This window comes from Mirounga angustirostris, unplaced genomic scaffold (genome assembly GCF_029215605.1).
Source record: "Mirounga angustirostris isolate CCGP_5_RB_7025 unplaced genomic scaffold, mMirAng1.0.hap1 SCAF_9, whole genome shotgun sequence".
Lineage (NCBI taxonomy): Eukaryota > Metazoa > Chordata > Mammalia > Carnivora > Phocidae > Mirounga > Mirounga angustirostris.
Window position 1 is genome coordinate 73600999 of NW_026991717.1, and position 60948 is coordinate 73661946.

The 60948-nt window shown below is 51.1% G+C and overlaps 2 protein-coding genes and 1 long non-coding RNA gene across 6 annotated transcripts; 2 read left to right on the forward strand and 1 right to left on the reverse strand.

The window, feature by feature from the left end:
* Window positions 1–8893: 8893 nt before the first annotated feature.
* On the reverse strand, window positions 8894–11575 carry LOC123862391 (uncharacterized). Its single transcript, XR_006795210.2, has 4 exons — window positions 11329–11575; window positions 10146–10234; window positions 9807–9897; window positions 8894–9100 (listed from the first exon to the last, which is right to left on the reverse strand). It is a non-coding gene; the product is annotated as an uncharacterized LOC123862391 (long non-coding RNA).
* An 18957-nt stretch (window positions 11576–30532) lies between these two features.
* On the forward strand, window positions 30533–42103 carry LOC123861456 (dehydrogenase/reductase SDR family member 4). 4 transcript variants are annotated; one of them, XM_064570857.1, is made up of 8 exons: window positions 30533–30732; window positions 31796–31973; window positions 36848–36949; window positions 38950–39049; window positions 39153–39172; window positions 39476–39610; window positions 40028–40083; window positions 41582–42103. In XM_064570857.1, the coding sequence occupies exons 1-8, from the start codon at window positions 30602–30604 to the stop codon at window positions 41694–41696; spliced, it is 837 nt and encodes a 278-aa protein (XP_064426927.1). In that variant the 5' UTR covers window positions 30533–30601; the 3' UTR covers window positions 41697–42103. The 4 variants fall into 4 exon arrangements, with proteins under 4 accessions (XP_064426927.1, XP_045756527.1, XP_064426928.1 ...); XM_045900571.1 differs by having other exon boundaries at window positions 38950–39020; window positions 39121–39172; XM_064570858.1 differs by lacking the exon at window positions 36848–36949.
* Window positions 42104–42932: 829 nt separating this feature from the next.
* CARMIL3 (capping protein regulator and myosin 1 linker 3) lies at window positions 42933–59637 on the forward strand. The gene is made up of 40 exons (XM_045901951.1): window positions 42933–42972; window positions 44476–44570; window positions 44901–44951; window positions 45059–45118; window positions 45204–45319; window positions 45535–45632; window positions 45874–45944; window positions 46046–46119; window positions 46367–46442; window positions 46527–46615; window positions 47093–47187; window positions 47425–47511; window positions 47730–47839; window positions 47976–48053; window positions 48623–48699; window positions 48781–48885; window positions 48979–49048; window positions 49549–49630; window positions 49757–49853; window positions 50008–50062; window positions 50143–50315; window positions 50618–50686; window positions 50904–50997; window positions 51094–51192; window positions 51609–51737; window positions 51930–52043; window positions 52468–52643; window positions 53439–53526; window positions 53665–53802; window positions 54077–54140; window positions 54284–54492; window positions 54880–54980; window positions 55657–55972; window positions 56343–56471; window positions 57114–57180; window positions 57284–57373; window positions 58846–58964; window positions 59048–59228; window positions 59385–59495; window positions 59612–59637. The coding sequence occupies exons 1-40, from the start codon at window positions 42933–42935 to the stop codon at window positions 59635–59637; spliced, it is 4119 nt and encodes a 1372-aa protein (XP_045757907.1).
* Window positions 59638–60948: the final 1311 nt, after the last annotated feature.

Below are 60948 nucleotides of genomic sequence, written 5' to 3' on the forward strand. Positions count from 1 at the left end.
CAGCTAGGTAGGGACTGTCCCCTGGGCCTGATGGCCTATTCAAAATTGTTTCTCTCCTGGGAGTCATGAGGTCTCCACCCTTCCTGGGCCTTTGCTGACCCCTTCAGGCAAGGGAAGGAACTTCAGCTGTGTCCGCTCCAACATAACACTCCCGTTTCCCTGGACCCTGCATCTCCCTTACCCGACCCTTTGCATAGGAGAGACAGCTAGAGTCCCCAGGCTGCATGATGCATGGATGAATCCCAGCATGTCAGGGAAGCACGTAGGAACAAATAGGACTATCTCCCCTACCTATGAGAGAGTATTTTGTAAAGGTGGCCTATCCCCCTCATTTTATAGACCAAGAACCATCCTGTGGGCCCCAAAGACATTGCTAGAGGTACCCTTGTTTTAAGCACTAACTCCGTAGCCTAGACTCAAGTGTTGCATTTGACTCCCTTTTGGAGGCCATCATACCCTGGAGAACTCCCAGTTTGGAGACATTTTTGACTGAGTAAGCCTGCTTCTACAAATTGGTCCTCCTGCGGGTATGGGCCAGAGCACAGACCTGAGGCAGCCACCCCAGAGGTGGTGAGCAGCAAGAGCATCTCTCTGATTCCATCTGCCACCTTGGGGGCTTCTTAAAAGGCAAAGTCTCTTTCTGACCGCATTCCCAGCACAACACACCCTATCCCCAGCCTCTCCCCTCCTCTGAGAAAGCTCCACAAGGCCAGGTTGAGGGTCAGCAAAGCCCAAGGGTCCATCCTCCTCTAGGAATGACAGTCCCATCTCAGCAGCTTCTCTAGAAACATCTCTACATATGGGCCACGGAGCAATCAGGTGGTGAAGATTTTCCCAGCACCTCACCAGTCAGACTGACAAAGGCAGTGTTTTAAAGGGGGATATGATTACAGATGAGTTAACAAAGGGCAGATAGAGGCCTGTAAAAATAGGAAATAGCTTTGGACAGGATGGTAATATTTGTCTAAATGGCCATCCTTCCCCTAGCCATCTGAGCGCTCTCTGCAAGAAAAAGCATGGCCCATGTGAGAATGGGTTTAAAATGTTTAAGTCGCTATACTGGGGATGCCTTGTAATGGTGCACTGGAATAACGTGGTGACTCACTCCTGCACAGGGAGCTTTCCAGGTAGTATCCAACCTGGAAGTTGTCCTCTTCTCTAAGAGCCAGGGCTATTTATAAATACTTCAGTGCAAAAACAGAGAAGGATAAGGCATTCCCAGACACTAAGCAACATGCATTTTTTGGAGAGAGAGAGAGAGAGAGTGCATGCATGAGTGGGGGGTGGGGAGGGGCAGAGGGAGAGAGAGAGAGAGAGGATCTTAAGCAGGCTCCATCCCATGACCCTGAGATCATGACCTGAGCCGAAACCAAAAGTCTGATGCTTAACCCACTGAGCCACCCAGGCACCCCTTAACATGCTTTTTGCAGAGCAAAAAATATTCCATCTGAGGCAGGCTTAGTAATGGCCCCTGAAGATAGGAATGTCCTAATCCCCAGAACCTATAAATGTTTCCTTATATGGCAAAGAGCACATTGCAGATGTGGTTAAGGATCTTGAGATGGGGAAGGGGTGCCTGGGTGGCTCAGTCGTTAAGCGTCTGCCTTTGGCTCAGGTCATGATCCCAGGGTCCTGTGATGGAGCCCTGCATTGGGCTCCCTGCTCAGCAGGAGGCCTGCTTCTCCTTCTCACACTCCCCCTGCTTGTGTTCCCTCTCTCGCTGTCTCTCTCTGTCAAATAAATAAATAAAATCTTTTTAAAAAATTATTTTTTAAAAAAAGCATCTTGAGATGGGGAGGTCATCCTGGGTCATCAGGGTGGGCCCTAAATGGGATCACAAGTGTACTTATAAGAGGGAGGCAGAGGGAACTCTTACTACAGAGAAGGAGAAGGTGATGTGATGATGGCAGCAGAGATTGGATGCCCTTTGAAGGTGGGGGAAGGAACCACAGGCCAAGAGACACAGGTGGCTACTAGAAGTTAAAAAACACAAGGAAATTGGACTCTCCTCTGAAAGCCTCCAAAAGGAACCAGCCCCACCAACACCTTGACTTCAGCCCAGTGAGACTGATTTTGGACTTCTGACCACCAGAACTATAAGAGAATTAATGTGTATTATTTTAAACCACTACGTTTATGGCAATTTGGTAATAATATACCATCTTTAAGCCCATCGTTGTGTGTTTTTTTTTTAACAGCTTTATTGAGGAATAACTACACATAACGTGCACAATTTGATAAGTTTTGACATGCATACACTTATGAAACCATCATAACAATCAAGATAGTGAGCATATTCATGACCTCCAAAAGTTAGCTCATGCACCTCTGCAATCCCTCATTCCTGCCCTCCCTGGGGCCCCCACCCCCTCCAGGCAACCACCAGTTTTTTCTTCTCACTACAGATTAGTTCATTTTATATAGGTGAAGTCCTACAGTATGCACCTTTTTTGTCTGGCTTCTTTCAACTCTACCTCATTATTTCAAGATTCATCCATGTTGTGTGCATATCAATAGTTCATTCCCTTTGGCTGTTAAATAGTATTCCATTGCATAGATATACTACACTTTGTTTATACACTCACCTGTTGGTGGACATTTGAGTTATTTCCATTTTGGGCTATTATAAATAAAAATGCTATGAACACTTATGTAAAAATCTTTATATGCTTTCAATTGGGGGGGGGCGTAAATACCTATTAGTGGAATGGCTAGATCATATTATAGATGTGTGTTTTACTTTTCAGAAAACTGCCAGACTGTTTTCTAAAGTGGTTATACCATTTTACATTCCCAGCAGCAATAACAGCTTGCTTTTATAGTTTTCAAACTCTTTAAGATTTTCGTTAAGTGAAACTCAACTCCACCTCCTAAGTAAGGTAAATAAATGCAGTATTACTGTAATGAAAAGTATGAAACTAAGTGACAGAGAGAAAAAAAAGGAAATGAAGATCAGAGAGGGGAGATAGGGATAGAAAGGAAAAATGGTAGTCAGAGGGAGGGAATGGGAGGAGAGGAAAGGGACAGGGTGAATGAGAGAGGACAAAAAGAGAGAGGAACACAAAGAGTGGGATCAGACCCAGCTATTAACACATGGCTCATGCAAACCAGGCTGGTGGAGACTTTAATAAAGGCACTGTTCACAGAGCCACAGGCAGGGTTTATGAAACAACAATGGATACTTCATACCCTGGTTACCCCCTCTAGGTCAGAAGGGTGTCAGGAAAGGGAGATTCTGGGCACCCACAGAGCGTAGCTGCAGGGAAAGGGCCACTCATCGGAAGTGGGACACAGCATTCCCTCTTGAATTGGAAGGAAGCAATCTTCTGGAATACACACCTCCACCTCCTCCGGACCCACCATCTCCATCTCCTGCTGATGGCTTCCATTAACCAAACCCAGCTATAGCCAGAAGGCATCAGAGTATGTTGATGACATCCATAGGGGCCAGCCTCCCTGGTTGGGAGTGGATGGGTGGAAAGTGCGTCTGTAGGGGCGAAAAGAAGATCTCAAGTATAGGAGCCAACAGAGGAAAGGGACAAGGAGCTAAGCTGCTTTTCCATCTGCCTCTATTAATGACGCACACAGATTGAGAAAACAATCTACAACTATTTAGAAATATGCTGAGGGGAGGCAGGGCCTTGTGATGTGCGGGGCTGTGCACTAGAATTTTGATTACAATTGGTTCACTCCATTTTGAAGATCTATTTTGAAGTAGTTAATAACTTGGGTTTTAAACACAAAACAAACAAAATGATTAATTCTAAAACTGCTGCATTTGCCGATCTTCTCCTGATTGGATCCTCGTTAAAAAGGGAAAAACTCTTCTAAATCATGAAACACGGTACTTGTGGATTTGTGTGAATATGAGCAAAGGAGACAGGTATCTCCAGCATGAAGGCCTGAGCCTGAAGACCCCGGACAAGCTGGATGAGAAAGACACAAAAGCCTTTAAACCTTAGAGGAAATGCCGAAGGTTTAGTAGGACAGGTCCTCCTGGCAGATGGTTATTCTTCCTCTTCATCAGATGACCTGCCTATTTCTGAGTTAATCATCTGCATTTTATTCATTTCAACATGAGAACTGCTGGCAAAAGAACAAGATAATCAAGGGAAGAACTCAAGGGTCCATCAGATCGATCGGAAGAGCTGGAAACTTTCTGTGCATCCTTGCTTTTTAATCTCATAAAACCTTAAACTACATCTCCCTTAAATTATATCCATATCTCATCTTTTATGGAACCTTTTGGGTGTCCACAAACAAGTAATTTATAATAAGATGTTTTTAGAACACTTTATCTCAGGTGGGAAAACCGAAGTCTTCTTTCTCATTGATTTTTAAAGCTGAAGGTATGAACATATCAGCACCTGGTATGGATGAATTCACCTTCCACTTTTTACAAAGTAGACACTAAAGAGAAATCTCTGGATGATTGGTAGCAGTTTTGTCATCTGGATATGCAGTCAAGTTCCCTTAATTGGCACTTTTGGGTGATCTGGATTCTTAGCTGTCTTTGCTTAGAACCTCTGAAGGGGAACGTTAAGAAAAATCGAGCTTATTGCTATTAATTGCTTCTTCTGGTTCCTGTAGTCCCAGACTCTAATGAGGTGACACTAACAGGACAAGTAGCTTGCTATGGTTCCACACATTTTGAGAGGTGTGAAGATTGTCAACAAAATTTTTCCATTCTTTTACTCACAAATGTGAGACTGTTCAGGGTTAGAGTGGAAAGAACAGTTAAATATGAGGTCAGAATTTGGTATTCTAATTTCAATTATCTTACTAACTAGCTATATGTGCTCAGGTAGAATTCACCTAATTCTTCTGCATCTGTTTCCTATAGCTTCCCAACAGAATGATTATACTTGACAAGACTAATCCACCTGACAGTGGGCATAAGGTCATTCAACCAAAACAGCCCCAGGGCAGCTCCAGTCCAGGGCAGATTTAATGGTATGAACAAGAATTCTCACAAAATGCAGGTAAAGAACAACCTTGGACAGCACAGCCGTGAACAGAAAAGGATAGAATAGAGCACAGAAGGGTCAACACGGAACAACTTCACAGGCAGATTCCCCACCCCAACACAGAGCCAGAAGCCGTCCCCACGCCAGCAAATTAGCAGCACGCACCTTGGAGAACACCTTAGAGTCTCCTCAGGAACAAAACTGGCAAGGCAAACTTTGAGAAAATGCTTTAACAAAGGCCCTATATTCGTCTGCTAAGGCTCCCATAACAAAATCTCACTGACTGGGTGCTTAAACAACAGACATTTATTTCTCACAGTTCTAGAGGCTGGAAGTCCAAGACGAGGGTATCAGCAGGTCTGGTTTCTCCTGACACCTCGCTCCTTGGCTTGCAGACAGCCATCTTCTTGCTGTGTCCTCATATGGACTTTTCTCTGTGCGCTGGCTCCAGTGTGGAAAACATGTCAGAACCCTCTCTATATCATTTAAAGTTCATTATATAGAAACATGCCCACGTGACCTGTATTCTCATGCTATAACAGAGTTTGTCTGGTCTTTGTCCCAGGTTCCTGACACAGAGCTTCTAAAATCCTGGGAATTTCCCAAGTGATAGAAGCGTACTTGCTATTCATGAGCCTCTGGATCACACCTGAGTTTATGCTAATAAGATGATGGGCTGGGGGTGGGGGTTCCTGGATGGCTTCAGGATGGGGGCTGGTCACTACAAAGACTAACAACCTCCTTAGAAGGTTGGGACTGAGCAACAGCCCCACCTCCAGGGTGAGGAGGAGAGTTGGAGAGCACATTCAATCACTTGGTCAATGATTTAATCAATCGCACCTACATAATAAAACCCCAGTAAAAACTGGACACAGAAGCTCAGAAGGGTTTCTTGGTTGGTGAGCACATTGATGGGCCAGGAGGGTGACAGCTCCTGATTCTCCCAGAGAGTGCATTCAGGACCCTTCTAGACCTTGCACCATGTATCTCTTCATCTAGTTGGTCCTGTTTTGTATCCTTTATAATAAATGTATAGTCCTTAACTATAATGCTTTTAGCAAATTATCAAACCTGAGAGGGCTGTAGGAACCTCCCAAATTTGTAACCCATTGGTCAATAGGGCAGGTGACCTGGGAACCCCCAAACTGTGCCTGACATCTGAAGTAGGAGCAGTGTTGTGAAGGACTGAGCCCTCCACTCGTGGAGTCAGCGCTAATTCTGGGTGGTTATTGCCAGAAGTGGATTACAATACACAGGTGGTGTCAGACCAGTGGGGGGATGAAACAGAATCCAGGCCATATTTTGTGTTCGCCACTCTTAATTTCAAATCCAAGAATGTCTCGTCAACGGGAGTAAAAAATCTTGTCTCAAAACTAAGATGTGGGCAAACACCACTGGCTTTGGGCAGCTCAAAATTCAGATCTTGTTACCTGATGGCCGGGTAGGCTCCAGGTAGCCCCCAGAGACTTAGTGTCAAGCATGCTCTCTCTACTGGCCTTCACACCACTTGGGGTGAAGTCTTGGTATTCCCCTTCCTGGCCACACTGCCACCACTAGTCATCTGCGTCTGGGAAGTGTTGCACACGCAGCCCCCACCCCGGGCCTCAAGCCCTGCACATCTGCACATCTAACAAAGTCCTGCCATGAACTTCCTGCTCAAGAACCAGTGTGCGCTTGATGTTTTGGTGACCTCTGCCTTTCTTTCTTTTTTTTTTTTTTTAAGATTTTATTTATTTATTTGAGACAGAGAGAATGAGAGACAGAGAGCATGAGAGGGAGGAGGGTCAGAGGGAGAAGCAGACTCCCCGCCGAGCAGGGAGCCCGATGCGGGACTCGATCCAGGGACTCCAGGATCATGACCTGAGCCGAAGGCAGTTGCTTAACCAACTGAGCTACCCAGGTGCCCCGACCTCTGCCTTTCATACTTCTTAAAAACTAGCCGCTGACATAAGCAGCATTCCCCAAAGCCAAAACCCCCTCCTTTCACATCTTTTGTGGATGAGGACACTCCTTAGCTTCCCTACAGCTTCCCACTAATTCCCCACAAATTAGTAAATCCTGAGCTGTGCTTGAGATCAATTCATCTAAGAAATTTTGTTGAACGTCTTTTAGGAGTGACTACAGTCAAACTTCAAGTCAGTAGTGGGCAGAGGGGTGGAAAACTCCTCTTCCAGAATGCTGTCTTAATCAGGCCCATTTCAGTCCAGATAGATCACAGTTGATATATTCAATATGCCCAAGCAAGGCACGTGAATTAGAAAGATGGGGTATTCATGGTGAATATATCATTTAACAAATTCTGCCATTAACGGTCTTCAGGCCTTTCTAATCATTTGTATTACAAATTTGGTTATCAAATTTTTTTAGGACCAGAAGTAAAATCCCATTACAAATGACTCTTCATAATGGTTCTCTTCCAAGCCGTCCACGGTGGCAATGCTTCGGATCCCACTGGTAGTCTATGTAATAGTAATTGTCCAGGAGGAAAATCCCTGATTGTTTATTCTCTTTATCATGGATACAGCTGGAAGAACTCAACCAGCTATGCACAGAGCAATTCCATTTTTTCCCCGTCGCTTTGCAGCAAATGCCTTTTAACCACTTTCCTCTCTCCCTGACCACCCTAGGCATTCTAACCATTCCTTCCAGAAAAATACATAAAAAAACAGGGGTATTATAATGTTTGGAAGTTGGAGAAAGAAAAGGAATGGGTTGGCTAGCATTTTTCTCCTTGTTCTCCTGGGTGCAGAGCTCCTGATCGTGCACTTACTTGAGAGTTGGAGGCTTTGTTCTGAGTCATCCCCAGGTCTATACCCCCGGCACGCTGTCTTCTGCCTGAGCCAGTTTGGCAAGAACCACATAAAACCACAGACCCTGCCCCTCGATTCCTGAGCTCCCTCCTTTATCTTGTGCCACCAAGACGAAGCTTAACTATAGGTTCCCATTTTGGGTTGACCTTATCAAGATTTCTAGAGGTCACTAGAAATCCGTCATTGCCAATTGTGTTCCTGAATCTACAAGAAAAGAATAATATTCTCTAGGGGCGCCTGGGTGGCTCAGTTGGTTAAGCGACTGCCTTTGGCTCAGGTCATGATCCTGGAGTCCCAGGATCGAGTCCTGCATCGGGCTCCCTGCTCAGCGGGGAGTCTGCTTCTCCCTCTGACCCTCCCCCCTCTCATGTGCTCTCTCTCTCTCTCAAATAAATAAAATCTTAAAAAAAAAAAGAAGAATATTCTCTATTGCAGAGTGGACGGTAGGAAATATGTGGCATACATAATTTACACACACATGCACGCACACATTGTTTACATATATTGCCTCTGTTTTGTTTCTGTGATTTGGGATTATGCATCTTCTCACATAACTTTCCATTTTTTTCAAAATATTTTCCCTTAACATAATATTCGGAGATATTTTCAGGTAGCAGTGACTGGAAAAGAAAGAAGTCAAAGTGCTTTAATAAGCACTTATAGTTTTCATCAAAAATGAATGTTTTTATATACACCTGGTCCTTCTAAGTATATAAATATAGTCATATTAAACCTGAAAATGTCACTGATGAGATTTTGTTATCCCCCAGTTGGACCAACTCTAAAGCCAACTAAGATTGTTAAGTGTTATTTTTCATTCTCAAAGAAAAGAGAATTTTTTTTTAAAGATAAAAACTTCCTGGTCACAGCGAGAACCCCAAGGACTATTCTATCTGTCTCTTTGCGTGTATTTTACCTCAAACACACACATACAAAAATCTATACTTCAAACAAACCACTACCATTAACTCAAACATGATCAATAAAGTCAGCAGAAGAGGGCCTCTGTCCATGCCATTAGACAGAAAATACACCACCATTATTTGGGAGGCCTGGGGAGAAGCAGATCTAAACCTTTTTTCCCCTTGGAAATAGTAAGAAAAGTAAATACCAGTCTTTCAGATTCTGCGAATGAGGCCATATGGGCTGGAATTTATTATGCAAGGTCTTTATAAAACCCTCATGCTACTTTAAATTTAACATTAGAGTTTTGTTAAATCCGGCGGTAGAAATAACCAAGACTCAGATGAAACAGTAAATTTTGCTCTGCAAACTACAGTGGACTTCAGTGCTGCCGGCCCCCCCGACAGATTGTCTTCTCATCTACAGAAAGCAGGATCAGGAATAAGACAGCACAGCAGTTCCGTAAAGGGCTCAGGACGGATACCAACCAGCATCACCTGGTGCAGGTGGAATGGGGAGCCAGCTGCCTGCCCTCCCAGCCTCCCAAGGAGAAGTGTGCTGGGGCCAAATCAATGGCGTGTGCTATGGAGATGTCCAGCACCGTGCTCCCCACTCCCCGCCCCGGCGCCTGGTACTCTGCTGTTTTATGGGATGTGTATAAAAGTGGCCCCATGGGGGGAAATAAATATTTTAGATATGCACACCACGCAGTTCTAATCTTAGGTGCCTACGGTTTCGGGGGATTCTCCAACATGCCTCAGCTTCCTCAGAGAACTTGATAGCCCTCCATCCCGTGGGACGTTGGATCTGAGAGCTGGCTCATTGCCACACGACTTAGAGAGAGGCCCAGGGTCAGAGTCCCACACCAGATAGTCCCACTGGTCTCCACCACAGGTGGCGGTGTATAGTTGTACATGCATACATGCGCAACGTATGCAAGTATACAGTTGTCTGGGGTTCTTGTAACTGATAGATTTTATATTTTAGAGTAGTTTTAGGTTCCAGGTGATAAAGACGTGTCAATGTAGATTCATGAGTTGTAACAAATGTGCTACTCTGGTGGCAGATGTTGACGATGAGGGAGGTTGGGGAGTGGGGGTGGGGGGTCTAAGGGAAATCTCTGTACCTTTCATTCAGTTGTGTATTTGTAATGTTCCAGCTGAAACACAGTTGCTTAGAGTTGGCCCTTTCCAGAGATGTCCCATCATCCATACGACCTAAAATAATATGGGTGATAATTGTAACTTTTTTTTAAGATTTTATTTATTTATTTGAGAGAGAGCGAGAGAGCACAAGCAGGGGGCGCGGCAGAGGGAGAGGGGGAAGCAGGCTCCCCACTGAGCAGGGAGCCCAACTCGGGACTTGATCCCAGGACTCCGAGATCATGACCTGAACCGAAGGCAGACCGTCAACCAACTGAGCCACCCAGGCGCCCCTGTAACGTGGTTTTTTTTTTTAATGGTACCTTGAAACTGCAACTCTTGGTTCCCTCAAAGCCTCGGAAGAGTTGATCAGCAGTGTTAACAATGACAGCCTTGCTTTCAGGCAACATTACTGAGAGAAGAAAAAATCATTATGTCCACTGAGCACTTCATACTGTGTTGTCCTAGACATTAGCACGTCGGTTCTTCCTCCCCTTTTCTTTCTAGTTTTTAGTAGCTTTGCCATCACACTAGCCAGAAATCATAGTCATCTTTGCTTTATCTTCATCCATCCGGGCTCCCACCACAGCCAGTCACCAAACGGTCTGATTCTACAGGTCTCAAATGTCATCACCTACTCCCGAGCCCTACTGCTCCCTTTGCTCACACCCTCAGCGCTCCCCGTCTGGCCTCCTTTGTGGTCTCCCTCATGCACACCTCTTCTCCAAAACCACCAGCGCTGTCTTTCATGCATGTACCAAATGTTGAAGTCTTACCAGGAATGAAATTGTATGTCTCTTACTAAAGACACAGGGGTGGATAAGGCATCTCCCCAGCTCTCAAGGACCTCACATCTAAAATGCAAATTCCCGGGGTGCCTGGGTGGCTCAGTCGGTTGGGCGTCTGCCTTCAGCTCAGGTCATGATCCCAGGGTCCTGGGATCGAGCCCCACATCGAGCTCCCTGCTCAGCAGAGTCTGCTTCTCCCCCTCCTACTCCTCCTGCTTGTGTTCCCTCTCTCGCTGTGTCTCTCTCTGTCAAATAAGTAAATAAAATCTTTAAAAAATAACAAGAAAATGCAAATTTCCTTTTGTCACTCACTTGCTTGAAATTCCCATTGTCTGTAGGATGAAACCAAAACCTATCAACACAGCACACTTTGTCACCGTTCATACTCATGGGATCTGGTCCCCATCAGACTGCTGGGCCTTGTCTCCCACCCTTCTGCCACCCGCGCCCAGGCTGCAGCCCCCTCAGCTCCCTGCAGCCCGTTCCCCGCTCCAAGATTCATGCAAACCACATTCTCTTTCTGGAAGCTCTAGGAAACTCCTGGACTTTTCTTCAAAACAAATGAAATCTCCTCTGCTTCCCTCCCCTGACACAACAGATTGATTCCTCCTTCCTCTTCATATAGGCCTGTATAATTTCCACGCATATCTGTCTCCCAGGGGGCTGCCAACCCTGGAGAATGGGGTAAGTAAGCAGGCAATTTCATTCATTCATTTACCATTTGTCCATTATGCCTGCTCTCTGCTCTCCTCTTCTTTGCGTCCACTTTCTCCTCAGCGGGGACAGTGGTGCCGGGGGCAGGACCTCCCGCTGCGACGGTGCCATGGCTGTCACCTCGCTGCCATGCAGGATGACGGCCGAGGAGACGCCGCTGAGCTCCCAGAAGAAGGCCCAGGTGCCGCGTGCTGGGCAGCGCTGCCAGGCCCAGAGCTAGTCACGGGATGAAGCAGCGCCCTCACCCAACGGGGCCTTCGCTCCCTCAGGAGGACGGAGCTCCTTGGGGGCCGCTGAAGACAGGGGAGGCAGAGCTGGAATTTCAACCTGGTTCCGAAGTTGGTGTTTTTAACAATTTTGGCGAACAATGAGAAACAACTCCCAAGGGGACCGGTTACTCTCACCCTCCAATAGGAAGTTCTATCCTCCCTGTGGGGCAGGCTATGGGGAAAGGCAAGGGTTCCTTGGGGAGCATGTGACCATGACTCAAATGTTTGATGGGGTCAGAGTAGTCAGAGGCATCCCTTTCCACAAAAGCACCATATCTGTCCCTCACCTGAGCAGCGCCTAGCCAGCGTAGACACCTGCCACTCCTCAGGGCTCTGTGGTTCCTCAGCTCTTGTTCAAACAACTTAATATTTTTATTCAGGCTTCAGTCCTTCTCAAGTGGCCTGAGAGTCTTTCTGCCTCCAAGTCACCTGGCGCTTCTCTGCTTTGATCTGTTTTCTGCTGATTTTCTAGCTCAGATTTTCTGGATCAGAGAGCACTTAGCTCCCCGTTTCCAAATGCGTGCAGGTGGCCTCACTGTTGCCTCCCCATTCTGCCTCCAGCTAATATTAACCCATATTTGAAGATGACAAAACAGGGATTACAGTCACAGAGCTGGTCTCCAAGGCAGGACTTGAGCCCACATGGGGCTCTGTGCTCAGCGAGGAGTCTGCTGGAGATTCTCCCTTTCCCTCTTCCTCTGCCCCTCCCCCTGTTCACACGTACAATCTCTCTCTCTCTCTCCCCTCCCTTCTCAAAAATAAATAAATCTTTAAAAAAAAAAAAAAAAAAACAATCTGCTGCTACCCTAGTGCCCGTGGCCCTGGATCCTTGGGCCCAGCCTGGAGCGTCTGCGTCCTCCCGCTTCACCTTGGCCACAGCAACCCGCCCCGGGACCCTCCCCTTGTTCCAAGCCTCCGCGGTGTCCCCACTTCACATGCCAGAGGCTCTGGCCCCCTCCAAGCCCTACCCCGGTGGCTTCCATCGGCGCTAACCTCCCGTGCCACGCGGCCCACACCGCCCTCTGCTGGCCGACGGCGGCCCTTGCACTGGCCCTTCTGGGGCTTTATCACCATCTCTACTCACCTTCACCTTTCACACTGCAGCTCTCTGCTCCTTGGCCCTCAACTCCAAGATCTGACCGGATCTCCACCGTTTCAGCTGGACTCCCAGGAGGACCCACTCCCACCCGGTGCCCTCTGTAGCCTCAGCATGGCTTCCACTCCCCACCCTTCCAATGATTTGGCACACTGACGAAATGCTCTGGCTTTTCCAAGGCCACACTGATTTCAACTATTCTGTCCCATCATCAGACCATTTGGCCCAATTTTGGGATCAGAAATAGAGTCAATGGAGATTTATTGCACCTGGATGTCATTTTCGTAATTGGTGCCACTCACACAGGATACAAAATTCAAAAGGCATCAAAGAAGATAGAGTGCAAATGAAGTCTCTTCTCAGCCCTGGCCCCAGGCCCACAGGCCCCCAGCTCCCCGACTGAGACTCTGTGAATGTGAGCAATTTCTCAACCTTCCAAAGAGCCCACAGATCTCTGACCTGGATGGGACTGGCCATATTTCAGCAACAGCACTGGCAATTTCTTAATCATTTATAAATTAAAAATTATTTAAAGAAAGAAATTAGAAAGTTCAGCTTCAATCCCACGCCCTAAATAAATTCATGTCGTTTCTCTAAACTGCATTCTAATTTTTATCTATATGCACACGTTTTTCATTGTTTAATCATGGTAATGTGAAGAGTTTAGATCTACTCCCATTGCTAATTTCAAACACACATTTCGTTTTCATCATTTTTAATGGTTTATGTAATATTCATTTGGGCTAAAACCCAATTATTGGGTTTTTATTTCAAGTTTTAACAATTATAAATAATATCAGTATAACCACCTATAACTTTCTTCTTTGAATTATTGCTTTGGGATAAGTTCCCAGAGTGGTAGTATTGAGTGTAAGGGATAGTTCCTGTCACATTTAGCCAAATAGCTCTTAGAAAGGTGACAGAAGTTTGCAATGCCTCATATTGCATCTTACTTCCATTCCATAAAATATAATAATTATAATTATCAACAAAAAAATGCTTCCTCATACCGTTCTCACTTACATATTTTTGTAATAGATAACTCAGGTCAATGTCAATTTAGGTTTCTGTGTTTCATGTTGATTTCTGTTGGAAGCAGTCCTTAGAGCTAATTGGAAAAAGGTGACAGGTTGGCTTTCTAGGACCTTGGAGAGGTGTTTGTGGTGTCCCACATGGAGGGCAGTTTGGCAGGGTCATGAGTGAATGGGCACATTCTCATTCTCTCTCCCTCTCCCATCTCTCTCCCTCTCTCTCTCTCTCTCTACCCCCACCCATCCTTGGTGATATTGTTCCATATCCACCATGCTCTTTTTATGTTACTAGAAAGGGCAATAGTCTTCCCAATCTACATTCTTTTAAAAGTGATCTTCTCTTTTTGAGTGTCATTGCAGATGTATTTTTCCTTAGTGTGTAAAATGTGTATAAGACTCTCCCACCTTGGAGAGCGAGACTTGGACTTGAACTTGGACTCTGTACTAACTAGTTATATCTCTTGGACAAATCACTCAGCTTCTCAGAGGCTAATTTCTATCAGTAAAATGAGAGAAAATAATACCTGTCCACCTCACATAATTGTTGTAAAGTGCAAATGAGAAGACGCAGGAGCATGAGAACTGTGTTGTAAATAGCAAGTCGCTCTTGAAATGTTCTATGGACTCTATGAAATCATATGATTCTTTTCACTTCAAATCTCATCTCCTATTGGTTCTGGAGAAGATATTATTGCATTTTTAACTATTGACTCAGTGCCTTTTATTTTGTCTGCTAATCCAGGAAGTCTAACTATGCAGAAATTGCCGTGCTGAGCTCTATTCCTCAGAATGGTCCTCCTGAAATGCTTCATTTCTTAGTTTAGTTTCTTAAAATTCTGGATATATTGCTCAAGGGTTTGGGTTTTTTTTTTTTTTTAACCAAGTTAAGTGCAATTTCTGCTTTGTGCAGCCTAAACAACACCCCCAGTTTGTCTTTCGCAATGATCATTACTTTCATTCTTTTTAATTCTGACCTTCTCTCGCTTGAGAGGATATGGTATCCACTTCATTTCTTTGAAAAGAGGCTCCAACCTTTTTCTGAATTCTGTGTGTGGCTCCCTGTGGTTGCTCTTTGTCGGGGTTAATTAAAACAAAGCTTTTTGTATGTTCTCTCTTCTTTTTTGAGTGATGACACTTTTTTAGGGAGCCACATTAATTTTTCCATCTTAATGCATTCCCCTTAAGTTACCCTAGTGACTGATATCTGCTGTATTACTGGAAATTCTTTAGTAAAATTCCTGATTGATTTTAATAGAATTTGTGATTAGGAGTTTGATTGGGTTTCTATTCACTCCACCATCTTCCTGGATAATTTCCCTACCCTGTCAGGTCTTTCTATCCTCTGGTTCAATAGTCTGGAAAGAACCCAAGGGCCAAAGGTGGGATTAGAACCGAGAGCCAACCTTTTTCAACAGAAAATCGAAAAATGCCTTTTTGTGCTTTGTTGCTGCTGTTAAGGTTCATGCTAGACCTAAGAAAATGGGAGCAAAGATGGAGTACTGAAATAAAATATTACCACAAATCCCTTAATAACTCAATGTATTAACTGCATTCCTAAAGTTTCTGAACCTACCAGGCATCTTGCAAGCAGCAAAGGCTATGCTGGTTTCTCTAGTTACAAATAAGGGAGACGCTAAATTATTTCCAAGGTCTTCTTCCAGCTCTGAATTTCTTCAACATTAAATAATATTTAACCTGCAAGTTCAGGCATTCATTGATGTGACCAGAATCATCCCCACTTCCTGCTACCTCACCTTCAAAATGCCCACCCACCCACACACAGACCTGTTCTGATTTCCTCGTTTGTAAATTTTTCAAATCAACTGTTATTAAACGTAAAATGAACCTGTGAAAGAGACAGTGAGGGAACTGAACCTCTAGAAGCATGGGAGCTCTGCTCCCCGAGATCGGCTCCACCACATGAGGTGCCGAAGAGTTGAGCCCACAGGACAGCACGCACAGCCCAGCTTGGGTGAGGCACCAAGTCCCCACCCAGTGTGGACTCTGAGGGGCAGCCCTGAGGCCCTCTGGTGGACACACTGTGGAATCGCAGCCTTCCAGGCCTTGGCAAGGGCACGGGAGCCCACTGGGAAGAAAGCCTCTGGTGGCTCGGCCCGAGTGACCTAAACCCATACCGAGGGCCTACCCCTGAGGGACAGGCTAGGTGCTTGCCTCAGAAATGGGGGACTTGTGTCATTTTGAGGCACGCTATCCTTGCAGCTGTTAGATGTGAGGCTCAAGAAAATTAGGTGGGGATTTCAAACTGGGCGATGTTGAAGGGCCTAACATCTTTACTGGTATGTTGGGTAATCCCCGCAAGAGAACATTTTTTTCAATTCAGTCATTTCAGAATGAAGTTTCCGACCCCAGGCTCTTGCCTCTCCTTTGAACTTCAGTTATACTTCGTTTACATGGGCCAAACTCGTGTCTCGAGAAGACCTGCGGCAGCCACTAGCAGAGAAGTGAGGGGTGGGGTAGTTTTGCCAGCCTGTGAATGGGAGGATGTGGCTCCGTTAAAGACTGATCAGCCAATAATGAGCGCGCGTCCCTTTGCCTACTCATTTGTGTAAGCAACAAATATTTGTTCTTCACCTTGTGCCTGTCATGGCTATCTGCTCTCAGATCTCTTCTGTGCCCTCGGCAAACACTGTTCCCTGTTTACCCTCGCCAACTGCCCTCCAGCTGGAATGGCCAGTGGGAGGCCCTAGCAACGGGTGAGAGGTTGGGAAGGAAGAGAAACCAGGTTATTTTTTCCATCCCTCTCTCCATATTTTGAGCATCATTTTCCTGCAACGGGCCCACCTCCTCACCAGACAGCCCCTCCCTTCAGGGTCCCGGACAGTCCCTGCCAGGGTACAGCCTCAGCTTCTGATTTTAGCGACACCATCCCTCCCCTGTGTCCTTCCAGCCCTAGTGGTAGCAACAGCTTCTTGCGGGTGCTAAGAGCTGGTTGTTTCTTCAGCCCATTCAGCTTCTCCCCTCTGTCCCTTACCTGTGTGATCCATTCCATTTTAAATCCCCTCTTTGAAGTGCCCAGGACGATGCTGTTGCACTTGGGAATACGGATACAGCAGTGAGCAAGACAGGCTCAGTTCCCAACCGGTGTTGCTCATAGTAGATCACAGAAAACAAATACTAAATAAACAATCTTAGTATAAGTATTTCAAAAGGGAATTACATAGGAACGTGGAGCAGAGAGACCTGATCTAAAATACGAATGAATTTTGTAGCTCCACAGATAACACTGTAGACTCTAAGTAAGTGGTCTTTACACCGAGTGATGGTGGCTGCACGGCGAGTGTGAACGCTGCTTCTCAGCCTCCCTGGCTCCAGCAGGGAAGAAAGGAAGGGTCTCTAGCGAAAGGGGAAAGCAGGGGCTTTCAAGCAGGATTCCGTTCCTGGTAGCCACAGAGAAGCAGGCATGGGGTTGTTCTGTCTGCCAGCTAAGCTCTGCCTGGTCCAGCCAGGGGAGGAACCAGAATCATGGAGGAATTATCGTCCATCCCCCCTGGCAACCTCCAAAAGCATGGAAGTCAGACAATGCCCAGGCCAACCCCACCTCAGAGAAAATGTTTTCCCGAACATTGAAGCTGCAACATGACAGGATTTTCTAGGCATCCTCCCAGCCCAGCCCTGCACGGTGAGAGTGAAAGATGGGGGAGCCAGTGGCTGAGGTGCTGAGCTCTTGTGAACCAACAGGCTCCTAGTCTTGTCTTGACAGGTTCCTGTTGTTGTCCTGTTGAGCTCGGGGCACCCTGATCTTCTCCGCTTAGCCCGTCAGTATTGACGAGGTCCAGAGTCACTCAATACCTCGACTCCTCTTGCCAAATCATAAAAGCTCTAAACTTATAGATCAGATGAGGCAGACATACTTCCTTAACCTTGGCCATTTAAATCACTGTTTACAAGATCTAAAATATGTTTTGTGAATGGAGGTTTTCCAACTGCAGACTACAGACGAGAGTCATTACTCAAATGTATGGCCATTCCAAGCTACCCTGCCTTACAGAGTTCCTTGCTATGGAATGAGGGAGAGAGCATGTTTGAGAGTCTTCTCCTCTTTCCAAGTTCATTGCCCAGTCTAGGTTCATATTAGACCCTAGTACAACTAATAACATTCCAATTCAACATACTACAACCCACAGGGCTCTCTGGTCTTGCCTTGGAACTCCATTTACTCACAGTGTCAAAACTCATGACTCAAGAAGTCATGATGGGTGGGACGCCTGGGTGGCTCAGTCAGTTAAGCTTCTTGCCTTGGGCTCAGGTCATGATCCCAGGGTCCTGGGATCAAGTCCAGCATCAGGCTTCTTGCTCAGTGGGGAGCCTGCTTCTCCCTCTGCCTGCCGCTCCCCCTGCTTGAGCTCTCTCACTCTCTCCCTCTGACAAATAAATAAAACCTTAAAAAAAAAAAAAAAAAAGGTCATGATGGGTCAGTTATGGTAACTGAGTCAGGCCAAGAAAAGGAGGGAGTCCAGGTGTTGCTTGAGACTCTGGGCTCCATGAGAAAATGAAGCCCTAATGCCCTAAGGCATCTACTGTATGTAACAAATTAACCTGCTTCTAGAATGGTCCTAGCTATGTACCATCCTTGGGAGAATCGAGAAAATAGTCACCCGAATAATATTCTGTAGACCTCAATTCTCTTTTGGGAGCTCCTGTTGAGTAAGGCTGGCCCAACAGCAGAAACTGGTTCCAGTAATACTTCTGTCACTCTCTTGAACCTGTCTAGTTCAAAGGACCACACACAAATGATTACACTCACAGCATTAGCACTAGTCTGGGAGGAATGTTTATTTTAAGAATATGGGTATAATAGGGCACCTGGGTGGCTCAGTTGGTTGAGCGACTGCCTTCGGCTCAGGTCATGATCCTGGAGTCCCTGGATCGAGTCCCGCATCGGGCTCCCTGCTTGGCAGGGAGTCTTCTTCTCCCTCTGACCCTCCCCTCTCTCATGCTCTCTGTCTCTATCTCATTCTCTCTCTCAAATAAATAAGAAAAATAAAATCTTAAAAAAAAAAAAAAGAATATGGGTATAATAAAGGCATAATGAGAGAACCTGGCAAAGCAACGAAAGGAGCCCCCAAGAAGTCCACACCCTGGTCTCCTGATGGCCTTTTATCTTCCTTCTGCAGGTGTGAGACCCAGCGGATGCTTATCAACTTAACAAGGTGTCCATTCCACGAACCAAATCCATTCAGTTTTAACAGAAAAGGATCAAAAACATTAGACCTATTTTTATCTGACCTGATCACCTTTGCAGGGTCCATTTTCAGGAGAGATCTCCAGGAACGCCTACTCCCAACTACCCCTACAGAGTCTTGTGGGCAGGGAGGGTACTAAGACACTGGAGTGAGGAGCTGGTGGGGCAGGGGAGGAAGGATTGTGTTATCTGCCTGGAGCCTCCGAAACCCTCCTCCCTGGGGCCAGGGAGAACTGGGGGATGGGGGTGGGGAGACTCAATAGAAGGGTGGGAAAGAGGTGCAGATAAATAACACTTAGTTTAGCACTTTTTTTTAGCAGTTGTTTTCTGCATGTTTCATTTGACATGTCCTAGCCCCTCAGTTAGATTGTAAATTCCTTGAGTGCAAGGACTAAGTTCATGCTGTAAATCTTGAATCTCTTACAGTGTTTAGCACAGTGCTTCTCCTGCAGATGCTTAATCAGCATACTGTTGATTAATTAGAATCTGCTTTAGGGAAAAAAAATGTGTATCCTTGCAACAATTACAGTATGAGATTTATGTGAAAGTACTGTGTGAATATTATAAAGCTTAAAATATATTCTTAGGCACTATGAGCCATCCCGCCCCACCATGCCTCATGGGAGCCACCCCACCCCACCTGAATATCCGACAGAGAAAGAACTCTGAGCTAGGGAGTCTCTCTTCACCACTGGAATTTAGAGCCTAAAGGCTTCTTTCTCACTTAATTTCCCAGAAACTGTAGTCAGGACAGAAACTGAGGACAAAACTAACCCCCACACACATTCCACCCCTGCTCTGCTCCCTCAAGTCAAAGCTTTCTCTTGCCCCACCCCCATGTGAACACGCGCTTTATGGCTGAATTCTAGAGTCTCACCAATAGTCAGCAACCAGCTTATACTGCGTCCCTCAGGGTTTGCCCCTCAGCCGGGCAGGGGTCTGGTGCTCCTCTGTGGTCTTGGAACCTGTGAGATCTGACTGCGCATTTCAGGCTGGGCCTCACAGGGTCCTGACCCCTGGCATAGCTCTCTGGACTGGTCTGCCTAGGACTTGGATAGTCAACACCTTGGGGGGGAATATGATACTGACTCTCACAACCCAAACTCACATGAAATTGATTTAGTCTCAAAAGCCAGTGGAGTAGATTTCAGTGGGGAAAATTAGCTCCCAGTGATGAGGAAAAGTGTTAGCTATAATCCACACCTCCTACCTGGAGTAACAATCCGAAAGCAGTGGAATGAATGCGGAATCAGTGGGGAGGGAGTTGGCTGGTGCTGAAGGATCCTTCAACCAGAACTTGACCATGCTAACAAGCACCCATCTCCCACACGGCAGCCCACCTTTGGGGTGACCAGAATGGCCACATCTACCAGAAGACATGGCTCTTCCCTGCGACAATATTAGAAACCCTATAAATTCTTCAATTACAGCTGTCTTCAGTCAAAACCTCATAAGCTGAGCTCTGCTTCCTTTTTCCTTAACCATTCCATTGAATTTTCAACATACCTTAGCTCTTTGCTATATATGGACCTCATCTTATATCATGTACTGACAAATAAGGATCTTCAACTGACACCACGATGACAGGGTTCCCAAGGCTTTGCTGGGAAGTTGGATGTCTTGCCCTTTCTTTGCACTGCCTTCCTGATTCCATCTCTGCTGTGTACTTTGGGAACTGGTACTCTTTTCTCTCCACTCATGGCTTCCAGGTCTGCCCTGGGATCTCTACTGATCCGACCAACAGAAACTCGCCAGACCTCTTTGCTAGGTCTCATTGGCTGTTGGTGAGTATTGTGATGTGTCATCTTCCCTTCCTTTTAGGTGCTGCATTTATCCCCTCAGGGTCAATGCAGAGCAATTCTGACCACCCCACCTCTCTCCGCAGAAGGCCGGAGCTCTGGGATGACTCTCCTGCTGTGCGGTCAGGCATGCCCTCTGGCTCTGCTCCAAGGCAAACTTGGCTTTCCTATTTCTGCCAGTCTGCAAAAAATTAACACTCAACCATCATGATCTTTATACCGTATTTATCAAACTTAGCAAAGGAAATCTGGACTTTGAAAGCTATTCGGCAGGCTTGACTGCCCAAAGAAGTTCAAAGAACAGCCTAACCAATTGTGTCAAAGTTGATGGTGTTCTCTAGACCCATGACTAATACATTTTTATTCAATATATTTTAAGTCGCTGTACTCAAAGAGGCAACAAGACCTGGAAAATGATCTGCAGTTCTGATTCTGGAGCACCCAGGAAACTTTCCAGCTCAGTGAATTCAACACAAATAGAGACAGCTTACTATGCTATGAGACAGTGGCTTTCAACCTTTTTAGGTCCCCAGGAAGAACTGCAGGTTAAACGGCAACACCATGTACGGACACACACATGCACGCATGCACACACCGCTACACAACTGAAACAAAGCTTTCTTAAAACAGTACTGCCTTAGAGAAAGATGCACGTGAGAGAGATTTATTAATAAATATTTTCAGGGAAAAGAGTTAGAGGAGGTGAGGAGGCTAGACCATGTAAGGTGCAAAACCAAGCCAAGTCACATAGAGGGTAATCTGGACTTGGCGGGGCTCGGGGGACACTGTGGGTCACACGTCAAAGGCATCTCAGTGAGAAGACAAAAAGAGCTAGATGTATATCTCAGCCCCATCTGTCTTTGGTTAAGAGCTGTGGAGGGAGGGAAGGGACATTCTCAGGGCCCTGGATCTCCCGTACCTTCCAACAACATGCTGGCTTTGAGGAAAGAGCAGGCGTGGATTTCCCCGGCCGCGCCCGGAAGGACAGGGATCCCAAGTGACGTGGGCAGAAGAGAGACTGCTACGTTTTCTACTCTGGTTTTTCATTGCTGCATTTTGGTTTCTTATTTGCCATGGATTTGAAACTCAGCGCAGCCACTTACGATGTTATTTTACCTGCCTGAGGCTTTTCCTCGTTCCTAAAATGAGAATAATAATATCAACCTTGCTCCTTGTGGTGAGAATCAGAATTGACATAGGTATCCCAGCAAAGAGTAGGTGCTCAACTTGTAGCTATAATGGTCAATAAATGTACCCTCAAAATGACTCAAAAGAGTAGTACAAAAATTTCTTTGTGCTTGTGACTGTATCCAAGACATGCACATACACCACGGGCTCCCTTGCACAGACCAACAGCCATCCGCACAAATATTCACCACCGCCCGCCTCCACATCTTTGTTTTTTTTCCCTTTGACAAATGAAGCTCATTTGAGCTCCGTCTTAAATGTCTCTCTTTCATGAAGCTTTTCCAGACCACCCGAACTAAAAATACTCTCTCCCTCCTTTGAATTGACATGGCATTCTATCTGAAATTATTTTATGGCACTTTTTCCACTTTCTTTTTTCCTCTCTGCAATAGCTATTAAAGTCCTGACTTGGGAACAGATAGACAAATCAATGGAATGAAATAGAATCCAGAAATAGGCTCCAATACATATGGGAATAATAAAGAAATCGAGACATGGGGGGAAAACTCCAACAGGGCTGAGATAACTGGCTAACCATTGGGGAAAAAAGTTAATCTGGATCTCTATCTAACTTCTCATACAAAAACAAATATCAGATGGCCCGAAGATTTAAACATACACACAGATATTGAGTAACTACATGAAAACATGAGTGAATTTCTTTATACTTTTAGAGTAAGAAAGGCTTTTCTGAGCATGACATAAAACTCAGAAGCCATAAGAGAAAAGAAAAATAAATTTGATTCCATAAAAATTTAAAACATCTACATGACATTAAAAAGATATAAATTTGGGGTGCCTGCATGGCTCAGTCGTTAAGGGTCTACCTTCTGCTCAGGTCATGATCCCAGGGTCCTGGGATCGAGCCCCACATCGGACTCCCTGCTCCATGGGAAGCCTGATTCTCCCTCTCCCACTCCCCCTGCTTGTGTTCCCTCTCTCGCTGTGTCTCTCTCTGTCAAATAAATAAATAAAATCTTTTTTAAAAAAAGACATAAATTCCGGGGCGCCTGGGTGGCTCAGTTGGTTAAGCGACTGCCTTCGACTCAGGTCATGATCCTGGAGTCCCTGGATCGAGTCCCGCGTCGGGCTCCCTGCTTGGCAGGGAGTCTGCTTCTCCCTCTGACCCTCCCCCCTCTCATGTGCTCTCTCTCTCATTCTCTCTCTCTCAAATAAATAAATAAAATCTTAAAAAAAAAAAAGACATAAATTCAAAAGTCAAACAGAAAAATATTTTCAACTCATGACAATAAAACGGTTAATGTCCTTTCATAGTTTATAAGAATAGATAAGGAAACAGAGTAAACAACCCAATAAAAGTGGACAAAGGACATGAATAAGCAGTTTATGAAACAAGAAATACAAATACCTGTAAACATATGAAAAAATATTCAATCATCTTAATAAAGAAATGTAAATTTAAAAAAATGTTTTCACCCAGATTGGCAAAAATTAAGATATTTGGTGAAACTACACGCCAGGAGGCTGCAAGGAACTGGGCACCATCACACTGAACTGCCCTTTGGGAAGGTTCCCTGAGACCGGAGAAGGGCAAGCTTTTCTGGAGGGCAACTGACAATTTCTATCAAATGCCAAAGGTACATACCCTTGGCTTAATGACTCAACTATTAATGTGGGTTTAGTAGGAGTTCTCCTAGCTATGTGTACAAAGGTGCTATTGCAACATCATCTGTGTTTGAGGACAGTCAAAAACAACTAAAAACAACAGGGGACTGACAAATGATAATCCGTCCAGATAATTTAAGAAGGAACAAGAATAAAGTAGGTCTGTATGGCCCTGCTAGTCAAAGCTCTCCAAGATATACCAAACAGGTTGAGCAGCGGATGCCCACCCACGCACACACATGAATGCACATAACAAATGAACACTGAATACGGCCTTTGTTCTAGTTAACTCTATTGCATCAATGTCAATGTCCCGGTCTTGACATTGTATTACAGATGTCACCTCTGTAAGGTGTCATCATTGAGGGAAGTTGAAAGAAGCATACACTGGGACGCTAGGTACTACTTTGGAGTCTATCACTGCTTCAAAATAAAAAGGCTTTTTTAAAAACAAGGTGCAGAATGTGTGTATTGTGTGATTCTTGGGTTTTTTAAGAAGTACCAACAGGTAAGAACAATCCCTATGTCATTACATTCAAAATGAGTGGGTAGAACATATGCAACCAGAAGGACAAACACAACCATCCCCTTCACTCCCAAGGGTTTGCTTGAGACAAAAGGATAATAAATTCTTAAACGACCCCCATTTCCTTTGCAGAGATTAAAAGGAGTGCAGTTTTGCTCAAGAATTTGATCTGGCCCAACAAAAGAGAAAGCCCTCAGAAGTAGACTGCTCTGTCCTTTGGCAAGGCTTGTGACAGGGCTTATTCATTTCATACCACAGGCTTCTTACACTGTTCTAAAAGCAGGGTAAAGGAACTGAAACTGCTTTGCATAATAATGTCAAATGTTATCTCCAGAGAGGGCAGCCTGGCACCTCTAGGAACTCGGTTCTCTTTTTTTAATGTAGCTTTGGGTAGCATTGTCCCTAAGAATGGCTGTTGGTTCTTGGAAGGGTGTGTGTGTGTGTGTGTGTGTGTGTGTGTTCAGCTCCTCACAGGAAAGTGGGGACAGGCTCCTCTAACCTCAGGCAAGGGGACATTTCTTCATCTCATCCTACCAGTGAGATCTCACGGGAAACACGTGGAGTTCCAGAACTGGACTTGCGCTATGGTGCTGGCCAGAGCCAGCCAAAGCCCACCCTGCAATTTTCTACCAACACCCCCCATCATGTAAGTCAAACTGGCAGGAATTAATAGCTTCGGGAGACTCTTGCTTCAGAGTACTCGGAGGCTCTGATTCCAGGACGAGGACAGATTCTCTGGGAGAACAACTCGTGTTGTTGCATTGGAAAGAGTCTAAAGAAAATGTTAACTGTGTTTCAGGGCTCTATACCTTTAACCCCCTGACCTGTGCCCTCTAGCTGATAGCTTGACTAATTACAGCTTCTTTGAGACATCAACAGAATACCAACTCTGGGGAAATAAAGAGCCAGATATTCTAAGAAGATCAATCTTGACCACACTAGAAACTATCCTTCCCTGATGCTAGCAAGTTTGCTTGAGATCGTATCAAGAATAATTAACTATACGACTGCTTCCCCTGCATGTGGACCCTCACCTGTTTCTCCTTTAAAAACTCCCTGCTTGGTCCAGGGCTTTGGAGATGGTCCGCCGTCTTCCCGGGTTACCCACTTCCTAAATAAAGCAACCTTTCCTTCCCAACCGACACTTGTCTCTAGAGTATTGGCTTTCGAATGCCAAGCAGCCAACCTTGGGTTTTGGTAACAAAAGAGGCTGCCAGTGAGTCCTCAGCAAAGCAAATGCCTGGGTAGAGTCAGGAGTCAGAAGTGTTGAGTGGGATAAACACCTGCAAAAGGAGAGGGAAGAAGCAGGACTGAGGAGGAGGAGCTGTTGGACCCAAAGACGCAGATCTGACAATTAGACCAGCCCAACAGGAAGCTTTAAAGCAAAGATGGTGTGTTAGAGGAGACCCATGTTAGGCAGGCAGGTGTAATACATACACCCAAGCTTCCTGTTGGACCTCCCGTTGGAAGGTCTTTGTTCCACTGTCCTGCTCAGTCAATGGCTGAGGCCAGCCTGAGAAGGAGTTAACTGTCAGCTGAAGGCTGGCAGCTAATCAGGCTCCCAGCAGCCAGCATGAGTCCTTTCTAGAAGGAGAATCTGAGCTGTTTTCTGCATCGCCACATCTGCATCTCACAAGGACTATCTCTGCGGGAGGAAAGGGGGAAACCACAATTTTGAAAATAGGGAATTTGTGCCTAAAAGGGACCCGAGAGGAAGTCATATTAGGCATTCCTTTTGGGGGATCTGTCCCTCTATATTGTAATTCACGCTACCCATAATTCCTCCATCAATTTCTTGGTGTGATGGAATCATGAAGAATAAAGAATGAGGCAGCTGGGGAAGTGTGGCCTTCCTCACCTTGTCCCTGCCCCAAAGCCTGCATCTCAGCATCCATGTGGAAACCACAAGAAAGTTAGAATCCTGGAGTTCCCAGAAGTGACCAGTAGGAGAGAGCGCTGAAGCCCAAGATGGGGCCAAGTACTACCTGAAAATAGACTGGGGAACACCCCCCACCACCACCACCCATTCCTAATACAGCAGCAAAAAGCGATCCTGGGCATAAGGGAAAAGAGAAGCCAATGCCTGTCTTATGTCTTATAAGAATCTCTTGCCCACCACTGCACAGAGTTCCTGTAAAGGACCTGTACAAAGACTGGATGCATGAAACTAAATGGTGTTCATGAACAGTTGCCTAAATACAGGGCAACCGGGGATAAAAATTGAAAAACCGGAAATTGAATAAGCTATGCAACAGAATTAGGAGATTCTAGATAGGTCAGTATCTCACAAGATAAATAAGCCATTGCATTTATATTTTTTCTTAGTTTGTTTTGTTTTGTCTTGTGTAAACTTAACACCTAATACAGGGCTTGAACTCACACCCGAGATCAAGAGTCGCATGCTCTGCGGACTGAGCCAGCCAGGCGCCCCAAGCAAGCCATAGCATTTGAATAAGCAGAAACCATGTCAGTCTCTGTCACTGACAGATACGTTCACTGCTTTAGTTTTGGGTTTTGTTTTGGGGGTGCTTTTGGGGGAGGGATGTTTTTGCTTTTTTTTTAAGTAAATTAGTTGCCTACATTAAAAAAATCAAAGAGTTCATATTAAAATACAGATTTCTACCTTCTGTTTAAAAAATCCTAAGATCTGGCATCATGGGGCTGGCATCTTCAATGGCAAACATGGGCAGGAGTACACATCAAGTGTATAGGCTGTGGGTCAGCAGGACCCAGCAATCTCTACAGGCTCCCAGCCACCGAGGCCACGCTGTGTTGCCATTCTTACGAGCTTCTGACGTCAACCAAATTTAAACCGTTCTAGATACTAGGTAGAAGAGGGTAGGACAATAGGTGAATCCATCAGAACTGGTCAAACCTTTTTTAAGGTGGGCGCCTGGGTGGTTCAGTTGGTTGAGCGTCTGCCTTCGGCTCAGGTCATGATCCTGGAGTCCCGGGATCAAGTCCCGCATCGGGCTCCTTGCTCAGCGAGGAGTCTGCTTCTCCCTCTGACCCTCCCCCCCTCATGCTCTCGCTCTCTCTCTCTCTCAAATAAATAAATAAAATCTTTAAAAAAAAAAAAAAAGAAACCTTTTTTAAGGTAATTTGATCATAGCCCTCAATTGAAAACATTTGACCCAGGGCACAAAAGTACTTGCACCAAACACAAATAATACATACACCCAAGCTTGTACACTGTAGCATTGTTTGAAATAGCAAAACACGGGAAGTGACTTAAATGTTCATCAGTAGGAGACTGGCTAAATAAATTATGGAATATCCACGCAATAGAATACTGTACAGCTATTTTTAAAAGGGGGAGAAAAAAGTAGATCCATTGTGTACCACTCAGAACATTCTCTAAGAATGTATTTTAAGAAATGAAAGAAATAAAGGAGAAAAAGGGAGAAAGAAAAGAAGCAAGCAGTTTGAACGACAGTATGTAAAGTGTTCTTCCATTTGTAAGAAACATTTTTAAGGGAAAAATGCATGTAATGCATAGGAAACTTCTAGAAGGATACACCAGACCAGGAGCTATATGGGGAGCAGGTAGAAGCAGCATTGGGAAGAGTTACTTTTTTATTTTTCACTTTAAAACCTTCTGTCTCTTTTTAAAATCCTGAACATGTGTTATTTGAATAACTTAAAGACTAGGTATTTAATGATGAAAACAACAGTGCTGAAAGTAAAATTCCAATTCAGAGAAAATTAATTTCTATGAAAACTGTCATTCCCCAACAATGTCAGAAAAACGAAGCATAGCTATTCAACATACACAGCAGGTCAGATTGTCATGATTCGTTCTGATTTCACATGTGGGGATAAAAATGCCTCACCAGATTAGAAAAGTTCAATAAAATTTATAAAAAGCACCAAGTACTTGCCACACTTAATAAGTGGGCGTTCAGCAAAAGTTGCTGTTATCCCCCAGCCCTTCTACCCTGCCCAGTCCTGACTTGTGTCAATGACCCATCTAGGATGATTATTGCAAAATGCAAGATTTAAATACCATCCCAGGTGAACATCAGCCCTCAGGGAAGATGGGAACGTCTTCCCAACAATGAAGGCATTTCCTCAGGATCTGCAGATGGTACCACCTCCATACATACAAGAGCAATCCCATTGCCTATTAATGTTCCCCATTTCAAAGAGACTCCTACACACCCATGTATTTCCCCCAAAGATTTCCTACCCCCCCACCCCACCCCCAGTCCCCAGCAAACCAGCCTGTTGAAGAGTAGGAGCTAGAGACTCCCACACCCCTTTTCTTCCCGCTATCATTTCGTGCCCACAGATCCTTTCTCTAATGTGCCTTGTGCTCTCCCCAAAGAAATGGTGCTGGAGACCAAATATCAACCCTGACCAGACAAGGAGGGGCCATGTGATATTCACCAAGTTCCCAGGCCAGAATTCTATTTTTTCAGAACACTTTGCTCTTTGAGGTGCGGTCTCCCTCTCCCTCCCACAACCTCAGCCCCTGGATCTGGCTGCCCACTTCTGGGCAGGAGATGAAGAGAGATCAGATCTGCCTGGGAGGCCTGTCCCTGTGAACCCAAAGCCCTGAGAACCCGAGCTCCCATCCTCCTACATACTCTCCCCACAGGCCCACAGGTGGAGAGCACTGGGAAGTGTTCCCACAGTGCATTAGCTCTGAACGGGGGAGGAGGAAGAAGAGTGTCATGCTATCCAGCCTCTGCTGTCAATAATTCATGAGGTTCAGACTGAGGGGCACCAGTCAGAGTCAGTTTTCCCCGGACATGGGGAAAATTAGACTCAAGCTCTCTTATCTCATCAGGATGTGCTGAGTACCAAAGCTGAGTGCCGCAGCTGTAGCTCCTTGGTTGAGGAATATACTCTAAATCCAGTGCACGCCTGATAAATCACTTGCTACCCAGACATCCCCTTTTGAACATACTTTTTTGGCTGCTCTGCAGAACTACACATATACTAAAGGAATCTCTAGCAAGTATGAATTCTATTAAATAGCGATTCCCAGAACTGAATTTCACAGCCCAGGATTCTCTCTCCTCTAATTGTAAGGACTGACATAGAGTTGCCAGACTGGTGATTTCACCAGCTAACAACACTTTTCTCAACCTACCCATCTACTTTCATCATCTTTTCTTAACAAAAAGACTAACACACACACACACACACACACACACACACACACACACAAAGGAGCAAAAGCGTATCCCCAAATAAAGAACTGTCAAGTTAAATAAGCTTAGCTTTATGAAACTCACTATATTGTCTTTCTCTGTCTCAGTTTGCCTGGAACAAGTGCAAACTTTGCCATAGATCAGCACCACTTCTCAGTCTGGCATTTGGAGGCCCCTGGGTTAAGCTAATTCAGCCACTGACACTTGGGTCTGTTGGGGCCTTTCTACAGTATCCCATAAGCCATCCAGATTTGTTAATTCTCCCAGAAACCCAGAAGGGAGATCATTTCAGCCTGCTCAGCAGAAGTGTAGGGTGAAGTCTTGGACACAGAATTTATAGCTCGAGAGGACTTTATTCAGCATCTCCCCCAGCATCTCTGTTTACAGATGAAGAGCCTGGCCTGTAGCAACAATAATAGTAACTCTATGGTGGCAATAATTACTATGTGTTTAGTAGTTTCCAGTTTATAAAGTGCTTTTACGTTCCGTAAATATTTATTGAACCGGGATGGAGGCTAAGACCTGGGGACGTGGTGATTATGGAGAATTGAGTACCCCTGAATTTGTATTTCCACCACTGGCTGGGAGACCCTCTCACCTCTTGCTACCACTTAGGCCCTGTACAATGGGGGCAGTCCTCTTGGGGTGGAGGGTGCCAGAAGTCTAGTCCAGTCAGGATCTTTTCCCCTGCACCCTGGTGACCACAGTGATCAGAGTCTGCCCTCCAGGCCTGTGAGGATGGAGGAGACCGTGAGCCAGTGTGAAGGGCAGTGCCAGACCCTAGCCCAGCTGCTCCTCCTCATCACATCTCTCTTCCAGGCTCCTCCACCCTCACCTGAGACCCTCACCTGGTGACTCCGTGTGGCCCACAGGCCTCACTTCCATGGGCAATCTCAAAACATTTGCCCTCTTGTGAGCTATCACATACGTAGACCCAGACTTTCCTGGAGATGGAGGTCCATCTTGAAGTTCCGGGAAGGTTAAGCAACCAACTCAAAGCTCCCCCACCCCGGAAAACTAGCAGGGTCAAGCGGCGGGACGTTGCCGACGGCGGGGAAGTCTGTGGGTTCCCGCAAAGAAGCGGGCCCTAAAGGAAACCTGGGGGACCGCCCGTCCCATGCCGGCCGGGGCCAAGCCGAGGACAGCTGGGCGCGGCGGGCCGTGCGCCGGCAGGGGGCGCCCCGCGGCCACAGCCCGCTCGGGCTGCGAGGAGCCGGCGCCGGGCGGGACTAGCTAGTGGTCCAGCGCCACGGCTGGCGGGGAGCGGGGCGGAGATCTGGCAGCCGGGCGGGGGGCGGAGCGGGGCGGGGAGGAGGCCCGTTCCTCGTTCCCGTCCTTCTCGGGTTATTACCGCCCTTGAGTTTACGGCGAGACGGCGCCATGCGGAAGGCGGGGTTCTTGCCTGCCAGCTGCGCCCGGGCGTGGAGCTCTGTGCGGATGGCCAGCTCCGGGATGGCGCGCCGGGACCCGCTCGCCAATAAGGTGGCTCTAGTCACTGCCTCCACCGACGGGTGAGTGCCGGGGCGGAGTCTCTGAGGCCCCCGCTATCTGGAAACAGGTACTAACCCCTTGACCTTTGCTTCCGGGCCGAGCCCTCAGACCTCACTGCCAGGCAGTCTGACTGCGGAAGAAAGGAACCACGTGGTCGGCCTGCAGCGCCTCGGAATCGGCTTGCCTTGGCCCCACTTGCTGCCAGTCTCCTGTCACTGCTGCCCCTGGCTCAACTGCGCCACTTCAGTCTCCCAGGGCTCTGGGCTGCCCGAGTCAAGCGGCCCCAGCTAGTCTGGGAAGACCAAACACCAAGAAATCCAAGACAGTCCAGATTTCAAAAACCCTATCCCACGGCCTCCATCGACTGTGGAAATGTTCCAGACACCCCATAGGGCGCCCCTTACCTGGACGGGACACAAAACCCACGTGTCCAGGTTTTTGTTTAGCTCAGTACATATTGCCCTTGCCCGACCTGTTTCTCACTCACCGCTCTTGTCTGTTTCTCATCCCCACAGGACTTTGCTAGATGCCTGCACTACACAGATCTAAAGTACAAATGTATGCGAAATGCTAATGACTCACACCTGCCAAGTGTGGAACCCTTACTCCCAGGGGCGTAATGTAAAAAAATGACATTTTTTACTAGAGACCCACCCTTTCACATGCACCCACACTATTTAACAATTTTGAGAAGATGTAGACCAGTAAGGGAGGTATCTGGGGACAGGGGCTCTTTCAAGTGAGACCCTCCAATCATGCAAGGGGCTGTTGCTACCCCTCTGGCTCATTTCTCTCCCCTCAGTCCCTGCAGCGTGTGGGGCCTGTCACTGTGGGGATGCCTGTGAAAGGGAATTTTCTGAGAACCTAGCCTGAAGGCCAAAACCCTAGGAAAAGTAAGTAAATGAGTGCTAAAAACACGCTAAGCTCGTCCATCTGTATGGTAATGGCTCTTTTACACACAAAGCAGACAGGAGGTCCTACCGAGGGAGAGCGGGAATTCAGGCCTGGGCATTCTGACGCCGGAGCCCATCTCTAAACCGTTCCCCCCGTACTGGCATTGACGGGCCTCTCTCTCTGCCGCAGGATCGGATTCGCCATCGCGCGGCGCCTGGCCCGGGACGGGGCCCACGTGGTCATCAGCAGCCGGAAGCAGCAGAACGTGGACCGGGCAGTGGCCGCGCTGCAGGGGGAGGGGCTGAGCGTGGCGGGCACCGTGTGCCACGTGGGGAAGGCCGAGGACCGGAAGCGGCTGGTGGCCACGGTGAGCAACAAGGGCATGAGCAGAGAGCCAGGAGGTGGCGGAAGGCAGTCAGCCTGAGCCTCCTTCCCTGCTTTCCTAGACAACACTGATGTGATGCGAGCCAGCACTGTTAACTAAAACATAACCGGACGTTCTGCAGACCAATCCACCAACACATTTTTATTGTGTGCCTTTCTATGATATCTCTGAGAATCACCCCATCCCAGTCAGAGAATCAAAAACCACTCTAATGCTTCAACCCTGCATCATCCCTTGGGTCACCCAGGACAACAGCTGGCCCTGGTTCTCCAGTAGTTTCCAATCTAATTGGGCAGATGAGAAAGGTAAATACAATTGCAAAATAGATGTCTCCACCCACAGGCTAATAATCAATCCCCGGTTCTTTAGCTCGTAGAGTCAAGTCCCTGGGAACCTCTTCCAGGAGGCAGCCCACCATGTTTCAGCCACCTACTGTGTGTCGTTCACTTTGTCCAGAGCCTTCACTGGTTATCTCTAAACCTGACAACAATCCAAGCAAGGCAAGGACTATTTTCCCAGTTTCAGAACATTCAGAACATTCTGCTCTGAAAGCTGGAGCAACATCCTGAGGTCCCACAGCCAGTTAGAAAGAGCTGTGAGTCAATCCAGACCTGCCAAGCTGACTACAGACCGGCAGGCATTTCTCCATTAGCACTGGGTCAGGCCTTTCATGCCCACTTGGATGTTAGTCTCAAAGAAAGTGTCAAAGCCAGTGTAGAGTTGGTACTTGGCACCAGCCTTCCAGCGACACAAGAAAATGTGGATATCTGGCAAAGGAGGCTGCTCTTCCCTCAGGCTCGGGACACACACTTTATTCCCTGGAGTAGGAGGGAGACTCTACCCTAAATGGAAAGTATAACAGACTGGAAGGCTGGCAGGAATAATTTCATAATCATAGAAGAGGGGTCCCTTAAACAATGGTAAATGGTGGTTTGATAGGAAAAAGTCATTCCATTTTTAGGGAACCATTTGGCAGATGCCCAACTGTGTACTGGAGAAAGCCAAATGTATGTCCAAGAAAGTCACCTTGGGGCACCTGGGTGGCTCAGCCGGTTAAGTGCCCAACTCCTGATTTCAGCTCAGGTCATGATCTTGGGGTCCCGAGATCGAGGGCTCTGCGCTGAGCGTGGAACCTGCTTAAGATTCTCTCTCTCCCTCTCCCTCTGCCCCTCCCCACCTCCTCTAAAATAAATAAATAAATATTAAAGAAAGAAAGTCACCTTGTCTGGCATAGGCTGCTGGACAGAGCCTGAGATTGGGACCTTGATCCTGAGGGTGAAGAGAGCCATCTGGGATCCAGGGCCAATTGCTGAGTAGCCATATGAAATATGCCTAGCAACTTAATGTCAAAATCCTGCCAGGGAAACAACCTCTCACCCCTACCAGGTCCACTTACCCTGAGATACAGTCCTGGCTCAGAGGTGGGACTTGAGGTAGACCTCCAGGAGGGAGTGAGACTGGGCAGATGGAGGAGGGACAGGGTTCCACATGACCCTGCAAAATGAGCAGCCAGCCAAGGAGGGACCGAAGGGGAGAGCGGAGCACTGTGAATTCACAGCAGAGAGCACAGATTCGGGATTGCCGCTGGAAAATGGCCTGGTGGGAAGAGTAAGGGACAGGGGCTCCGTAGCCTCCCAAAGAAGTTTAGATGTTCTTGGAGGAAATAAGGCACGTGAGGTTTTGAGCAAGATGAAAGTGAATATATTTGAAAAAGATAATCTGGCACCGGTAAGAGGATATATTAGAGTAGAAAAGACTCTGAGCCAAGGATGTTAGCAAGGAAGTTGTATCTGTCATTCAGGTCTAGAGCAACGGCAGTGGGACCAGAATGGATACACCCAGGAGACATTGAGTGGGAACCCAGCAAGATTTTTTTCTTCCTCACCCAGTGTCAAGAAATGGGAAATAGGAGGGATGAGTCAAAAACAATTCTCAGGGGCGCCTGGGTGGCTCAGTCGTTAAGCGTCTGCCTTCGGCTCAGGTCATGATCCTGGAGTCTTAGGATCAAGTCCCACATCGGGCTCCTTGCTCAGCAGGGAGCCTGCTTCTCCCTCTGCCTCTCCCCCTGCTTGCGTGCTCTCTCTCTCTCTCTCTCATGCTCTCTCTCTCAAATAAATAAAATCTTTAAAAACACACACACAGGGACACCTGGGTGGCTCAGTCGTTAAGCGTCTGCCTTTGGCTCAGGTCATGATCCTGGAGTCCTGGGATCGAGTCCCGCATCAGGGTCCCTGCTCAGTGGGGAGTCTGCTTCTCCCTCTGCCTGCCGCTCCCCCTGCTTGTGCACACTCTCTCTCTCCCTATGACAAATAAATAAATACAATCTTAAAACACACACACACACAACCCTCAAGTAATCTGTATGGCCAGTGTCAGGATGGAGAATGACTGGAGAGGGTACTTATTAGCTATCAGCGATGGGCTCTGCCTGTTGTCAGCTGTTACCCTACAATGGGGAAAGGTGCTCCTTAAGAAGGGTTACTATCCGGGGCGCCTGGCTGGCTCAGTCAGTTAAGCGGCCGACTCTTGATTTCCGCTTAGGTCATGGCCTCAGGGTCATGAGAATGAGCCCCAAGTGGGGCCCTGAGCTGAGTGGGGAGTCTGCTTAAGATTCTCTCTCTCCCTTTGCGCTCCCCCCTCCCCCCCCCCCCCCCCCGCCGAAGCACATGCACTTGCTCTCTCTCTCAAAAAATAAGTAAATAAAAAGAATGGTTACTATCCACTGGCTTCCTAATCTGTTCTGCAAAGCTTCTCAAAGGCGTAGGGGAGCAGAATCCAGATCAGCCGCTTCTCCACTTGACTATACTTTTTCTAAAAAATATACCTATCAGAAAACAGAGCACCCAACTCCTAACCTCTTTAGTGTAGTGAGCACACAATTTAGGGCAGGCTTAGGAGACACCTGGGTGGTCATAGTGCCTTTCTCATGAATCTTCTATGGTTCTCTGTTCAGTCAAAACCTAGACTTCCCTCTCTGAGCTGCTAGGCTCCCTGCCCCCCAACCACACACCTGCAGAGCACAGCACCCATCCCTTTCTTTTTTTTTTTCCAAAGACTTTATTTATTTGACAGAGAGAGACAGCGAGAGAGGGAACACGAGCTGGAGAGGGAGAAGCAGGCTCCCTGCTGAGCAGGGAGCCCAATGTGGGTCTTGATCCCAGGATGCTGGGATTGTGACCTGAGCTGAAGGCAGATGTTTAATGACTGAGCCACCCAGGTGCCCCGCACCCATCCGTTTCTAGCTTATTGTGCACTTCGCTCATCACAAGTCCATAGGCGAGACTTACACGGAGCCAAGGCAGGTGACTGGGGCTTTGTGCCAAGACACCAAAACTTAGCACCAGACAGTATCGATACCGGTTTTAAAAGCTTATGTGATTTTAAATTTTGTTAAATTTACATGTTGACAGTCCAAGCCATTCCTTCAGCAGTGTGGAAGCAACTGAGCTTAGCACCTAGTTAGCAAGAATAATTAGTTAAAACGGGAGCTAGCAGATGGCACACATTGTTAATAACACCCCTCTGTGCGCCAAATCATGAAGCACAAAGTTGATCGAGGGCCCGTTTAGTGCTGCTTGCCCAAAGCATCAGAATTGCCTGCTCTGGGCAAATGCAGAGTCTGGTTTCAGAGTCACGTACTGTTGGCAGATTCCGTTTGGCCACTCATTACGCTGGCACATGCCTTCGCCGTCTACTTTCAATTTATTAGCAAGGTGCGATGTTGCCTTTCTTGGCTTCCCCAGTTTAAATCTCGGTTTCTGCCTTGAATCGTCCATGCCTCCAAGCCACAAAAGGGGGAGGGGAGAGAAAATGACATCATAACTGAGTGGGAAACCGCTTTAAGCCCAGGCTGGTGTCTTCCCTACCATGGCTCCTGGGTAACCAGTTTCACAGTGACCCCAACTCACTTTCAGAGGACTCTGAAGGATTAGCTCTGCGGTAGAAGGGAGACCGGTCTCAGATCTGCCACCACTAACTAACTAGCTTTGTGCCCTGAGCAGATTACTTTGCCTCTCCCAAAGACCCAGTGAGCAGGCTTCCTCCTGTTCCTTAGCCAGCCCTCATATGTCATTACTGAGAAATCCACGGAACTTAGTTTCGTCCCCCGTGCCGTGAGGACATTGGGCTGGGTGATCTAAAGGCCCCTCCCAGTGGTGACATTCTGTTGGTCTAAAATAGTTTCTCGAGGTGCCTGGGTGGCTTAGTCAGTTAAGCGTCTGCCTTCGCTCAGGTCATGATCTCAGGGTCCTGGAATCGAGCCTTGTGATGGGCTCCCTGCTCCTCGGGGAGTCTGCTTCTCCCTTGCCCTCTGCCCCTCCCCCCCCCACTCATGCTTGGGTTCATGTGCACTCTCACTCTCCCTCAAATAAATAAATAAAATCTTTACCAAAATATAAGTATAAATAAATAAAATAAAACAGTTTCTCCATTCAGGTATGTGGACAGATTGAGTTTGAGATCATGCTAACTCAGTCAAGGAGAACTGGAAAGTAAGCACTTGGACAAACGGGGCTGGAACTCAGTGATGACTATTCAGTGAAAGGGTCTGGAAATGGATTTTGAGGTGGGACCTGAAGCCATGAGAATAGAGGAGCTCCCCAAAAGGGAAAGTGTAAAGAGTAAAAGGTCAGCAACAGCCCTGGGGGGTGCGGGCAGGAAGAAAAGCCTGCAAAAGAAACTAGACCCAAGATGTTTAGCAGCAGAACTTAGGGTAGCTGGGGAGAGAGATGTTTCAAGAAAAAGAGATGTCATTTTGACATCATTTTGTTCCTAAGAAGGAATTCTTTATCCACATTGATAAATGCACCTCCCCTACTGACCTGCAGTCCTAATTCAGACCTTACTCCTCTCTCTAGGCCGTGAACCTTCACGGGGGCATTGACATCCTGGTCTCCAATGCTGCCGTCAGCCCTTTCTTTGGAAACCTAATGGATGTCACCGAGGAGGTGTGGGACAAGGTGAGAGGGAATTAAAGGAGAAGGGGACAGGCCTCAGAAAACAGCCAGAACAAACTCAGGCTGCTTTTAGAAAACGTTTGTCAAGTGCCATGGAAATGTGAGGAATCCTTGTGATCTGCACACACCTGGAGTGCACCTGGTAAAGGGCAGGTGGGGGGTGGCTTCCTCTTTCCTTGCCCCCCTTTCATTTCTGCTTCTCCCCAGTTTGGCTCTTCCATTTCCTCCTGGCTAGCCTTCTTCTGCTTCACTCTCCAGCTTTCTCCCCCCGAACATACACATCCAGGCTCTTCTTCGGGTGTATTTCCAGCAGAGACATGGCAGCCATCTGCTAATAGCTAATACGCTTAAGGCTACACAACCTCCATCCCCTTTTCAGCGGCCAAAAAAGAACGATTTCGCATTAGCTGGAAAACTTTAATAGCTGCTAGTTAAGCAAAATGACCTAAGTTACCGCTTTATAACTTACAACCTTTGAAAAAGACCCGCGCTCTTTTCTTCTTAACTGCAATGTCAAGGAAATCTGAGATCCAGATGTCTAAATTCAAGTGTGGAATGTTGGGTTTTATGTGAGCATGCATAATTACATTTATGATATATTTCACACACCTACAGTTTTTAATTATGAAGGCTTAATTAAAATATTTGTCTTTGTTTACTAAGGTTAATATTCCCACATGATTTGGAAATGCTAAATTTTTTATGATCTCCCCTGGTTTGGCTTTTCACTCTGATGTCATCAATAACTTCTCAGCACTGAAGTTTAAGGATACTAAAATATTATAGTTTGTTTATCAGTGTTTCACAGACATAAAGACCAAAGTGCCAAATGTGCCTAAATGAGTCAGTTCCTGATTGATATTCTTTAAAGTAGAGAAACATCTTTCATGAGCAGTCTGAATAAAGACCACATGAAAATCAGTTTTAAACCAAGTGATTTTTCTTTTTAATTTGCATTTTTTAAAATGTCACAGTACATCAAATATAAATTCAATGGCTGATCCTTGATTAAACTCTGGATTTTTTAAAATAAGGACATGTGGGGAGACAATTGGGGAAATTTTGTTAGGGACAGCCTATTAGGTAAAATCATTATTACCGATGTTAAATTTCTTGGTGTGATAATGGATGGAGGTGTGTAAGAATGTCCTTATACTTTGGAAAAAATGCTAAAGTTCTACTGATAGGACATTGTGATGACTATTCAGGAAAAAAACTATACAGATACATAGGACACATGGGGCAACATGTGAACAATTGGTAAATCCAGGTAAACGATATCTGGATATTCATCGTACTTCTATTGCAACTTTTCTGTAAGATTAAAAATTTCAAAATAATAAGTCAGCATGGGGGGGCACGGAAGGGGAATATCCCCGCAGTGCCTAGAACAATGTAAAAGAGGGTCATGCATTTGTTTTAAATGACGGATGTGGGGTTTTGACTGGAGACTATGTCCCAGCTCCCCCCAAAGTGCCCCTTCATGATCCCACTTTCCAATAAATGGCCAGCCAGACAGTCCATCCTGGAGGGCCAAAAGCATCTGACTCCTTAAGCTCAGAAGCCAGAGAAATGTTGGAACCAGCTCAGTGCCCGAGGTCAGGCCACGTTTTCCCAGAGCAACATGGCCCATTCTGGGGTGGGTCCAGTAGACCAGCCCAATTCCAAGTTCTCCCTAGTTGGAAGAAACACAGAAAATCCAGCTCAAATCCAAAGCGGCCCTGCTAATATAGGCCAAATCATGCTCAGCTGGTTAGGAAACAAGAGGGACCAGGTTCCTTTCTTTCTCACCCGAGCCTAATATGTCATTCTCTAGCTGCAAAAGCTGGTGAAAGGGGCTTCTCCCTGGGCCTCGGCTTCTGCACTTGTCAGGTCCAGGTAAACCATCTCTGAGATCTGCACCAGGGCCCAACAAATGTCCCAGGAACCCCGCTGTGAGTCCTCATCGCCCTGCCTTCTCCAGCCCGTCCCTCATGCTCTTTCTCCTTCTCTCTCGGTTTCAGATTCTGGACATTAACGTGAAGGCCACAGCCCTCATGACAAAAGCAGTGGTGCCAGAGATGGAGAAACGAGGGTACAGACAGACAGTGAGAGAGAGCCTGGGTGCGTGGACCTCATGTGGGCTGAGGGCCAGGGTTCCCTCTGGGAAGAGGGTCACTCTCTTCTTTTTCCAGGGGCGGCTCAGTGGTGATTGTGGCCTCCATAGGAGCCTACCATCCGTTTCCTGTAAGAGCCCCCTTCTTTGCTACTTCCATTCCACCCCCCATCCTGCATTTTTCCACTCGTCCCCAGCCACCCTAAGAAGTGTGTGTCCCCTTTTGGAATCACACCACCAAGCCCCTTCCCACAAAATAGATGCCTTGCCTCCACAAACCCTAACCTAGGGGTGGTTCACCCACAAGACAGTTTTCTAGCTGGGACCCTCCCTTAGAGGAGATGCCCTATTATTCGACCGCCCTTTATGCCTTACGATAAGAACCAAGAATGAACTGGAAGCAAAGACACTAACCCACTGTCTCCTTTTTCCAGGGCCTGGGCCCCTACAATGTTAGTAAAACCGCCCTGCTGGGCCTCACCAAGAACCTGGCCAGAGAGCTGGACCAAAGGAACATTAGGGTGAACTGCCTGGCACCGGGACTCATTAAGACTAGCTTCAGCCAAGTGGTGAGAACCGCGGGGACCCCAAAGGGGCATCTTCCTAGATGGCGAAGCCCAGTATCTTCCGCCCCCCTCCCTGGGCTTTTCGACATTCCCCCCCATACCAGCCGCCTGTCCACATCAGACCCCACAAGCACCTTTCTTGAGGTGTGCTGTGGAGACAGGAATTCAGACTCTGCTCACACGGTTCCATATCCTTAAGGGGATGAGAACTGGGGAGACCCAGCAACAACCTCACTAGCACCTGCAAAGAATGAAACAGAAGAGGGCTGTAGGGAGCGACTGGGAACCGAGGAAGACTAGGAAGTGGAAGGGGCTTCTCTCTAGCCTTCCTCTCAGTTGACATGAGGGCAGCACTTTCTCCCCTCTCTGACCCTCTGTCTCCGCTTCTGCCACATAAAGAGATGTCCATTTTTCCTGCAGTTGTGGATGGACAAGGCAAGAGAGGAGAGCATAAAAGAAACCATGCAGATAAGAAGGTAAGGCTGTCACAGGGGAAGGTTAGGAAGGACAAGGACGAAAGGTCTGGTCCGTCACACAGCCCATGGCTCACTGTCTTTTGGTCCCACAGACAACATGAGCATGCTCTGTCCTCCCGCGAACACACACTTCACGAGTCCATGCACACTACATCGCTAGAGTGGCATGTGCAAGCAGTCCACTTCCGTTGCAAAAACCAAACACAGAGGCTCCGGGTTTCAGCAGAGCACTGCCCTGGGAGAAGCCCTGACTCCTCTCTCCACCTGGCTGTGGCCTCCACCTCTGGGGATCCCTAGCACCCGGGGACCAAGACCAAAACCAAAACCATGAATAAAATGCCATGTTTCCGAAGCTCAGATTGATGATCCTACAATCCAAATAAAAGGAATGAAGAGCTTCACTAAGTCCCAAAACTCCCCTTGCTAAGAAAACTCACTCATCTCTTCCCCACAGGGCTAGCCAGACCTTTCAGGCCACTTTGTCTGGCTCCTTTTCCTCTAACTTCCCTGCCTCTCTCCAGCTTTTGGTTTCTCCGTCTTGTCCCCTCAAGGACATATTCCAGCGATGCCTACTCTTTACTGGTCCAGACATTCCAGACCCCCTCAGGTGCACCCCCAAGCTGTTTGATGTCAGGCATGAGCTGCACACCTAGTTACAGCTCACTCACAAGTCAGGGTATTGTCATCCTGGAGCCCCGGTGAATGTCTCCACCTATGCTTCTTGGTCTTGAATGTGCATTAGAATCAGCTGGGCACTTGTGAAACTGCAGATGCTCAGGCTCTACTCCCAAAGATTCTTTTTCAATTGGTCCAGTGTAGGACCTAGGCATCTTTTTTTGGTGGGGTGGAGGGAGAGGGGGGAGTAGGGGGGAGTGGGGAGAGGATGGAGATGATTACAGTGTGCAGCTAGGATGGAGAACCACACTACTCCAGGTCTTCTAGGTTTGAGGTGCCCACTCTACCCACCTCTAGAGCATTCTATGGCAGTTAAGGTTACACCGTTCCCTAACTATGCAATCACTGATACAAACACCGAGAATTAGCACATTCTCCCAAAATGAACCTGACTTTAAGGGACAAAAATAGATTCCTGAAAAAGTTGTCTGTGAGTTGAAGCTATACAAATGCAACCATTTAAAACAAACCGTTTACTGTCTCACAGACTTCCTGACACTTGAACAGTATACACACGTGTGAAACAAATAAAATCGCTGCTCACCAGTTTATCTGTATGACTTTGGATTTTGCTGTCCTGAGTTGTCTAAAAAACAGAATGTCTCTGTATTATTTGAATATAATGTGTGGTGGGTTTTGCAGGATGTAGTATTTATTATCACAGCTTATCTTCATGCTAACTCTGTTTGATTGACAAGAAGCTTGTACGCTGGTCTTAATAAATCACCTGATATTTTTTGATTAAGCAAATTCATTCCCTGTGGGCCAGGTCAGGGGGTCTGACTGATTTTTTACTCCCTTCCGTGTTGCCCCTCTTCCCCAGGATAGGCAAGCCAGATGACTGTGCAGGCATCGTGTCTTTCCTGTGCTCTGAAGACGCCAGCTACATCACTGGGGAGACAGTGGTAGTGGGTGGAGGGACCCCATCCCGCCTCTGAGGACCGGGAGAGACCTCACCGGGGCAGAGATTGGGCTCCAATTCCTGCACTCATCGACTAGCCTTTCCCACCTCTGCCTATTATACTGTTCACCTTACACCCCACCCCACCCCCCAAATCAGTTCTGTCTTGTGAAAAGATCCAGCCTTCCCTGTGGTCAAGGTATGGTCTTATGATTTCCGCTGTTGCTGGAGCCTCCGATAAAGACTTGCCCTGAGAGCAAAGGGCAGGCCTGCTGAGAAAGCTGAGTCTACCTTGGCAAAAACCAACTAATATTGTTCCCCCCTGGACATGGAGGAATTTGAGGGAGATGGGACTGAAGGAACTCGGGTGAAAGAGCAGGGCAGAAAATCAACAACTTGCAAAGAGAGATGCAAATAAAATGCAGATGATCATGTTGCTTTGAATTGGTGTGTTCATTTTTCATTGTGGGGTACATAGGTGTGGTAGCCAAGCAGCGATTCTTTGTCGACTACATCTCTGCATCCCCCTAATCCTCCTCCCTGTCTCCAGGACCTAAGCTTGTTGCTCAGGGGTGGATGTGTCTGCAGAACTGCCAGCTGGGAGGAGGTGGCACGGGAACTCCCGGGTGTTACTCTGGGCCTCACACTCGTGGGGTTGGTGCCAAGGACGCTGCAGGGATCCCCGGGGCTGGGCAAGCGGGAGGAAGGATGAACACCCCCCAGATCTGGCCAGGTCCTCTCCTGGCATCGCCCTCGGCCCTGAGTTCCCTCGCGGGTCAGCGAGTAGGAGCTGGACGCGTCCCAAGCAATAGGGCAAAAGGGAGGGGCCTTGCAAGGATGATCCGGGGAGGGCTACCCAGGCCCACAAATGAAAGAAGTGGGTTCTGCTCACGGTGCCCGAGGAGTGGATGGCACGGAAAGTGGACGCCATCCCCGCCCGGGAGACAGCCCAGGCGCCAGGCGACACGCATAGGGCGTCGCACGCGGGAGCGAGCGGGAGGGGTGGGCGCGAGCGCGCGCGGGGTCTCACGCGGCTCGGAGGCGCGGCGCGCATGCTCAGTCCCGCACCTCTCCGGGCGGGGCGGGAGACGCGGGCTCCTAGGCTTGGGGGGGGGGGGGGGAGGAGCGCTCGCGCAGCCGCCCCTGACAGGAGCGGGCTCGGCGGCTGCTGCAGCGCTCAGCGCGCGGGCCCTACCGGAGCCAGGTCTAGCATGTGCCGCGGCTCCCCGGCGGCGGCGGCTCCTCTGCAGCAACGGCAGCAGCAGCGGCCGCCATGGCCAAGCCCAGCGCGGAGCTCACCCGCGAGCTGCAAGGTACGAGGCTGCGGTGGTCTCCAGGACGCCCCGTCCCGGAGCATCCCAGACCCAGTGCGTTCCTCCCCGCGGTGCCTCCCCCTCTCCCCGCGCCCCATGCATTCCGACTCCAAGGCAGCCCCCTGCCCCTGCATCCTAGCTCGGGGCATCGCTGTCCCCGGAGCATCCTCTACTGCCCGCCTCGCCTCACCCTGTCAGGACCTTCCAGTCCCAGAGCCGCCCGTCCCGATCTTCGGTGACAGGTGCAGTCCCCTGGCGCTCCCTGGGGCTGACTCTCACTGATCCTGGCCCATCCCTCGGTGAGGTGTCCAGTCTCTCCTCCGGAGAGTCCCCGCTTCCCCGCCGGGCGGGGCCCCGCCCGCCCCGCCGGGCCAAGGGAGCTGCCCCTGGTCCTGACCGCCTCTTGGCTCAGCACCCTCCCTCCTCCCGGCCCCGCCCCGGAACTGGCCCTGGGAGCCCCTCTGGCAGCCCGGCAGCTCCCAGGCCAGTGGGGCAAAGAAGGGAGTCAGGGAAGAGGGCCCGGACTGGAGCTAAAACCAAGAGCAGGGTCTCTGCAGCTCGCCTCCCGGAGGCCCCGTCTTAGCCTGCCCCTTCTCCCTACTCACACCCACACCTCAAGGTCTCTCCTGTTCACGTGGTTCTCAGACTCAGCCCAAACCAAGGCCCGACCCCCCAGCACTACCATAACCCTCTCTCACCCCCTGCCCCAGGCCGAGGAGCGCAGGCTAGCCCACGCAGAAACCAGGACGCTCAAGGGTACTCAGAGGCATGCTGCACCGTGGCAGTTTCCCATACCTACACACACACACATAAACACAATCATCAGATGTGTGTTTACACACATCTTTAAAGAAACTGCACCCCCACTACACACACACACACACACACACACACACACTGGGATATCTGGATGGTTTTGCTAGGAAATGGGTATTGAGCTCGTTTAAACACTTAACTCCTCACCACCACCACCACCACCACCACCACCCCCCACCCCCGCAGCAGAGCTGTCTTTCACAACTACAAGCACAGCACACTCATTCACCTATCCACCCCTGCCAAGGCCACGCACGGGCTCCCTGGTGTCCTCAGAAGGCAGGCACACATGCATAGTAAAAGGCAGATGCTCACACCCAGACCACCCAGAATATAGTCAAAGGGACACCCCCACGCCCCCACACACTGACTCACTATGTATGTGTCAATGGCTGCTGGAGTGCATGGGTTGGAAAAATCCTTCACACCCTCAGAAGTGTAAGACACACCCTCCCACAGACAGTGTCACTCAGCAACTGTCCCCTGACTCAGGAACATCAGGAGCCAGAGTTTTCTGCACACCCCCCACCCCTCCTCTCTAATAGCAAGAGAAAAGCCACCCAAGAAGGAAAGCTCTCTTTCCCTGTTTATTTCTCCTCTCATCTGACCCCACTCCTGGAGAGCCCTGGGGAGGTGGGGGTGGCCAGGGTAAGGGGAGCTCTGAGCAGGTCCCCCAACCACCCACAGACAGCATCAGGAGGTGCCTAAGCCAAGGGGCCGTGCTCCAACAACATCGGGTGAAGCTGGAGACAAAGCCCAAGAAGTTTGAGGATCGAGTTCTGGTGAGGGCCCTGGGCTTGGGCTGGGGGGGTGGGGGCAGGCAGAGGGGGTATAATCAGGGGCAGCTGGGCTGCTGAGAACAAGGAGACTGGGAGGCAGGGAAGACTGGGGATGGTGGGAGCACAGAGGAGACGAAGCCTGGGGAAACGGGCAGGCTGGCCTGGGTGGATGTCCAGGAGCCCGGGGTGGGGCATGAGAGAGAGGGAGGACCCGAGAGCAGAGGGCCACTGCTGACAGGGGTTGCACACAGGCTGAGGGGACTGAGGGAGGACAGGAGGCCTAGGCCCCAGGAGCCACCATTTGCTGCTGATGTTCTCTTCCTCTCTCTGAAGGCCCTGACCTCCTGGCGCCTCCACTTCTTCCCCCTTAAAGTCCCAGCCAAGGTGAGTCGGGCTGAGGAGCAGGGGTGCACCTGGCATACTCCCTCCAGAATCAGGCAGCCAGGCCCTAACCTCAAGATGGGCATCCCCGTGTCCCCCCCACCCCACAGGTGGAGAGCTCCTTCAATGTCCTAGAAATCCGCGCCTTCAACACGCTCAGTCAGAACCAGGTGAGTGGCACCACTTGGGCCCTGCTCTTGGGCCAGCAGGAGGAAGGAGTTGATATTTGAGGCCCTGGTGCTCCCTTTCCTCCAGATCCTAGTGGAGACCGAGCGTGGCGTGGTGAGCATGCGGCTGCCATCGGCTGAGAGCGTAGACCAGGTGACCCGACATGTGAGCTCTGCCCTCTCCAAGGTCTGCCCTGGCCCTGGGTGAGTGGCAAAGGAGGAGTCTCTGAAAGGGTTAGACAACAAGGAGACTTCTCCCTCCTTCCCTCCTTCCCCTGGCCCTGGTCTCCTGGAACACTGAGGGGAAGAGCCCTTATGTCCCCACTCCTGCTTCTTCCCGGGGACCCAGAAGCTATAACAGGGAAAAAATTGAGAGCCTCTTCCCACCCGTCTCTGGGATGGATTTGTTCATTTTCCAGATGTCTAATCCGGCGTGGAAATGCTGATACTCCAGAAGGACCCCGAGACACATCCCCCAACTCCGAGACTTCCACATCTACCACTCACAGTGTCTGCGGTGAGCAGGGGCAGACTTGATGCGAGTGGAACCTCAACTACTCTGCCCTTGTCCAGAGTCCTCTGCGCCTGGGGCTTTGCCTGCCATGAGGAGTCCATAGCTCCCAGACCTCAGAGGTTCATGGTGTAGCAGGAACCCGGGACACTGGCCACATAAAATTGACCTTGACCTTTCCTTGAACCCCAAGCCTATTCCCCTTGCCCTTACTCCTCATGGAGCCAGCTTGTGTCCTGCCCCACAGGTGGCTTCTCCGAGACCTATGCTGCTCTGTGTGACTACAATGGGCTGCACTGCCGCGAGGAGGTGCAATGGGTACGTTGGGCAGGGATCCAGCAGGTGGGCAGGTGGGACCCAGAGGGAGGGAGCAGGGGAGGAGGGGGGGAGCAGGTGTGATCCAGTTCCCCCTCTCCAAGGATGTGGACACCATCTATCATGCTGAGGATAACCGCGAGTTCAATCTTTTGGATTTCAGCCACTTGGAAAGCCGGTAAGCAGATGGAGCAAAGACTTAGTCCCCACCCCCTTCCAGCCTCAGCCCCGACCCTGGCCCTTCCAGGCTCCCTCTTCTAGTCCTACCTGCAGCCCAGCTCTATCTCCCCAACTCCACTCCCCCTTGCCTTCTACCTGGCTAGACTTTCCCAGGCCAACCACCCCATCCCTAGAGTCTTCTGCTCACCACTTTCCTGCCCCAGCCACCTGCTCACCACTTTCCTGCCCTTTGAATCTGCCCACAGAGACTTGGCCCTAATGGTGGCAGCCCTGGCCTACAACCAGTGGTTCACCAAACTCTACTGCAAGGATCTGCGGCTGGTAGGGACTAGGAGGGGTGGGAGGAGGGGCCAGAGAGTAGCGCCCTCTCTGGCTCCTGATCAGAAAAACCCCCTCTGTCCTTAGGGCTCTGAAGTGCTAGAACAGGTGCTACATACACTGAGCAAGTCAGGGAGCCTCGAAGAGCTGGTGCTGGACAACGCCGGGCTTAAGACGTGAGGCCAGCCTCCTCCCTGGGCAGTGGTGCCCCATTGATGTAGTCTTAGGGTCCCAGAAACTCAGAGCATGATACGGGCCTCCACGCTATCTCCTCCAGCCCCTCACTTTATAGAAAAGGAGATTTAGACCCAAAAAGGGCACAAAGCAAGTTTATGGTCACGCTGGGACTCAGAGCTAAGCCTCCTGGCCCCCCAGCTCCAAGGCCTCTCACAGTATGCTCCCTGCCCCATCCCCTTCTTCCATCAACTGCCCAGCAGGGTGGGCTGCTCTAGTCTCAAAGACCCAAAGCTCAGCCTTGTCTTGGCACAACTTCCCAGGTCCTTCAGAGTGATGACAAGCTCCCAGGCAGGCCCCAAGCTGGTCCCCACCTGTGGGGAACTCTGACCTCCGCAGCCCCATGCAGGCAGGCAGGTGCAGGAAGAGGGGAAGCCCAGGGGCTGGGACAAACAAATCCTTCCTCCCCTTCCCTGAAGGGACTTTGTCCAGAAGCTGGCCGGGGTGTTTGGGGAGAACGGGAGCTGTGTGCTGCATGCCCTCACTCTGTCCCACAACCCCATCGAGGACAAGGGTGAGCCCCAGCCCTGAATCCTATACCCCCACCACAATACAGACCCCTGTCCTCGCCCAGAACCCAACCCAGGGCTGAACAGGGGCTCTCTGGCCTGACGCCAGCCCTTGCCCCAATACTGCTGTCCTTGACCCCAGGCCTGTACCCACTTCAAGCCCCCACCCTGACTCTGCACCCCCACCCCGCCGCGCCCACCGCTAGCCCCTCACTGGGCCCATGTCTCTCTCCGCTCCCCAGGCTTCCTCAGTCTGAGTCAGCAGCTCCTCTGCTTCCCCACTGGCCTCACCAAACTGTGCCTGGCCAAGACTGCCATTTCCCCTCGAGGTACTTACACCGGGGCCCCTGACCTCTGGCCCCTGACCTCTGACCCTCCTCTAGCACCCTCTGGAGCCTTGAGTCCCAGAGGTGTACCAACACACTCACACAGCATCCCAGGGATCCGAGGGAGGGAAAGGAGCCACATCGCAGGGTGGGGAAGAGTTGTGTCGAAGGGGAAGAGGTGGGGATGGGGGCCAACCCAGCTCAGTGCCCGCTGTGCTCAGGGCTCCAGGCGCTGGGCCAGACCTTCGGGGCCAACCCGGCCTTTGCAAGCTCCCTTCGATACCTGGACCTGAGCAAGAACCCTGGGCTGCTCGCCACAGACGAGGCCAATGTGAGTCCACGGAACAGAGCTCAAGCCCGACAGAAGCATGCCCAGGCTTCAGGACCTGGGAGTCTCTGCCCTGTAGCTTGGGGGCAGAGGGGCTCTATCACCCCTTCCCTGGCAGCCCCTCTGTCCTTGTTCGCAGGCCCTCTACAGTTTCCTGGCCCAGCCCAATGCTCTGGTGCACCTGGACCTGGCAGGGACTGACTGCGCCATTGACTTGGTGAGGGGTCGGTGACGGGAGAGCCAGCCTGAGGTGATTTAGGGAGGCCAGGGTGGGTCCCTGCCTCACCGCCCCTGCCTTGAGTGGACAGAGCTAGTGGGATGACTCCAAGTTCAGCTGAATTCTAAAGCAATGCGCACAGCTCACACCTGTGGGGTATGCCATCCCGGTCACTGCCCAAGGTTGTGCCGGCTGTGCCGAAAAGCCAGCCCTCCCTCCATTCCCCAGCCGGGCACCTGGTGTAGGGCTGAGCCCATCAGGAGGACAGGATTCTCCCTCTCACTTGAGCAAGGCACCTTGTGAGACCCTGGTGGCCCTGGCTTCACAAAGTCACCACCTCTGAGCCTCTCCCCCACTCCTGGGGGTCAGGCAGGAAGGAGACCCCCTCTCCACAGAGGGGGAAGCTGAGGCATCAAGGGGCCAAGTGGGCATTCGGGGAGGGGCTCACACAGACCGACTGCCGAGGCTGATGAGCCAGGACCTTGATGGGGTGGGAGGGACGGGTCCTTGCCAGCCCCTCCCAACGCCCCTCTCAGCCCCTGTGAGACCCACCATGTCTCTCCCCACAGCTTCTGGGAGCCCTGCTCCACGGCTGCTGCTCCCACCTAACCTACCTCAACCTGGCACGCAACAGCTGCTCCCACAGGTGGGAGCACAAGGGGAGCAAGGAGGGATGGGACGAGCCATGGGCATCCCCCTCCCTTGCTGACCCCAGGAGTCTCCGCAGGAAGGGCCGGGAGGCCCCGCCGGCCTTCAAGCAGTTCTTCAGCAGCGCCTACACACTGAGCCATGTCAACCTGTCAGCCACGAGGCTGCCCCTGGAGGCCTTCAGGTCGGGTGGGTGCAGGGTTGGGGGCGTCCAAGAGGGAAGCATGAGAGAAGAGGGTGAGAGGTAGAGGTGGGCCTGCTGACCTTCCTCCCGCAGGGCGCTGCTCCAGGGCCTCTCCCTCAACAGTCACCTCAGTGATCTGCACCTGGACCTCAGCAGCTGTGAGGTGAGCCCTCCTTCCCCCAACACCACTGCCAGTCCCCCACCCATAGCCCCACTGTTCATTTCTCTCACCTTCATCAGACCCCGGCTCCATCTTGCCTCTGTGCTGCACCTCTGTGGCCCTCGGACCTGACCACACCTCCAGTTTCCCTTCTAGTCTGTAGTCTGTGTCCCTCTTCAGAGGTCATTTTCAGCCTCCAGTCTGCCCCCCCCCCCCCCCCCCCCCGGCCCAGCCAAAAGCTTTGGGGTGGGAGATACCAGACTTTCCCACCAGAGGGCAGGAGCGAGCTATCTCCAGAGCCACAGCCTGGAGATCTTTCTGGCTAAAAGGAGGGGAGAGAGCCCTAGGGAAGGATCTGGTGTGGAGAAGGGGCCTCCTGATTTGACACCTGAGACCGGGCATGGCCTTGAGTCCTGGTGTGACTACTCTAATCTCTAAGCATTAAAGGTGCCCTCTCCCCCTACCCCTGCTTTCCCCACCCCACCCCCACCGTGTCCCTGCAGCTCCGCTCAGCAGGAGCCCAGGCTTTGCAGGAGCAGCTGGGGGCTGTCACCTGTGTGGGCAGCCTGGATCTGTCAGACAATGGTGAGTAGGGGCACTTCCCTTCTTGGGGACCAGTGGGGTCAGGGTCTGGAGCATGGGGGAGAACCCCTCAAGATACTCCAGTGAGCCTCGGGCCTCAAGGCCAGACCTCTCCCATCTGTTGGCCAGGGTTCGACTCGGACCTCCTGACGCTGGTGCCCGCACTTGGAAAGAACAAGTCCCTCAAGCACCTGTTCCTGGGCAAGAACTTCAATGTCAAGGCCAAGTGAGGCCCCCTCCCCATACCTCACTCCATCATCCACGTACCCTTTTGGCTCACTGCATTACCTCTGGCCCCTCCCTGCTCGAGTCACCTCCTGCTCCTCCAGTAGTGTGACCCCAGCCCCTCCCCTCCTGCTCTGAGCCCTGACTCCCCACAGGACCCTGGAGGAGATCCTCCACAAGCTGGTACAACTGATCCAAGAAGAGGACTGTGTGAGTGCCGGGGCCTGGGGAGGGACCCACGGTGGCAGGGGCTGCAGGGACCGGGCCCAATCCTGCTCTCGCCCACATAGTCCCTGCAGTCACTGTCGGTGGCAGACTCGAGGCTAAAGCTGCGCACCAGCATCCTCATTAATGCGCTGGGCAGCAACACCTGCCTGGCCAAGGTGGACCTGAGCGGCAACGGCATGGAGGACATCGGAGCCAAGATGCTGTCCAAGGCCCTGCAGATCAACTCCTCCCTCAGGTGCGGCGCACAGCCGGCCTCACCTGGAGCCCCAGTCCCCAGCCCCCACACCCCCTCCCTGCTTGCCTCATTGCTCTGACCCAGGCCCCCTGACCTGGAGCTCCGTCCACGCCCCCCACACACACACATACACACACACTCATGCCCTCCCTGCTTGCCCCGTTGCTTTGTACCCTGGCTTCCGAGCACCCTCAGGCCCAGAACCATCCTGGAGTCAGCCCATCACCCAGGAAAGGAGGGAGGACTCCAGAGCAGGCTGTGTGAGGGAGGGGTCACCAGCTGCCATGCACTCTCTCCCTTAGAACCATCCTATGGGATCGGAACAACACATCTGCCCTGGGCTTTCTGGACATTGCAAGGGCCCTGGAGAGGTGAGCGGACCAGGGCTCTGTCCTGACCCCAGCCCCAGCCTCCCTGGGCCTGGACCAGGACTGATACACCAGCCCCTACCCCAGCTTGCTCAACCTGTTTGCACAGAAATGTTAAGAAAGGCCAAGGGTGAGGGAAATGGTCAGCAAGGGGGTTCTGGGGAGCAAGGGCCCCTCCTCACCTCTCCCCCCACCAAAGCTGCACCACTGTGCCTCGCAGCAACCACACGCTCCGCTTCATGTCCTTCCCCGTGAGCGACATCTCCCAAGCCTACCGCAGCGCCCCTGAGCGCACGGAGGATGTCTGGCAGAAGGTAGAGGCCTCAGCGCGGGGGGGCGGGGCAGAACAGCAGGGGGCAGGGGCCCGCCCACATCCAGGGCCCTGACCCCTCCCACCCCGGCTTCTCCAGATCCAGTGGTGCTTGGTGAGGAACAACCACTCCCAGACGTGCCCCCAGGAGCAGGCCTTCCGGCTGCAGCAGGGCCTGGTGACCAGCAGCGCCGAGCAAGTAAACGTTTCCCTCGGGGACACACGGGGCATGCGTGGGGCACGCGGGGCTCGGGCGCCACGTGATGGAGCATGCACACGCACAGGGGCGGGGCATGAAGGAGGCGTTCTGTGGCGGCCATCCCCGGACTGGGCGTGGGGAGGGCAACAGACGGGACGTTCCGGGTCTGGCCTCGACCTGGCGAGAACACGTGGGGGGCCCCAGACAAGGAGCGTGCAGGACTGCGGGCGCTCCCCTGGACATTCCGGGGCCTCCCAAGAAGAAGAAAGAACAGGCCATCCAGAGACACCACCACCACCCCGTCAGTGCCAGCCTCAGGGGCACTGCCCCAGGGGACCCAGAAATGGGGTGCCTGGGGTCCCACCTGGGAAGATGAGGGTGCAAGGGCCCCCCTGACACTTCTGGCTCTGCTCCAGATGCTGCAGCGGTTGTGTGGCCGAGTGCAGGAGGAGGTTCGGGCCCTGCGGCTGTGCCCCCTGGAGCCTGTGCAGGATGAGCTGCTTTATGCTCGGGACCTCATCAAGGACGCCAAAAACTCACGGGCGGTGAGAGCCCTCCGCAGCAACCCCCCCTCCCCCCGCCGCCACCGCTGCAGACCGAGAGCCCAGGAAGGCCAACCACACTACCCCAGGAGTATCCGGGCCCTGACCCATGCATCTGCCCTCCCAGCCCAGGGCCCCCCGGGACGCGGTCCGGCCCAGTTCTGAGTCTCTCCTGGTAACCTCTTCCTTCCGCAGCTATTCCCCAGCCTCTACGAGCTGGGCCACGTGCTGGCCAACGATGGGCCTGTGCGGCAGAGGTTGGAGTCGGTTGCCAGTGAGGTGTCCAAGGCTGTGGACAAGGAGCTGCAGGCAAGTCCTGAGGGAGGAAGCCCGCTGTTGACCAAGGCTCAAAGCCGAGGGCTGAGGTCAGCACAGGGAAATTACTGGGGACAAGAAGGAAATGCAGAGCTGAGGCCGCCCGCCCTCCCAGGGTGTCAGGCATTGGATTTTTTCCTGCTAGCTTCCCCTTGGCCCCCAACTCTGACCTCTCCCCTCTGGACTCCGATCCTAGGACTGACTTTCCCCTGTCCATAAGGTAGGGTGGAAGGGACACTGACCAAAATGTAGGGAAGCCTGAGTGTCCCAGGTTCTGCCTGGCAACCAGCCCTGGAACGTTCGTGGACCCCTCAGTCTCACCAGAGGGGGCTGGAATAGACTAGAGTCTCTTCCAGTGTGGCGCCAGCCCTGACGCTGTGCCCCTCTGGGGCTCTGGCCCCTCTTCCCCCCACACCAGGTGATCCTGGAGTCGATGGTCAGCCTAACACAGGAGTTATGTCCCGTGGCCATGCGAGTGGCTGAGGGGCACAACAAGATGCTGAGCAATGTGGCTGAGCGCGTCACGGTGCCCCGGAACTTCATCCGAGGGGCGCTGCTGGAGCAGGCAGGACAGGACATTCAGAACAAGCTGGAGTGAGAGGCGGAGGGGGTTGGCACAGGGATGGGGGCTGGATTTGGCCCAGAGCACTCAGGGACTTGGGGCCCAGCTATCAGCAATGAATAATGAATGACACAATCTCCATTACAAGGGATAAATCTTTAACTAACTGCAACCTTGCTATTTAGGGTCTGACTGGTCCTTGCCCTAGAAATGGAAGTGCTGAGACTGGGTTTAGGAGCCTGGCAGTGCACACAGATGTAAACACACACACATAGTCATGCGCACAGCAAGAATCGCCTCCCAGAAACAAAGCATGGCCTCCTGGGAAGCATGGACAAAATTGATGAGTAGGGGTGCATGGACTACACTCTGGTCCCCCCCCAGTTCTTGTTGCCCCCGCCCCCACCAGAGCTCTCATTCTGGGTGCCACCACTCACCAAAGCAAAGGAAAATGATCACACATATCCATAAAATGGCCAAGCTCAAGAAGAGCCAGTTTCTGGGCTTACAGCAGAGACCAGCAGGGTTCACTCAGCACCCCAATTTACCCAGCTCTGTTCTACTGGAACTCCAGGAGCCTGGCCTGGAGCCCCCTTGCTCCTCCTTCTCCTCAATTCCTCTTGGCTCACTCTCCCGATCCACACACACTTATGCTGGGGGTCAGTGGGTGGGATGGGGCATGCCTTTATGGAGACATAAGGGAGACTAAGGTGCCTCTGTGGATGGCCAGGCCAGCTGCCCAATCCCTTAGGCATCTGGGGAAGGGCAGGGCTGAGGCTTGGGGGCCAGGGAGGCGGGGGGCTGAGCAGTCCCATCTGTGCCCACAGTGAAGTGAAGCTCTCAGTCGTCACCTACTTGACCAACTCCATAGTGGATGAGATCCTGCAGGAGCTCTACCACTCCCATAAGAGCCTGGTAAGTCTTCTGAACCCCAGCCAGGCTCAGGCACACCCCCTACCCCGCATCATCCCATCTCTCCCAAGCAACAATCTCCCAAAGCCCTGGATAGTGGGTGGCTTCCCTGGGAACCTGTTCACATTTGTCCTTCCCCAGGCCCGGCACCTGGCCCAGCTAAAGACGCTATCAGATCCTCCGTCGGGGCCAGGCCAAGGGCAGGATCTGTCCTCCCGGGGCCGAGGCCGGAACCATGACCATGAGGAGACCACAGATGATGAACTCGGGACCAACATTGTGAGTGCCTCCCCTCCTCCCCACTTTAAACTAGGAACCTCCAAAACACTGTCCCCTTCCATGTCTCTGGACTGCACTGTCCCCTGTCCCTGGGCCTGGTCTCATCCCCCACCCCAGTGCAGCCTCGCTTCTTCCCTCATCCCAATGCCTCAGCCACACAAGGGTAGGGAGGCAGGAGGGGGCTCTAAAGAGACGGGTTTGTGAAGGATAGGAGGATTCCGGTGAGACTCCAGGGACTTGCAGCTCCGCCCACCCTTCATCTCCATTTCTGCAGGACACCATGGCCATCAGAAAGCAGAAACGCTGCCGCAAGATCCGGCCAGTGTCCGCCTTCATTAGTGAGTCCCCAGCCTCAATTCTGATGCCCTCCAGCTTCCCTCACCCTCCCCAGGCCCTGGTCCCTTTCCTTTTAATTCTGTCTCTCCCACCTGCTTTCTCCCTGTGCCTCCTGCTGGTCCCTCTAACACTGCTGTGCCCATAGGTGGGAGCCCTCAGGACATGGAAAGCCAGCTGGGGAGCCTGGGGATCCCCCCCGGCTGGTTCTCAGGGCTCGGGAGCAGCCAGCCCACCGGCAGTGGCTCCTGGGAGGGTCTATCCGAGCTTCCCACTCACGGCTATAAATTAAGGCATCAAACACAAGGCAGGCCCCGGCCACCCCGGACCACCCCTCCAGGACCTGGTCGGCCCAATGTGAGTCCCTAAGTCCTCACAAGAGGACCAACTTCACTTAGCATGCCACAGCCCAGAGGTTCTAGCTTTAGGACCCCAATGCCGGAGACATCAGCCTTGGGGGATCAGGCAGGGGCCTGGGCAGGCCACCGAAAAAAGGATGGGATTATCCAGTTTTCCCAGGTAGGAAATCTCTGTCTGCCAGACAGCGGCAGTTCCCATTTGGGTAAGGGATAGAGCCAGGAGCCACCAAGCTTAGGAAATGCCCAGGGGGATTGAAGTCTCAATTTCCATGGGGCCAAAAAGAGGCAAAGCCAAGTCCAAAGGGGAAGGCCTTGAGTGGATGGGGGCAGTGGGGAGGACTTCCTGATCCAGATGAGATACCCTCCAGGACGTTGCTCCCAGCAGGTGCCAGTGACTGGGACTCGTCAGGAGAATGGGATGGCCACACGCCTGGATGAGGGGCTGGAGGACTTTTTCAGCCGAAGGGTCATGGATGAAAGCTCCAGGTGTGGCACCTAGACACAGTTCCATTTTCTGCAGGCCTAGAGGCCCTGAAGGGCTCCTGTGTCCTCCCAGCAATCATGGAGGCTGTCCAGTGGCAGGGTCCCAAAGCCGGTCTCTCTGGAATGTTTCCCCACATTCTCATCCTTCCCCACCCAGCCCTTAACTCTGTTCTCTGGCTCTCCTCAGGACAGCTGGAAAGGTTGGGGTCAGGGTGAACCACCCTGGGATGGTGGGGATGGTGAACCATGGGATGGTGGGGACAGGGGTGGGTGGATGGGGTGGCAGCAGGCCCTGGGATGGGATGACAGTTAGTGGAAAGAGGCCTGGAGGGTATATTCTCTGTCACAGTCCTGCAGACTCCCCAGCATCTGTCCAGAGGAAACTGAGTCACCTGGAGAAGCTGAGAGAAGGATGGGGGGATGGGGGTGCCTGGGAGGAAGGAGTTGCTGAGGAGATGGGGGGAAGGAGGCTGCTGGAGGATTATGACAGGAAGGTGAGGACGCCACCTCCCCTGAGAAGGAAATGGAAAGGTTTATGGGGCAGCAGGAGGGGCTGGGTGAGAGCGGAGAGTGGGAGGTTTATTAGACCCAGGACTACACTAAGAGCCTGAGCGACCTCCACATCTGGCATTTGCATCTGCCCACGGCTTTCTCACTAACTCACCCCGACCCTGCCCAGCTACCCCCGGACCCTGCGGACCCTGCGGCCAGGCCTCTCGGAGCCGCCGCTGCCCCCACTCCAGAAGAAGAGGCGCAGAGGCCTGTTTCACTTTCGCCGGCCCCGGAGCTTCAAGGGGGACCGGGGGCCAGGGTCCCCCACCACTGGGCTCCTCCTCCCTCCGCCCCCGCCCCCACCCCCAACTCAGGAGAGCCCCCCCAGCCCAGACCCCCCGAGTCTCGGCAATAACTCCTCCCCCTGTTGGAGCCCAGAGGAGGAGAGCGGCCCCCTCCCTGGATTTGGGGGAAGCCGGGGGCCTTCCTTCCGCAGGAAGATGGTAAGTGAGGTGAGGTGTTGCACCCTCCCTGGTTGCTGCTCTGCACATAGCCCACCCATTTGCCCTACCCCGGGCAGTTAATGGGACAATGCTAGGACTCGGGGTTCTGGGGAACTTTGGTCATCCCAATGGCCCCCACTTCTTGAGCAGTCTAGGCCTGGTGACCCAGTGCATGCTGGAGTGCTGCATGCAGAGGAGGGAAAGGAAGGACTCCTCAGAGGAGGGCTGGAGGGTCAGAAAAGAGTCAGAGGGGTGGGGCAGGGCAGCCCCAGGACTGGGGGGGGGGGCAGGGGCCCTCCCCTACTCCCTTGCTGCCCACAGAGCCCCTTCTCCATCAGGAGCTGCTTGTAAACCCGAGGCCTTGTTCCAGGGCACTGAGGGGGCGGAGCCAGGGGAGGGGGGCCTGGCCCCTGGGACGGCACAGCAGCCAAGGGTCCATGGTGTTGCCCTTCCTGGGTTGGGAAGAGCCAAGGGTTGGAGCTTCGACGGGAAACGAGAGGTGAGGGGAGCCCAGGCACCCAACCGTTGTTACGGATCCTTGTCTGCCTTCCCTTCCCAGCCCCGTCCCTGCTGGGCCAGGGGAGTGTTTCTGTGGTGTTAGAAGGTGTTAGCTGCAGGTCTGCTCATTCCACACGCTTGCCGGCCACGAAAACCTGGGCGGGTCACCTAACCACCGGGAGCCTCTACCTCCTTGCCAAGCGGGCAGGTGCAAACATACTTACCTCTAGAGCTCCCTCTCTGAAACTTCGGTGACTTGATTACCACCTTTAAGACTGATTTTTACTTTCTCCACATACCACCTGTATTATTATATTTACATAGTCTTCTTTCAATCAACTCACCTTTTTAACTTACTCTGGTCCTAAACGTGATCATTTTTTCAAATCGTGGGCTTATTGTACTAGTCATGTTTTTTTTCTACCACACAGAAAATAAACACGGAACTATTAAAATAACAGTACGCTCTTTCGTGTAAACCATTTCTTACGCCCCTCAGGGGGTAGGGGTGCCACTGCGGGGGGAAAAGGTCCAAGAGTCTAGGGACCAATGCCAGGAGAATGGCGTGAGATGCCAGAGCAGAATAACTGCAGCCCCGTGCGGAGGACATTTTTCTTGTGACCTGACTCAGATGTCCTTTCAGGGCACAGGCACAGACCTGGAGGGCAGCATCCAGGCTTGGCAGAAACGGCGCTCTTCAGACGACGCAGGTGAGAATGGTCGCCCTCACTTCCTCTCCTTGACCCCTCTCTCAGGGGCCCCTCTGATGTGCCTTTCCCCTGCCCCCTTTCCCCTCCCCTCCCCGAACTCCAGGGCCTGGAGCCTGGAAGCCCCCCCCACCACCGCAAAGCAGCAAGCCAAGCTTCAGCGCCATGCGCCGAGCCGAGGCCACGTGGCACATAGGTATGGATCGCCTCTTCCCGGGCAGCCGCACTGAAGGCCCGGGGTGTGTCCAAAGGACCAGAAGCCACAGCCCCTGTGTTGGGGAAATTCACAACCAAGGTGGGGCAGTGAGGAAGTCACCAGAGTAAAGAGGTTTGCGGATATTTACAAAGCTACATCCAAAAGAAACCAACAAGCCGATCCAAAGCGAGGTCCCACAGAACAACAGTGGCTTTGCCAGCCAGGGTTAGGAGATAGGAACAACACTTTGTGGATGGTTCCAGGGAATTCTGTAGGGCAGGCGCCGCCTCTGGCCACCACCAGCAGAGCGGCACCCCTATAAAGAAAGCCTCTCTCTCTGCACCTCACCTGGGTAAGACGGTAGGCAAGTACCAGCCGTGCCAGACCCACCTCAGACATTACAGTCTCCTCCAAAAGTAGCTGGCCAAGCCATCCTCAGTCCACTCAGAATCGTGCCACAAGGAAGGGTCAGAAACCGTGCGTGTCAGTCCCCGCTCAGCCACCACCAGTGTTGCCCTTAAGCGAGTCATTTACCTGCTGGCTTCAGGACTCTGAAGGGGTAAATAAACTGTGATAGGATGCTTGCTTTCTGCTGGAGCACCTTTCACTTAAGGAGCCTCTGAAGGAAAGCCGGTCAGCTCGGCATCAACTTAATTGCCCACAGGCCTCGAATATGACCCTCCAACATCACTGACGCGGACAAACCTCCCGACAGAGGTAGACACTTGCTCCCCGTCCCCACTGCCATCCCAAGGCTGGGGCAGAAGGGCGTGGTGCAGAGGCTGTGCTCCCGGCCCGTCCTCCAAGGCCGTCCCAGCACCGAGGCCATCTGGGCCGATTATCCCATCCCCCACACACACCCGTTAAAACACCTCAAGCGAGGCTCCACCCCTCATTTAGGAAACCACAAGAGTCAGGTGCTCCACTGTGCACACCCCTACCACCAGCACCCTCCAGGTCCCCTTTTACTCACACCTCACAGATACACACACAGACAACACCTTCCAGGTGGCACACCCTCAGGCTCAGATTGCATAAAGCCACAGAGATGCCGGGGTGGGGGGGGCGGTGGGGGGAGGGTGCCAGGGCATCTCTCCCCAAGGCTCTCGCCATCTAAATCAGACTGGCAGACAGAGTCCTGGGAATGCCAGCTTGCAGCCTTGGCAGAGCCCCAGGGCGCTGCAGGCCTGGCTGGGCAGCCATGCCTGCGGGCCCAGCAGTCCCGGGGCCCTGGCTCTGCCCAGCAGGAACAGGCTCAGGCCCTGCTCTTCAAGAGGAACAGCCAGGCCAGAGCGCCCCCCTCCCCACAAAAGCTGATGGGCTCAGGACAATCCTGGAGACCAAGGCCTATGGAAACACGAGAGCAGGGGCCGTGCAGGGCAGAGACACAGGAGCAAATGGACTTGGAGGGGAAAAGTCCTGGCCTCCGGAATGCCTTTTCCTGCAGCTTCTCCTCTCTTCCCATCCCCCAGCTGAGGAGAGTGCCCCCAACCACAGCTGCCAGAGCCCCAGCCCAGCCTCTCAGGACGGGGAGGAGGACAAGGAGGGGGCCCTATTCCCAGAGAGGACCGTTCCCACTAGGAATGCCAAGGTGAGGGCCGGCAAGGAGGACGGGAGAGGCCTTGGGACGAGGTGAAAAGACTAACTGACCCAGCATTTTTCTTCTTCTGCCAGCTGCAGGACCCCCCTTTAGCTCCACGGCCCCCCAAGCCCATGGCTGTGCCCAGGGGCCGCCGCCCCCCCCAGGAGCCAGGGAGCAGGGAGGAGGCTGAGGCTGGGGGTGCAGCCCCAGGAATGAACAAAGCCCGGCTGAGGCTGGGCTCACAGCAGGACCAGGAGGAGCCCGAGGTCCAAGGTCTGCCCCCTGGCTAGAGGGGGGATCGGGGTGCCTCTGGGACCCTGCTGCCCATATCAGGACCCCCTCCCGGGCTTGGAATGAGTCACAGCCTGGATAGGTGCCCGGCCGATGAGCCCTACTCATGTACCAGGCCTGCCTTGACTGTCATTTCAGGGCCCCCAGATCCAGGCCGCCGGACTGCCCCCCTGAAGCCCAAGAGGACACGGCGGGCACAGTCCTGCGACAAGCTGGAGCCTGACAGAAGACAGCCCCCTGACCCCACAGGTGCCAGTGGGGTGGGCAAAAGGGCGGTCCCCCTCTGCCTGACATGGCATACCCCACACCGAGAGGCTGGCTCTCCCTGCCCAGGAAACAGGACTCCCTGGATTTGTCCCCAGCAGGAACCAGTGAGCCAGGAACAGACTGACAGCCACTGCAGCACCCTGCCCAGCCCTCCTCTCAACATGTGCCTCACAAGGACTCAGACCCCCACCCACCCCCCCACACCTCCAGGCCCTCTGCCAGCCCATCCCACAGGGGCAGGATGGCAGAATGAGGTGTGGGGACAGCAGGTGGGGGACAGGAAGGGAGGGAGCGACCTGGAGAGAGGGAGGCAGAGCTTGGGGCAGGGCCGTCTCCTCTCCTGGAAGGGCGGATCTGTCCCTCTATCCCCAGGGACTCTCTCCCTCCTTGTATAGAATAAAAAAACAAAATCACTGCCTGCCTCATCTCTGCTGTCTTCCCCATTCACTGCCGCCACCCCCCACCATCTGCTCCCCTTTAATGCTCAGTGCTTGGCCACAGTGGGGAAAAGTAAAGAATCCCCCACAGGGATAGGAATGGGACTCTGACAGGAGAGAGATGGACCTGACAGGTGCTAAATAGGAGGGTACTGAAAAGTGTCCCCTAAGTGGGGGGCAGGGGGTCATGTGCAGAATCTGGGCTGAGCTGGCTGGAACAGAGACCAAAATGACTGAAATCAGTACCAGTGTGTGTCCAGCTCTGGGGAGTGCGGTGGGGTCGGAAGACCCCGGTGTACCAGGAGAATACGGGGGAGCAGTGTGCTGTGTGGTGTTTGTGCAAGCTTACACACAGGCAGGCTCACGAAGGGTGGAATTAAATGGTGCTGTGTTGTCTTAGGGGTACCATCAATAGTCAGAAACCTCAACAGTAGGGTGGCCTGAAGGTGAACAGAAGTGTCACCTTTGAGAGATGATCAAACTAATTGCTTCCCATTGGTGTACTAACACATCCCACCTCGGCATTCGAGGCTCCATTCAGGGGCCTCTTCCTCTGTGAAGCCCTTCCTGATGCCTTCCCCTGACTGATCTATATTGAACCCTCCCTCTCTGTGACCCGTTGCTTCCTGAACCAGTCCGTAATTTTGCACCCATCACACTTCATTGCATTTGTGTGTTAGCTTATCATCTTTCTGTCTGTGGGTCTGTCTGTTCTCTAGCCCTCTCAATCACCTGAGCAGCCCCAGCCCCCAACTCCCAGGGGATGTTCAACAAATGGCTGCTAGCTTAATATGCAAGTAGCTTAGAGGCTGGAGGGTAAAGATGTTCCAGGGAACCCTCTCGTGGACTCATCCCAGGTCACCATGGACCCAAATGTCTTCACGTGTGGCATGCAGCGACCCAGGCAATCTCTCACTTTCCCCGGTCTCACGAGGGAAGGGCTAACATCTTGTTACCTCAAGATCTGTGTGTGACATGGCCCCTCCCACAAGGATGTG

Bases quoted from the DNA above. Each gene is read 5' to 3' on its own strand.
- LOC123861456 (XM_045900571.1), top strand. From the start codon at position 30,602: ATGCGGAAGGCGGGGTTCTTGCCTGCCAGCTGCGCCCGGGCGTGGAGC. The intron at 39,173-39,475 runs GTAAGAGCCCCC...TCCTTTTTCCAG, and splicing joins GAGCCTACCATCCGTTTCCT to GGCCTGGGCCCCTACAATGT. The intron at 40,084-41,581 runs GTAAGGCTGTCA...CCTCTTCCCCAG, and splicing joins GAAACCATGCAGATAAGAAG to GATAGGCAAGCCAGATGACT.
- CARMIL3 (XM_045901951.1), top strand. From the start codon at position 42,933: ATGGCCAAGCCCAGCGCGGAGCTCACCCGCGAGCTGCAAG. The intron at 50,687-50,903 runs GTGAGCGGACCA...TGTGCCTCGCAG, and splicing joins ATTGCAAGGGCCCTGGAGAG to CAACCACACGCTCCGCTTCA. The intron at 59,496-59,611 runs GTGCCAGTGGGG...TGTCCCCAGCAG, and splicing joins ACAGCCCCCTGACCCCACAG to GAACCAGTGAGCCAGGAACA.